This window comes from Nuphar pumila, unplaced genomic scaffold (genome assembly GCF_984573655.1).
Source record: "Nuphar pumila unplaced genomic scaffold, dmNupPumi1.hap1.1 HAP1_SCAFFOLD_245, whole genome shotgun sequence".
Lineage (NCBI taxonomy): Eukaryota > Viridiplantae > Streptophyta > Magnoliopsida > Nymphaeales > Nymphaeaceae > Nuphar > Nuphar pumila.
In genome coordinates this window covers 11237-77759 of record NW_028323240.1, presented here as the reverse complement: position 1 = coordinate 77759, position 66523 = coordinate 11237, and the positions used below count along the sequence as shown (strand labels likewise).

At 51.1% G+C, this 66523-nt stretch overlaps 2 protein-coding genes across 2 annotated transcripts; one reads left to right on the top strand and one right to left on the bottom strand.

Moving 5' to 3' along the window:
* Positions 1-10108: 10108 nt before the first annotated feature.
* Positions 10109-12540, top strand: LOC149810614 (large ribosomal subunit protein eL14-like). The gene is made up of 3 exons (XM_089994163.1): positions 10109-10235; positions 10589-10712; positions 12377-12540. The coding sequence occupies exons 1-3, from the start codon at positions 10131-10133 to the stop codon at positions 12538-12540; spliced, it is 393 nt and encodes a 130-aa protein (XP_089850289.1). The 5' UTR covers positions 10109-10130.
* Positions 12541-27249: 14709 nt separating this feature from the next.
* LOC149810613 (geranylgeranyl diphosphate reductase, chloroplastic-like) lies at positions 27250-32112 on the bottom strand. Its single transcript, XM_089994162.1, has 4 exons — positions 31798-32112; positions 30731-31033; positions 29960-30481; positions 27250-28101 (listed from the first exon to the last, which is right to left on the bottom strand). The coding sequence occupies exons 1-4, from the start codon at positions 32110-32112 to the stop codon at positions 27781-27783; spliced, it is 1461 nt and encodes a 486-aa protein (XP_089850288.1). The 3' UTR covers positions 27250-27780.
* Positions 32113-66523: the final 34411 nt, after the last annotated feature.

Here is a 66523-nt window from a genome sequence, read left to right as displayed (position 1 = left end):
GCATCATCCAAGGCCGAAGCCCGCCGTGCACGTCCCTGTTGGCACAGTGCGGAGACGTGGTTCCCGATTGATTTGACTGTTTACTTGAGTCAGATTCCACTCATCTGCAGCCGTGGAGGCGATTCGAGACTCTCTGGCCCCTCACGCCAGTGCCATGTCTGGCGTGTTCTCATACTATGCTGCCCTCTCTCTTGCAGCTGGCTCTCCACACGACGGTTTCTCCATCAACAGCGACCAGTTCCGCGCATTTGTCGCCGACATCAGGCTTGGCAACTCCCACGGAGCCAAGAGTTGCCCAGGCCTTGCTGTGCTATCTAATCCTCTGGAGGTGCGGGCTATCGGAAACTGACTATCCTGAGATGGACTGTCCCGTGTGGGCCACAAGTATCCTTCAGTTAATGGTAGCGCTGATGCTGCGAGCAATTCGCTGCCCAGCTAGGAATGTTTCGCCTGGCCCTCTGATTATTCGGGTCCAGATACCCAATAAAACATAAATTTTGGGGACAAAAGTGGAGGTCGAACTCCTTCTGGCAAGCACTGCCTGCCAGGTTGATGTTTGCAAAATCGTGGAATCCCTCGTTGCTACCCTTGGACACACAGCTGGTCTTGTGTTGCAGGCTGTAGACGAGTACAATTTCGTACCGTACAACTATCGTTGGAGTGAGATTGATGTCGAGAAGCTTCAGGTGAAGGCTATCAACGTGAACGTCCACTAGATTGTCGTCAGTCTTAACTCCGCTGTGGGAGTCAGCAAGGCAAGCTTGTCAAGCAAATAACAGACATGCCCTCACACGCAATGTTTCACCTGAACAGAGTCTGACCCCCACTTCTGTCCCCAAGACTCTTGTATTTCCAGGTGTCTGGACCCGAAAGCACTCTGCCTGGCAGAACACACTGCTCACACGCAACAGAGCCACATGACTGGTGCTCTGGCTCTGTGGTCCATGCTGACATGTAATCCTTAATTACCCGTTTCTTCTGGATGGGCTCGTTGCTGCCAAAGACGTGTCATTAACGTGTCATTTGTGAGTCAGTCGAGGCGAGCAGTACTCTTTGGATGCTCGCGTCCAGTCAGCAATCAACTGCTGCCCGTTCAGTCCTCTTGCATGGCTCAGCCATCTGTCTACTGTGTTCAGCCTGTCGTCCGTCGCTTTGTCTCTAATGGACCAGTAAACATCCCACTGTACATGGCAACAATCCATACGTTGGTGCTCTGTGCAGTGTCAAGGCAAGCTGCAATCTATGCGTCGCACTAGCGTCCTTTTGCTTTCAAATGATCTGTCCTGCACGCAGGCAAATGACTTGAGTTCGACCCAAGACATGGAACGCAAACCTGCTGCCTGCGGAGCTGCTTTCAGCCGATTTGAGTTCTATGAAGCCCTGCTGTGCCTCGCTCAAATCAAGCTCCTCGAGGGCAACGACTCGTCACGCTCACCTGCGGCTGTCGGCAAGCTTTTGATGGAGCTTGTGCTGCATGGAGTACCCCACGAAGCACTGCACAGCCCCAACAAATTCCGCCTGGGCCGGCTGTACAACAGGAGCATGGAGGCTGTCATCACAAAGTACTGGGACTTGCTTTGCGTCATCTACCAGGCGTGCCTTCGTTTTTGATAATGCATATGATTGCAACCAGACCGGACAGTGCATGGCCACAAGTTGAATAGAAACATGGTCTACACGGAGAGCTTGTGCAAGTTGGAAATCAAAACTGGTGTGGACGAGTTTGCAGCTCAAACGACGCGGCATACAGTCTTGAGATTTACCCACAAACACGTTGCACAGTGATGTTTGAGGAGCAAATACATGCACACCGGCCTTGGTTTTCTCTAAGCAATGGACTGAAGATCTCTTGGGCCGACTACGAAGAGGTATACCTGGGAGTGTGAATCCTGCAAGTTCCGAATGTGTCCGCTCTGAGTGCAGTGTAGTGGCATTGCCTATGCAAGTCAAGATGCCTTGATGCATGTCACTTTGCCACACGATTCACATGTTGACACGATGTTTTGGGTGAGTCTGTGGACAAGCAGGCAGGGAGCCGTGGATGGCTCACCTTGAACTCTGAACCGCAGCCATCCATGGCCGCAGCTAGACGATGGTGCAACAGTTCAATGAAAGTGCATGCAAGCTTGGCAAGCTGTGCTTCATTGAGAGATAGAAGCATTGCATGTCGATCTTGCCCTTACGCGAGCACGATGTACCAAGGATTGCTTTATACTTCCTGGCATGACTACCATAACCGTACTAGGCAATTCTGGCTGGCCAGCTAGTAAGCCTTACTGCAGAATTGCATGGGCCGTCAACGGCCTGCATTTCTTCATATGAGACTGACCATGAATTGCAGGTTTACCAGGACCAAGGTGGGTACTTCTGGCAGGTACATTGGCAAACTCTCCTGGACGACTGCGACATGTGCTCTCCCGCCACTGGACTATTCATGGTGGACGCTCGAATCATCTTCACACGATCCCAAATGAAGGTGATTGACGAACTGGCAGACCGTGGCCGCGCTATGTCTCTTAACTTCTTCGACTTTGTTGAGGCATGTGCTCTGGCTTGGCAATGCAATGTCCCATAATCGGCATCTCAAGCACTTCTGGGCGGCCCTGATCGGGCACAGCATTAATTAAGCCGGTGCAAAAGCGTGCGTTTGGTGCCAGAAAAGCTTAGTTTTATTAGTTAGTCATGTGGGTGCTGATCCATCATATGAGCAGCCAACTATGTTTTCTTGCAGCCCCACACAGAGTCTTGATACCTGTCAGTCGAAGCAATAAAAGATGCACTTCCTACCTGAATAATAATGATGTATCTTTTCAAAGCACTGCCGCATTCACATGGAGATTGGAAGTTCTAAGTACTGTTCGGGAGTACCTGGTACCAGGACCACAACCCAAGGCGTACCTGGACGAACCTGCCTAAGTAAGCCTGACCTGATGCGCCTTCTTCACCGTCTTCTGCCCACATTCTCACTTGAGCGAGATCCTTCCGTGCACAGACCACTGAAAGATCCACGAGCTCCGATGCCTGCCAAGGCCAGTGTTTCGTCAGACTGCGTCATCCCTCGGGCCGAGATGCCCGAAAACGTCAAATTTCCGGACCAAAACGGGGCTCGAAACCCATTCTGGCAAAGCACTGGCCACAGCACTAGATTATGGGCATTAATGTTGCAGGCAATCGCCCGCCTGGCTGAGAAATTGAGCGCTCCGAGCAGGGCTGAGTTGCCACTTTATTACGGCTCTGCAGTTCAGCTGCCTCCTGAGCCTTGGGGTTACTACTATGCCGCAATCGGTAGTCCCCATCGCCGAGCAGAACGCCTTCGCCTTCGCCATGACGAGAGTTTGTTGACTACGGCAGTCTTGCCGCAAGGAACTGATCGCAGCTCAACTTTGTCAAACCAAAGCATTCCTACTGGTGGCGCGCTGGTGACACAAACAGCCAACGATAGGATCAGGGTACAGGGCGAGAGAGACGGATGCTCATTCTCTGGTGGGAAGGCCAAGACGCGTGCAGACGCTCACGCATTGGAGGTGTGTTTGTTATCCTGCATCGGACATGCAAATGAGGTGATCTCAGCCCCATGATGATGGTGTGTCTCTCTCTGTTCACAAGGCTAGCGCATCCCCGTGGACATTGGCTAAAGTATGGGGCCAAATCTCGGACCACAGAATCTAAGAGTGCGTTGGAGGGGAATGTTCTCTTGTCCTATTTGCACCCAAACCAGAATGGATGTGGACATTTCACAAACAATCCGAACAGTCCGAGAAGGTACGTCTCTATTTGACAGGGAGGTGATGGTGGTGATGATGGTGGAGGTGATAGTGGGGCTGATGGGGGGGGTCATCGCCCCCGCCATCCCGTTACATTGCATTCCTTCTTATATAACATCTCCCCGCCAGACTAAATTCATGCTAATTTCTTGAGCACTGCTAGTTACAGATATGCAACACCTAGGTCGGAGCGGTGAAACAATCCTACATCTATCACATACCCTTGCGTCATGGCTAATGTGTTTGGGGTCACTCCCCATTCTTTAATGCAACTACAAGGCCCACTTATTGTTCCTTTCTTGGATTGGCAGGAAGGGCACGTGGGCCTTGTTTTCGTGGTCGTTCATTCAACAAGGCCGCAGGGAATCTGCATGTCCTACCAGAAAGCACATCGTGAGTCACACACACCCCCTGTCTTCTCCGTCCTCTCCAAATGGCAAGGCGCCAAAAGCTGAAAAACTCATGCATCATGGAGACGACCTTTGTTGCCATGGGAAGTAGCAAAATAGACTCGCCTCGGTTTGACATGACTAATGATAAAATTATTATGCTTCCAACTTGGCTCATACCTGATCATGTAGATCTTACACCAGGGCTCTGGGAATGCCAGCTTTCCTACGAACCAGTTCACCGGTAACATCTTCATCGCAGCGCTTCGTCAGAATGCGGTCTGTCCCCATAATTGATGCATTTCCAGGCATCCGTACCTGCGCATCACCCGTTCTGGCGAAACGCTGCTTCACCATCTGACGATTCATGCTAGCAAATGGGAATCAGATGCAGCGTTGATATCCTCCTCAGTGGCGCGGTTTAGCGTGATGACTGTTGACGGATCTGAAGCGTGCTGTGTTTGTAGGAGAGGAGGCCTCTAGAGAGGCGTGCATCATCACAGGCACTCACATCAAAGCCAACCCGCCCTCTGGCAGAGAAAATGGAGGCCACGTGTGACATCCTACTCTATAGCATGAAGCTTCGGTGGGGCGGGGCTGATATCGCATCCTGTGTGGCAAACATGCAGCCCGCAAGTGCAAGCGACACGGTGTAAGACCAAATCAGATCGATGTGACAGGGTTTCTTGCGGCATGTTGTCAAACCGGCTTGCTTCGCCTCATTGGTTTCCGACCCCCTTCTCTGTCCCCAAATCCATGCAAATTTGGAGCATCTGGACCCAAACAATCTGCCTGGCGAGCGCTTCAAACTGGCGGAAGGGTGCTCGCCCTCATTCACCCAAATGCTCATTGAGAAAGGGAATTCATGGCGGAGAGTGTCCTGTTTCAATCAGTCGCTGCATTACATGAAGTGAAATGATAACATCAAGCCAAAGAAGGCGGCGTTGATATGGCCAGACAGCCAGAGCTGATCAAGCGCCTAAATGGAGGAATGTAGTATCCCCAAAAAGGGGGAGGACGCAAGTATGGAGATTCACGCGACGCCCTTGATGAGGTTGCCGTCAAATTCACGACGTTGGACTACAGGTCCATGTGTGGCAAAAGTAGTGCCAGCATTGCTGGTGACAGCTAGGCTGGGGCGGGCATGGCAGGTGGGTTGCGGAAGTTCAAAATCAACACGGCAATTGCTGAGATGTACGGATCGTCAGGAATGCACTCATACCATCATCCGTCTGTCAGGAACAGCAGGTAGGTAGAGTAATAGCTAAATTTTCAGCAGTCGATACTTTAGAGTTACCAGTCAGGTAGTCATGTTGTCGTTCTTGCAAGTTCGGCATATTCATTTGCACCCAGATTGGACATCGTGTGGCGTGCAGCTAGCCATGCGGTTTGTTATACCGCGTCCTCAAGTAGTACTTGGAGTTGCGCCGATGTCCACGTGGATGCGGTAGTGTTGTAACACGTGTCATCATCATCATTCAAGCAGAGCAAGAACGAGTTGGCACAGTTTAAACGCAACCAAGCACTCACATTTGACAACGATCAGCTCATTGAACATCAGCGGTGGGCCAGGCAAGCCTCAACATGAGCATCATCGTCCATTACACAAAGTCCTCGTTGAAATCAAGTTTACTATATCGCTTAACTGAGGCTGCTGCGTCCCGCTTCTGCCGCCAGCCGCTGACAAGAACAAACAAGCAGATGCCAGGTACCGACAATGTGGCACCCAAAGCAGCAAGGACAATGCCTATACTGTACTCATCCTCGTTGATCTGTCCTATCTTCATGGAGCCCTGCGTCATATTTTGCATCTGGAGGATGGGATCCCGTGCGTGCCGGACGATGATAGATGACACCAGTTCCTGCAGAAGCATGGCATATTCAAAGAACCTAACTACATAACTGCATTCATAGTCTCGACACACAATCAGCACTCTATTGCCGACCGAAGAGCCCCTTAAGCAAGGGCAAACCCGGTCACGGTTGCCTGGTGTGACGACACCTTTTCCCAACCTGTTACAAAGCAATTTGCTTGAATACATAGATTCGGTCGGGACCTCAAGTCCAAGAGAATGCAACCGTGTGCACTGCGAGCCTCTCAATGGCAACAAATCAGAGGGTCAAGCCTGTGGCAAGGACAACAACGCACTCACATCCGAAAGCATATGCGATAAAGTGGAATGCGCTCAAAGCAGTACTTGGAGTTGCCAATGTCCAGGATGCGGCAATGCGGTAAACTATTGCACCTTCATCATGGCCGCTATGCGAACGCATCAATGGCCAGCTGGGAAGTATTCGCGCGTTGCCAGACTGTGTCCTTTGCGGTGCCAGATGCCTGAAAACGCATGTACAGGGGTGTGGAGTAGGTGCGAGTGACACCAGGCTACCGTGACCCAATTGAGCGATATTTCTCACTTGCCTAAGGGTTCGTCGGACATGATTTTTGGGAACAACAATGTGGGTTGGGACCCCTCTGGTCTAGCGGAGCACTGAGAGGCACGTGCCTGTGTTAAGGGCAGGAACGGGAGCTCAACGCTTTTATAGTTAGCAACAGTGACCCGCCGAGTGGAGAGAGGCTTCCAGCTGGTGGTACTCGAGCAGCCAACATCCCCGTACGTGTGATCAAGCGCCCAAGCTTGCTTGTGGCCGTTGAAGGCCACCTTGTAGCACAGCTTGTGCAAGGCGTCAAAGACAGTGCACCTGTGATTGCTGCCCGCCCACTGCCCCTGTTCTCGGAAATGGCAAGTCTTCCACGATGCTGAGAGCTCCGAGTGCTTTTGCACGGCTGACACATCCCCGAGTGGGATCCGCTGCGATGTGCCGTTGGCGTACGTCACCTGCAGAGTGTTGCATGCGGATTCGGACGCCTACGTCTGATGATGATGATGTGTCTCACTTCGAATGTGCTGTCTTGGTTGCTTGTTGACTATTTCCTGCCATTGTTTATGTGATGTAAATGATGTGTCTCTCTACATGTGTCTCATTACAACACTACCGTGTTGGACATGTCTGATGGCAACAATGCTGATTTTACGTATCTCTGTTATGGATCGTGACGGTAACAATGCTGTTGTTGTTGGTACTCTTTTACGAGTTGTAATGGTATGCAGTGCTGAGCTTTTAGTATCTCTTTTGTGTGTTGTGTAGGTTCTGAGGAACTTCCCCATTCATGTCAAGCGTTTCCGGAACGCTGGGCAACAGCGCTGTACAGTGGACCTCTTCTTCAGGCCCAAGCTGTTTGTGACTTGAAAGGTCCTCCTGGATCAGACACCCGGCTTCTCAGCGCCCTTGGCTCAGGTTATTTCTCAGTGCATGGGTGCTCAGCACAATACAGTCACAACATGATCTGATGGCACAACCTGATGTTCCCAAGTTGGAGTTGCCGATTTTTCTATGGATGCGAGAGTGCTGTAAAACAACACGTTACCACCAGAAGCTGGCAGTGTCTGTGGTTAAAAGCATCCAGTTGGCCCGTAAAGTGGAACGCTCGTGTATGGTGCAAGTTGTGGGAGCAAACCTGTAGATCTAATACCCTGGGTTGAGTCATTCGCTCGCTGACTTGCCTGCTGACGATTCCGGAAGAGCTGTTCTGAGTTACGTCGTCTGGCAATCGAGGAGCCACTGCACCTAGGACATCCTCCGCCACAAAGTATGTTGTCTCCAACGGCACTGCGGAGTTGCCCCCTGTTGAAGCTGTTTCGCTGATTGTCTGCAACCGTGCTGCCTCAACCCCGTCCACCAGCAGCGACCACTGCACACAAAACAGGCGTGGATGGTACATGCAAAATGCCGGTGGACACTGTTGACAACACAAACTGTTCAGCGAGTTCGTACAAAACCATTTGGTGCTATCATCACAACACTACAGTATGAGCTTAACAGTCTCAGAGACCCAAGATATGCGAGATGTGGAAGGATCTAGACTAGATGTCTCCAGACATCTCAACAGATGCAACCAGACAGGATAGTCCGCACATTCCATAGTTGCATATGGTTGTTGCATGTACGGCGTAGTTGATGCATGATGAGAGCGTGTTGCGGCATGCTACCAAAAAAACATCTGAAATTCTGTGGTGCAAGTTGGCTGACACAGATCGGGCAGCCGGTCAATTCGCCTCATTAGTGCACGAATGTCAACAACATGGCGGGGTCGCCATGATGATGATTCCGGTGGTAGGAGCTGGTGCTTGTCTACCATGATACCGGGGCGAATCGCGTTTCACTCACACTCAGGGCGGGAAGGCGCGTGCCGGAATCATCTGCCACGAAACTCGATTTGGCTAGTCGCTAAGCTTCTAGACGTTGCGGGCTCCTTGCTGGAGCTAGGCTGGAGCCCGTCACCGACATCACGTGCACGTCACATCTGCGACACGGAACTCACGCACGCATCGCTTACACGCGTATCAGCATCAGGACTAGGCCCTCAAGCGTGACAACAAGCTTCACGCTCAGATGGTAGCTTCAAAGACTTTGGCCGAAAGAGATCAACGATGATGACCAGTGTATCGCTTAACAACACTGCCGCATCCGCATGGACATTGGCAACCCCAATTGCAACTTGGATAGCGGAGAACAGCGTTACGGGCCAGCAGGTTGAACGCGTACGTTGGTCGACTTGAGCATAATGCTGTCAACCTCGAGCCACTCTCTGTTCATGGCGCTGAGGGTTAGGTCGGCTTCAAGACGGGTGCGCGTGTAGTCGGCACGGTAGATGAGCGACGTGCCGATCAACATGAAGAAACATGCGGAGAGACATGCGAGCCATGCGCAGCGCTCGGCCTCCAGCTGTTCAGCTACGACATGTGCTGAGGTTTGCGGCGTCTGGGATACAGCGCCGTTGGCTATCAACCTGCACGACACTCAGGATGTGACAGTTCAGGAGTATCGTGAGCGATGCGGTGCCTTCGGCACTCTGGTGTATTTACCGGACTAGAAGTTAACTTTACCTGTGTAATGCCAACTGTGTTGCTCTTTGCGGCTCCTCCGTCCTCGAGATTTGCGAGACTACCTGGTCCCTATAGACTTAGGGTTGTGAACCGTGAGAACGCAGCACTGCATGAGAGCGCTTTTGGAAATGATTCAATTTGTGCATATATTGACGTCATGTATGAGTATGGCTGGTTTTGAATTATTCGGCATCATTGAGCCCCCGACGCCAATTCAGGAGTGACCCCGAAGGCTAATGCTCTTGACTGTACCCGTGTGTGTTCCGTAATGCTGTCGATTAGTATTATAATCATAGACTGTGCTTTTCGTGCTCTCAAGATGAACGAAACAGGACTTGCGACAGAAGCGCAGGCAATGGAATGATGTCACAGTTGAACACGCCATCTCATAGGGCAAATCCATGGGACGTGCTGAACAGGGAGCCGTACGATTGAGACCGCCTTCTCGTCATGGAATCCGTTAACAAAGTGTTCTGCTCGGTGGCATCAGAACTACAGCTCCGGCTTCGAATGGCTCGTTGCATGTTCTGCGCTATCTACATGTCCGGCAGTGACACTGCCGAATGACCATGCTAGAAGATTATGAGAGCGGCACGAGATGATATATGGCGAGTAATCATCTATTATGGATGCCAATGCATCAGATTTATTGTGCTTTGCACCCGCAGCGATCAACGTTGCCCAGCAAATCAGCTGTGCGAGACCGAACATCCACAAACAACGGATGCAGGTCTTACAAACACAATGCCAAAGATGGCAATATTGTCCTAAGTCTGGACGATACACGTTTTCGGCATTGTGGTTGAATTACGCTGCGGGGACTCGGCAGGGCATTCGAGACGCTATTTCCCGCTAAACTGCTTGCCTTCATAGAAATGTGGCGGGACCCGCTGACGTAAGGCGGCCAAACCATGGTCCAGCACGCATGGAACGAATGCATTGCACGCAAACACCCAAACGATAAGAACGTTGGCAACACCTGACTTCTCTCCCTCTCGGTGTTGCTTGGAGTGTCTGTAGCACGCGCAAGCATGCCTTTCACGCGAAATGTTGAGATTGGCCGTGTGGCCATGGTGAACTATGGCCCTGAATTCGGCAAGCTTGTCGTCATTGTTGATGTCCTTGACATGAACAGGGTATGTTGTCGTTGCATTTCCTGTGCGTGATGGAAGTCGCAGGGCTCGGCGGAACCTGACACAGCTTTTGTTTGCTCACGTCGGCAGCAGCTAGCAAAGGGTGCATGGATTGTTGCATAACAATCAGGGATACGCATGTTATCATCATAAGGATGCCACTCCTTGGCTAAAGCTCGGTCCAGTAGCAACTTGTTATCAGAAACCTGGTCCGAGTACTTTCGAACTCTATTGCAAGAGTCCTGCTCCTACCAGTCCTGTCGTGACGTTGTCCAAGCCACATGTCAAGGTTAAAATCAGCAACATACTGCTGGTGGCTGCAGCAGGCATGATGTCAAGCATTCACCGTCTTGCAGGTTATTGTGGACCACCCTAGCATCACCCGATGCATTGGCAGCCTCAAGCGCCTTACAATCACAGACATGAAGTTGGAAGTCAGCCGGCTTGCAAAGCGGGCTGAGCTCGCAAAGGCATGCGAAGGTACGAGTGTGTTATCGGCAGATTATCTGCACGTCTGCATCCAATAGGCAAGCAACGCCTTGCAAGTCGGATGCACCTCACTTTTGCTTGGCACATGCTTGCATATCTTGCAACGCACATGCTTGTTGCAACCTGGACGTCTCATCAGACTGGGTCCTCGCTGACAACCAGCAACTGTTTGCCAAAGAAAGTGTTGCAAAGCCCAAGTCTTCGGCTTGCTTGTGGGGGAATAACGATTCCAATATTTTATTAGTGGTTAAATGACACTTCGCATTTGGTTCTGGTTCTTCTGCGAGCCTGTGGGCTGAGCAGTGGTGTCCATCCTGTGGGCATTTCCTGTGCAAGTCCAGGACCGGTTGAAAACCAGCGCGCAACTTCGACATTACATTGCCAGCCACCCGATCATGGAAGTGGGGAACACAGGGCAATTTTTTCGCATGGGTCATGCACTCTGCTTCACATCGGATGGTCAAAACGGCCTCCAGTTTTTGAAACGAGGGAACAGGCGGTGCATGAGTGTGCATGGCCAGCATGGGGGTGGCAGGAGCTACATTTCTCGGATGGACACCGTAAGCTGTATAGTTGGTGCCTGTTTGCGCAAAGAACGTGCATCGACAGGCCAGTCCTTGTGTGTGGGGTTGTCTGTTTGGTCACGGCTGACGTACCTTAGGTTGGGCAAGGTCCACACGGTACTGTACATGCTTGATTGCTGTGCCTCCACAAAAGCGTTTGTCTAGAACCAGAGATGCCGCTTTCCATTATACAATCGTGTAGGTGCTGATTTAACAAGTGGGCGGCCAAGTACGCTCTTGCACAGCCCGGTTGATTACATGGTCCTTCGAAGGATGATGCAATAGCACTTCACATGTTCAGTGATGCCATTGCGGATCTGTAGTTCACATAGTGCAAAGTATCGGGATCCGACTTGTCACAGTATATGCCCATGCCAGTACCTAAAATTTTGTTCCGACAAGTATGCGCGTGATTTGTGCGATAGTTCTACGTCAACAATCTGCAGCAGAGCTGCTTTTTGCGTGGCATTTCAGCTGCATTACTTCATGGGGCATGTAGGGATCAAAGTCATCTAGGCTTCTTCTTAATAAATGGATTGCCAGCGGGTTTCAGCCGCCTCAGGGGTTTGGGCACATGGAAAGACAAAGTGTCACGCAGTTCACCTGCGCGGTCCCTATATAGGGATGCGAGAAGGGACCTCTGGAGGTCGAGCTGGTGCAGAAGACGATTTGTATATGGCTCACTGCGGTAGGCAGTTCGCATCACAATACCCTACCCTAGCATAAAGCTATTTGCAAAGCCTTGGGGAAGTGCCCCTGTACCCATTGCCAGTCTTAGAAGCAGCGGACCTGGGTTCATTTGAAAAGTAAGCTGACATCCGCTAAATGCAATAGCACAGCAACATTCCTGTTGGTAGAGAGCGAGATTGTGAAGAGATATTGCCCGGACGGCATGAGGGTGAGCACACAACTTGAGCAATGAGCATGTCAGCAGGGTCATGGATACTCGGCGAATCCTGTTGGCATTGGGGGACAGTCTGACCGAGAGTGCAGGTGAAAGTGAATGTTGCATTGCACGGAAATGCGCACTCGGCAGACAACCGCTTGTGCTCTTTCGCAGCATTTTGAAAGTGGCCCCATCTGGTGGTGCAGGTTTGGAAGCCACCTTTGGGGCGACTGCTTGGGGCAAGAAGCACGCTCGCATGAACAGCAAAGCCAACATGACAGACTTCGACCGGTACAAGGCTATGGTTGTCAAGGCCAAGCGCTCCCGGTTGGTCCGCAAGGCTTTCAACCAGCTTAAGAAAACCGCGTAATTGCTGTGCCCTTGCATGCGATGTAACTGTAACGATTGCAGCTGGACGTCATACCCTGTCTTTGAGGCCTGCACGATCACTCACTGTGGTAGAAATTGTCATGGGCGATGGCAGGCCCGCGGCCACCTGCTAGGCTCTTTCCTGTCAACTCGTTGGCAGTGTTGCTTTTGTTGCAGGCAGCAAGCGCTGAGAACACGGAGACATCGATGAAAATAAGATTGTCACAATGCATGATTGGCGCCAGCTGCTGCTTGCGTGGTATCTGCCCGGGCTTCAATTTCAGTGCCTCAACCCTTTGTCGTCGACTGAGCCGTTGCTATCGGGGCTAAAATTTGAATTCCAGCCTGGAGTCACTTAAGGCAACATGGCATGCACAAAGCCTTTGCAAAGACACTTGAAGAGAACTATTCGAACATCGTCACATCTTTCAATCGTAACATCAGTTCAAGAATTCGGCGGGTGATGACAAATTGCCGGAAACGTCGGTTGCATTCGGCACGGAGCCTATTGTCACATCAAGATTGTCGAATTGAAAGTCGGTTGAATTATAGTCGTATGTCATACCGTGCCCGTCATCATAAGTGCTCATATGTAGCTCCACTATGTTTGTCGTTGGATGGTATTTCTTTACGGCAGGCTGGGGCGGTCTAAAGAAAATGGCGTCAGGTGCGAACATGTTCTTCCGCACTGCAACTCGTGGCTGACATCCGGAGATTGACTGAAAACTTTGTGACTGATGCAATCTTGTAGGCCATCATACATTCTTGCAACTGTCCATCACAAAACCTGGCGCCGTAAGCAAGGCCCGTCAGCTGTCGTAAACAGTTGCCCGCCATCAGAATCGCAAGCGTCGTCGCCTAACCAAGCCCAGTTTAGCGCCAGCTTCGCAGGACGCCGTCGAAACGTGAGCACGTCGTCAAGAAATATGTGAAATGGAATGCATAGGTCTGTTGATTTCATCCCTGGGTGCAGTGTGTGGCTCATTTGGGTCTACCGTCCGCGGAATACCGTTGCAGTTAGGTGATGACCAACCAACGTTTAACAAGCAATATCGTTCTTTGGCTGCGTGAAACGTGCTGATGCCATAGCGAAAATATTATTTGGGTTTCATTCACACGGGTTCCCGCCCATCTAGTTCCGGTCTTTCTCCGTTAGCGGTAAGGAAAGCACTCGCTGCCCTTTCGCAGCCACAATGTTCATCTGAAATCCAGGTTCGTGTTCAAGAATGTGTCGGCAAAAGGTTGCACGTTTGAGAAAATGTTAAGTTTTTGAATATGGTGTGCGTTCTTTCGTTTCCCAAGGTGTTTGTGCTCCCACCCAAGATGCCTGAGGCCTCGACCGACATTTTATTATATGATGCAATATCCCCTAAGCTAAATTGACTATCCTGGCAGGAAGTAAGCTTGAATGCAATATGTCCAAATTCGTTATTTATGGTGAAAGACACTTAGCGGACTGCTCGCATTCCATGTCCACGCGATGCCATCACGACAATGCCACGAAAGATGCATGCACATCGCCTCCAGGCACATGAAATTCAACAACCACCCTTGTTGTGTGCAATTCTACCTCACAGTAATGCTCACTGGACTTCCAAACCCCCAGATACCTCGAGATACATCCTAACCCGCCACCTCCATTGCATGGAGCCTGTCTATGCCCCCCATCATGAAACTGGCTTGCTCAACCGTTCCATCTGATTTGCAGCTCCACGGATTCAGCACGCTCTGCTGTTGGCAGCATTGATGGCAGTCGCGGTTGCAACAGATGTACTGACCTCATCAACAATTCTAAATTCCCCTCAAAGGAAGCACACGCCCTTCTCCCGCTCGCAACTCAGGTCCATGATAAGTCAGCCGGTCCAACAAAGGCAATTCAAGATCCATTTCGAGTACACGTTTGATGCCAGCACGGACGATGCCTTAAAAGCTTACATACAGCAGATGCTGATGCCTGCTTTGGAAGCCAACATACGAAGGTTTATCCAGGTAGGCTCCAGTTGCTTCCCCTTTTCGGCTGCCCCCTTTCAATACCGGCCTGGTTGGCAGACGTGACATTTAAGTTGTGTTTCGTTCTGTCTTGTTTTGCAGCCTGCACTCATGAACGGCGACGTCACCACAGGGGTGACATGCAAAGTTCAAGCGCTGTGTTTGGCATACCTGAGCAAATTTGCCACCTTCCGTTGGCGCATGCGACGGCACCGATGTCTCAGAGTGTGTACGCGTTCAATGCTCGGATGACGTGGTGTAGTAGATTTAGCAATAGTTTGGCCAGAACGAGGGCGCCAAAAGCCCTTCAGACCCAGTTGATTGATGAGCGTTCAGCGCTCTTGGAATGAAGAGCTCTGCCTCAATTATCAGCCCTAATTGCCTGCACATCCAGACAGGTAAAGTGCATATTTGTAGGTCAAGACTCCGCTAGCAGGAAACCTAACAATTGAGCCAACCTGCAACCTGAAATACTCGCTAAACGGCGCTGACGCCTGCGCAAGCTATGACATTGCCAAGTGCTACGACGCCGTCATCCCTCCTGCCCACCTTGCCAAGCATTCCACGTGCCCGCTGGATGGTTCGCCGTGCACAACCGAAGAGGGCTCAGGTGTGTGTTGACATCACAAGTCGCCACCACAACTCATCACTGAGTCATGAGAGCTCGAAACCACCTGACACACAAAACTCAAAGCATGACAGCGTGTATCAACAGCCTTGCGTCGTTTGCACAGAGCTGCGTCAGGAAGCTTGCTTCTACCTGAAGCATCCAGGACTCTTCTGAAGAAAGAAAAGAATAGGAAACGAGATACGCCAGCCCAAAGAAGGCGGCGTTGACGATGGCGTAGACAGCCAGGACTCTTCTGGATTCATTCGATTGATTGCTGCCTACACCTAGAAGGAAAACAATTGTGGGAAGCTATTCATGCTTGCGTGTGTGACCAGCACACATGCCCAGGCATCAAGAGTGAAGCTGTTGGGACCCAGCCCGGTTTGAGCTCGGCAAACGAAAAGAGAAAAGAGATACGCCAGCCCAAAGAAGGCGGCGTTGACAATTTACCGGCAGCCAGAGCTGATCTCGTGCCTAAATGGAGGGATGCAGCATCCCCCACAAGAGGACGCAACTACGGAGGCTTATTGAGCGCCAGTTTGAGCTCGACAACATCTGCTTTGTATGTGGGCTGCACCACACAACTCATCATGTGGGTACCCACCCTGTTCAGAAGCATCTGCCACCATGCAAAGGGATAGGATGTAAACCAGTGCTTTGCCAGATTGGCTTTAAACCCCATCCCCCTTCAAAAATCATGCACGTTTGGCATCTAATGATGTATCTTTTTACAACACTACCGCATCCACATGGACATTGGCATCTAGAGCCACAAACTGTATGGTTTGGCGAAACGCTGGTGTAGGTGTGGTTAAAATTGGGCTACCTGGCTTTGTCTTTGCCTGGTGCGGGCTTCATACGGCACGTATACGACCACAAACTTCATGTTGAAAGCATCTGCTACCATAATCCCACAAAATAATTGATCTGAACATGTAGTGAATTCCCCCACGGAAGGGTGGCATCTCATGATACCAACAGTCCTTGGCTGTTTTTCAGGGGTCGATGCGGATATGATCCTGTACGTTGTGGTTCCAGACTCCTCTACAGGGTGCTGGTTCGAGGCACGGTCAGGGTTTTGTGCGCTTGACGAGGCGACAAACGGCCGATCGCGGGTATGCTTGAACTGTGCAATGTATACCATACGACGTTCTTGCACGACTCGATCACAGTCCTACACGAAGCCATGCACATCCTGGTGCGCCGACTACTTCTAGATGCCTCCTGCTGGTGTGTTGTTGTAAACCCTGAGGATGTCATGGCTTGCCTGCATGGTAGCTGTCAACAGTACTGTGCTGCGACATTATTAGGATTAAGTACCAAATAGGGCAGGGAAGATTATCGCTGCACAAGAGAAACGTGCTTGTCCCAATGGAAATGCAAAGCACATATGCAGGCATTCAACACGCAGTTTTGGGAGCGAGGATACTTTGTGGGGCTCGAGGCGGTGGAGATTGTTCGGACCTTTTACGAAGGCGGCCAGGACGGCGAACCTGAGCGGACGGTGACGAGGATCGTCACGCCCACTGTACGCCAGGTGGTGCAGGAGCACTTCAATTGCTCAGCGCTCGAGGGCGCCGACTTAGAGGACGATGGAGGTCTAGGAACAGCTGGTTCACACTGGGAACAGCGGCTCTTTCAAGGCGAGCTAATGGATGGCATTGCAGCATCTGAGTCATTCTCCGACCGCCAGCAGCTCACCAATCTCACTCTCGCTCTCCTGCACGACTCGGGCTGGTGCGTCTCACTCGAAGGGGACAAATGAATTGAATAAAATTAATCAATCGGGGATCAAGCCATGCCCCTGGCGCCGCAGAACACGACAACAGAAACGTATCCATGGCATGCTGCGAATGTGTGAGAGCAGACATGTGTGTCTGTCAGGCTGGGCATGAGCGAGAATAAACAGGAGCATGTGTCGGGCTTGACAATCTAGTCAGGTGCAGTGCTTCCACCAGAATAAGGTTCGTCCTCCATTTCTGCCCCAGGGAACAGACCCACAAAGCAAAATGCCTGTCAGAGCACTAGTCAGGTGTGGCATCACTTGCCCGTCGACGTTGCGGCTTTCCATGGGGCATGTCTCGTGAAGATGTGCGGACCTCTCGTTCAGCCATCCGTGCAAATGCGGGAGAGCTTGGAGGACAATCTGAGCAGCAAGCTGCACTCTTCAACGGCGACGTGTTCCTCTCAAAGTGCATGCCCTCCATTTCTGCTACTAAGGCAAACATGATCTTTTGGTCCAATGGGTCTTGCTCATTGCATCTTCAAGTGGAGCTTCGATAGACCGAGCGCTTTGCGGACCCAGGTCCAGATGCCAACATATGCATATATGCTCGTGACACAAATGATGATGTCCATGTGGATGTGGCAATGTTGTAAAACGATACTGTGCATGGACATTCGCAACTCCAAGAAGGACTTAGGAATCAGTGCTACCGTCACCTGAGGCAAGCGTACCTGGACCAGCCTGACTTACCATAGCCTGTAAATTGGGGTCGAAATGAGCTCTGTCTCCAAGCGCATGCTTTGCACCGATCGTCCTGCAAGTCCACCATGCCGGGGCGTGGCTGGTGTGCTCTTTGTCTCGCTTTCTTTCAAACAATACTTTTTCCTGCAGGTACACCGTTGACTTCAGCGGAGCGGGCTACAACTACTGGGGCCACAACGGTGGCTGCCTGCTTGCTCGAGGGACATGTAGAGAAATCATGAAGAGCAACGATACGAGCCGTTTCTGGTGCAATGCTGAGGAGCCCACTGTCCCTTCGAATCTGTGCACCCCAGATCATACAGCTATCGGTAATTGTGGATACGACCTGGAGAATACTTGGGATGGATGCGCGCGTGTCCAGGTGCTGCTGCTGCATGTGTCGTCTGATGAACTGTGTAGCTGCTGTGGCAGCGTCGGCAATCATTTGGCTGAATCATTGCCACGTGCACCATTGTTGGTCGGGGTGTTGGCATGCAAGATGCAGACGGGGTCTGCTGCCGATTGCTAAGTGTGATGAAGCAAAAGCTCTGGCTTTTTATCATTATTTTATGTGAGCGCAGATCCAACAAATGTGCAGCCGACGTGCGCTTTGATACAGCCATACCAATTGCTCAACCATGAGCCACTGTTCAGGTTGCACCCAGCAGCATTTCAGTTACGTGACACAGTCAACGTGAGACGCAACGCCAGGGCATGTTGTCGCACTGGCCACCACCTTACTCATCTCGTCACGACACCAGCCAATAATAGGTATTGTTTACTGGGGTTGATACTCAACCAAACACACGCGTATGGCATGAATACACGATAATTGCAGCAAAAGAGCATTTTCCTGCCATTCTCTTCAAGTACATGTTTCACCTTCGCATCTCTGAATATTTGGCAGCACCGTCCCCAATCAACACCTTCTTGATTTCCCTGCTGATCAGTGCAGGAAATATCTCAATGGATGTGTTGAAGGTGCCGATGTCCATGCAGCAGTGTTGTAAAAAGATACAATATCATGCTAGCAAATAAAGGCCGTGCACACTGGCACTGACGTTGAATGTTTTGCAGGCGATTGCGAGCGAGGACTGTCTTCTGGCAGATCCGAGAGTGGCTCCAAGCCAACCGAGGCAGGAGCTTGCAGAGTACAAGGGGTTGGGGGCGCGATGCGTCCTACAAACTCTCCACCCAGCTCAAGGCGCTAAGCAGCCACCAGTTGTTGAGGGCGTGTGCCATAAAATGGAGTGCAAGCCGAACGACAACGGCGTCTTGAAGCTCTATGCGGTCATCGATGGCGTCAGCCTTCGGTGCCACACCGGGAAATCAATCTCGCTCTCCCAGTTCAAGTTTCCAAGTGTGTTGCCTCTCGTCCAACAAGATGACAAATATGTGGACCTTTTCACTAACAGAGTGCTTGGGTTATTGAGAGTCCGCCAGAGAGGCTTGAAGGCTCTCTTCGCATCTATCTGTCTCTGTGTCGCTTGGGGGGTTTGTTTTGCAGTGTTTCGCCTGACCCTGTCATTTTGCGGGTCCAGATGCCCTAAATTGCATGAATTTTGGGAACGGAAATGGGGTTCATAACCCATTCTGGCCAAGCACTGCCGCCTCGATTCCCAACTTACATATGGCATTGCCATGTCCATGTGGAAGCTGTAGTGTTGTATCAGACATTCCATCCACCAACCTTGAGCTTCAGCCAGCGCTTCAGCCAGTGCCAGATTGGGTTCCGGACCCCCATATGTGTACCCACAATTCATGTAATTTTGCGTATCTGGCCCCTGCAAATCACACATTCTGACAAAACGCTGGCTTCACCCCTCGAAAATCTTCTCCTTTTCAATCAGCGGGGGACATTGAAATGTTGCTGACGTGCTGACCGGTGGGCTGGTGTGCTTTGCAATTTGGCCAATTTCCGATAACTCAGAGATGGTTTGGCCTGCTAGCCAGTGGGCTGGTGCGCTTTGTTATTTGGTCAGTCTCTGACAACTCAGAGATGGTTTGGCCTGCTGCAGATGTTGTCTTTGAGGAGGGAAGCATTCTGGGGCCCTGCCCTGACAATTGGGAGATGTGTGGCGGGGCTGGTGCCGGGGCAGTGGACTGCGTCAATGATTGCCACGCTAACGGCTACTGCGTTCAAGGCAGATGCGCTTGCCACATCGGGTTCGTAGGCTCTGAGTGCTCGCAGCCTATCTGTTGGCAGGATTCCATGTGCCCTCCACACACGGTACGTTGGCAGCTACCTCCACTGTTGTCAGCAAATAGTTGAGCATTGGGAGCAGATGGTGCTTGGAGTTGGGGATGGATACATGGGAAATGGACTTGTTTTTCTCAGTTCTCCTTTTCGCTCGTTCTGGCTAAAATCAGACAGTGCTGTTGTCTGCTCTTATATGACACAAGTGCGCCTCTACATGGTTGGCACCATTACTATGGAACTAAGGAAGGTAGCGTATATATTGACACCACTTCTCCTGCTTCTATCGTATGCTGCTCCGCATCTGCAGTCGCATATTGTGTTGCAAAGACATCGTGCCCCTGTCAACAAAGAGAAATGCAAATGTGCTCTTATTCAAGACATGCCGAGCTCACTCTTGAAAGATTCATGTAAATATGCAGAAGTGCGGTGCAAAGGGCGAATGTGTGTTGGCCAACACACGACACTGAACGTGACGAGGCAGCCTACCGCTCTGTAGCCGTGGACGGTGCATCACGAACCGTTATGACGAGGAGCCCAACAGCTCTTTGAGCGGAGAGAGCCAGGTCCTGACTGCGGCTACCGCAATTTGAATTAAATATACAAACAAATACATCCATCCATCGGGAATCACGCCATTATCTCTTGGACACGTATGTCTTGGAGCTTCTACGTTGCAACGGGTGCGTGGGTTGCAAGCAACCGGCTCCTTTAAGTTGCGACTCGCCGCATTGCTCGGCCTGGGAGTTCGGTTGCGAGGGGGTGTGAGCCTGGAATGTGACGGTCGTTGCGGTTGCGCCGCTCCTGCTGAGATCATCTCTGCCTTTGCTCCAACCTGTGAGAAAGCAACCCAGCAAGCAGCAAACGGCTGCAACAAGGGCTGCGAGACGTGCAAGACGTGCGGAGCGAGACGTGAGAGATGTGGCTCGCCACTCGCAGCGTGCTCAGTTCGGCATCTCTGCGCTCATCACATCTCCGCCCCTTGGACAGTGGCATCTCGCAACCATGCACTCAGGCATGCTGTCTGTCAACGTGAAGTAGATAAACAGAAAACCTGGTACGCCTGCCTTGAAAGGCTGGCATGTTCATCGGAGACGATACAAAGGTGCATATGATGATGTATCTTTTTACAAAATTTTGCATATTCTCGCGCCAATTGGAGACATGAAATTGGCGCGAGAATATGCAAAATTTTGAGACATGAAATAGTTAATAGATGATAGATAAACAGATACATGAGATAGATGATAGTAGATGATAGATATGAATACCACAGAGATGACTTGCAGATGATATCGCGGGATGCGGTTCAAAACCCGAGTTGTTCCTGCCTTAAATGGAAAAATAGCGCTCTCCTGTGCTGATATGGGAAGAGAAGTGATGGTGGGGACCTCACAAAACTTCTGGGGTCCTCATGAGCACTCTTCGATGATGTCGCATGCTTATCAAACCATACGTGAACTGGCTGAATCAGTCGCATGCGAACCATCGTCGCATGCTACTGGTAGCGCCGCTCCAACGTTGACAAGGTGGCATGTAAAAGCATGCAGTTGAGTGGCAATTGTTTATCATAGCCACATACATACACAGACACGGGCATATGTATGCAGGTTGCTCGGGCAGGAGCATGCGTACAGCCATGTCTCGGGCTGAAGACAGACTGTGGGTGCGAGCTTCAGAACATGAAACTCTTTGTGACACGCGGTAAGTCAGGAGGTGCTATGAAGGTGCCTCATAGAGGTACTTTACCCATAACCCTCGAGTCGCTCGGATGGGAGGGTGCTCGGGTCGGACACCCTCAACAGGGACCCTCAACCCCCTACCCCCTCCAAAAGAAAAAAATTGGACACCGCCGAATGTTGGCAGGCGTAATCTACGGCGGAATTTGCTTCGAGAGCAATATCTCTAACCATCAGTGTCCAGGGCACACCGGAAAACAGCTTGCGCCGAACCAAGGTTCGAGCGCATGACCCCTCGAATCGAAGGTGGCAGTTTCACATGTCCATAGGTGACTTGTGACTACCCCCTCCAAGTGGACAAAAAGTAGACATGAACTTGAGCTCCCGACATGCCTACCTCAGCTGAATGGCCCCACAATAACCAAAGAGTGAAGTAGACCACGAAACACGTGCAAGTTCAAAGCATTTGCTGCAATAGTGACTGTATGCGGGCTTTGATGACTTTCCCAATCTCGAGATGCGTCATTCTAGGTCAGGGGGGTCCCAAGGGGAGGATGGGTCGACCCCACACCCCCCCTGAAAACATGGACCCGTGGTCGACCTTCCGGCCACGGGTAGAGGGTCATCTTACCCCCTGACCTACCACGTGTCACGAAGTGTTTCACATGGAAAAGCTAATGGCTTGTGATAACACATGTTGCTCATGCTGGGGCGCTGCCAATCTTGTTGGGGCAGAATGCATCCACTGCGTAAACTTCTCATGTGGTTCTTGGATGGCAAGGATGTCAATGTTGAGATCGGTCACGGTCTTTGCCTGTTACAGCTAGCATGTGTCAGTAAGCATCAAGGGTGCCATTATCAATGGTGGCTGTCTTGCGCTGTGGGCGCTGCAGCTTGACACATTCACGCTGAGCGACGCGGAAAGGTTCAGGAGGCATCTCAGCGAGAATCGCCACTAAGTATGATGAACGTTCATCATTATGATGTTGTGATATCAAAGCTCATGAACGACTAAACATTATGTGTGGGTCTGTTGATGTGTTCTGCAATCTTGCGTCGATAGTATCGGACCTCGTAGAGTCCTCTACTAGTCAACTAGTGGACATACGTTTATGGCTGTTCTCATGGTTCCCATTCTGATACCCCTTTTAGTGCATACACCGTGTAAGAAGCAAGAAAGAAAATGACCCGGAGGAGGACCCTGACATGCAGGAGCCGCCCCACACGCTCTGTCCCGACTGCTGGCGACTGGTTCAGTAACCACGAGCACGCTTATAGGGATGTCAGCCCTCATTTTCATTGCACCGTTTTGTACCGTATCGTTATACTTGCCCTACTATGCGAAGTGCCTAAAATGATATGACGATGTTTTCGCTCCCCTGCTCAGTGTCGTCCCACATACGGCTCTGTTTCACTCCTGCTTACCTGTGATGGACGCGCATGCATGGTAAACGACGATACATTACGAGATGGCTACTTCCAACACATTTGAAGTGCGTTCGCCGTACGCCGCACCGGAAAACGAGAGAATGAGTACAATTCCGCACGGTACGTAATTCTTCTGACTTTCTTGTGTCCAGACTGTGACACATCCTGTGCGTGTCAGGGTTGGTCTGATGCGTCCTTGCCTGTTTCAGACTATCTGATCTGACAGCGTGCCACTCGAGTCAGTTTGAAGACATAACTTACAGGTTCGGCAACCGCCGTCAGTCCTTCTGCACACCTCCTAAGGCTGACTGCTTTGTGGTCGGCCTGTCGATTCGCTTCATTACTTGGTCGTGTGTACTCAGCGCTATAAAGGTCACACACTCGCTACTACGGACACCCCGGTGCACGGGAAAGCCGACCGTAATACGATATCGGACGAAGTTCCGGACGTGACGGGACATCGGTGGGCGCCGATATCCTTTACGCAATACAAGCGTCGCAAAGCAATACAGAACGCAAACAATGCATACACATGATGTTTGCTTGATGCTTTCAGTCCGTTTGACTGTACATCAGTTTCGGAGCATGTACTCAGTCACAACGCCCCCTCGCGACGCTGGAGGAAAGTTTCGATGCAAGCCTGTGTCCTCTTCTCGCAAGCCAGCTTTCAGAATATGTAAACAGAAGTAGTCAAGCTGACAAATCCTAAATCCACCACTTCATCATAAACGTGCGCTGCTTTCCTGGCCTTTGGCTCCTCCCCAATAGCGAAAGAAGCCGACACCTGGCCAGTCATTTCGAGAGACGTAGAAGTTTTTATATGATTTGCTGCGCTTTATGCATATGCCGCTGCGTCCGAACCTCCATCTCTTTGTGTGACGATGCGTGCCGTTTCAAAACAGCCGCGATAACCGTTGCGTACTCACGCCTCCATTTCGTGAGTTACCATGATGGACGGATGCATGGGATTGTTATCGGTGTTGGCTGACGAAAGGTTAGCTGGCAGGGTAGTGCTTCAACATGGACCATTGGATTTTAAATTTGCATGCATAGATAGCATTCGCATGAATCATTAAAAATTGTATGCTCTTTACTGGTATGTAGGTGCAACAAAGTTGTGGTTGACATTTGCTGTATGTGCAGGAGGCATGCGAGTACAACACACCGTGCTGGCAACATCAGCTGACAGCATGCAGAGCAGAGGTATGAGACTCAGGATTGGTTGTGTGCAAGGAACAATACTTCGTGTACAAGCTTGGGAATCCGCAGCTTTTGAGAGTGCACATACATCAGCCAAATGTGTAGTGCATTCTGACTGGCATCGAGAAGGTCCGATGTGTTCTGGGTAATGCGCAAGAGGATTGCAACGCGCTTTCGAAAGACATCCTTGACAGCTCCTCGCAGACATGTCTGCCAGACACAGCAGACATCACATTAAGGTATTTCTTGCACCATCGTTCGCTACCTTTGCGAACTTCCAATCCAACCACATCTTCCTTCCAATATGCCTCCCACTTCCCCGCAGGCTGTGAGTTGGGTGGGGTCCGAGGTCGGTGCCGTGTTTCTTCGCAGAACATCTCCGACAGATTTTGCAAGCGGCTTGATTTTCCTATGTCGGCAAGCCGCCTGGCCTCACACTCTCGGTACATGGCATCATTCAAAGGCATGAAACATGGGGGGTACAGAAGAGGGATGGCAGATTCAAGGCTAGCCTAAAGCGTAGTGTTGCTGTCAAAGCTGCGTGTCAAGCTGTAGGGCGCTGCTACGATGTCGCTGGTGCACCACCTGCTGGTGAATGAGGAGCTGTGCAGTGGCGAATGGAGCCCTGATGCGCGTATGGGAGATGTTGCTGGTAATGGTGGCCTGGACTGCGATAGCCTGAAAGACCAAGACTGCCTCGAGATCGACAAAAATGTCGTGCTTGCCCAGGAAGTCGGTGATACGACCCCGGAACTCCCATACGTCTTGGCTGGGGTGCCAAAGCCAACAGGTGCGTGCTCGATGGCTAAGGGCTAGGTTGTGGCGGACCACTGGTGGTGGTTGTGGCACAATTCTTCTTCAGGATGGCACGGCCTCGTTGATGGCAGGCAACCAAGCTATGGCGTGCGCATGCATGAAACCCTGCCAAATGGTTCTTAAGAGGAGATTCTCAAGATAATGGTTTCTCTTCTCCGGCTCAAGGCCGTTGTTGATCGAACAATATTTTTGTTTCTGTCTTGTTCGGACTAAGTTTGGGCCCAAGATAGGTGCACCTTTTTGCGGTTTGAACCACTGGAATACTATTTACAGGTAATGTTTGATACGACGGAATGTCCGGTCACCTGGTTTCTTGCCGTAGTAACTTGGCGCTTGTACTGGACATGAGTCACGTCACGTCGGGGTTAGGCTCAAATGCTGTTTTCTCAAAAGAACACAGCTGTAGTGCAGCAATTCCTGCAAACCGCCGGTTCAATTGAGTCGTAAAACGACAGGGGTCTGCAGTGCAATGTGTTAGGAGTTGCTGACTCACGGGCTGAGCCCAGACCAAAGCTTCTAAAAGCTACATTGATGCATGGTAGTTCTTGAATATGCATGCAGCACCGGAGATCGCATAAGCATGGCCAAGGGCTCTGCACAGGGCAGTGCACTACATGAGGCAATCGCGCAAAGTGTCGCACGTACGACTCCGATAGCTCTTACATGTGTAAGCCCTGTTCGATAGCTACATCCTTGTTTGGACTGTCAGCAGGCTGATTCCGGTGGTCAGCATGACGGACCGTAGGTGCTGCAGGATCTGATCCGAATCTCTCAGATCAGCTGTAGCATGTGGACACGTAGTGCTTGCTGTACTGTCTGTCGTCTTTAGATGATGATGATGATGATGATGATGTATCTTTTTACAACACTACCGCATTCACATGGACATTGGCAACTCCAAGAAATACTTGGGAATCAGTGCTACCATTGCTTTCATCTGAGGCAAGCGTACCTGGACCAGCCTGACTTACCATATCCTGACCTGACATTATGTGTGTGTCTTCTTCATCGTGTTGTACCCTGCAAGAAAAGAGATTAGATATGTATACTACAGCTTTACATTGTATCTCAGGGAATGGTTGTTCCTGGTCGTTTCACCTAGTCATTTGACTCTCTTAAGTACTGTTCACCGGATATTTTGACTGTCTGGCCTGACGGCCGCGTCCGCGTTCATGGACTGCGTTGTTTCGCACCCGGTGGTCGCGTCGTTTGTTCGCGATGCCGCAGAGGTTGCCGGATCCGCGGCAGCGAAGGCGGAGCTGCGGAAGCAACGAGCCTTCGAGGAGTTTGGGGAGGGCTCCGCTTACGACTTCATCCCACTCGCCGTGGAGTCGTTTGGCCGCATGGGCTCCGCCGCCTCGCGTCTCCTTTCGGAGCTTGGCGACTTGGCGGCAGGGGGGGGGAACCGGGTGTCCAAAGCTGCCTTCGTACGTGGCGTCCGTCGGGAGCTCAGCTGTGCTTTGTGCAAGGGCAACGCGCGCATGTACTACAAGTCCCTCTCTCGTATCGCCGTGAACGTCGGCTCGGACTTCCATGCAGGGTGTGATGCACCGCAGGAAGATCCCGGCGTGGCTTAGTCTGCTGGTTTTCTTGTATGTTTTGTCTTTGTTTGTGTCATTGTTTGCAGTGTTAGTTTCTGTGTTTTTTCCTGTTTTGCCAGCCCTGTCGCTTGTAAATAACTACTGTTCACCGAGTAATGTGGGCGCAAGAGCTAGCAGTGGGACCCCAGCGTTTCACTGGTATCGGTCTTCAAGTTCAGAGGTGCGGCCAGGAACCAACCCCACAGTATTGCTTTGCTGTGGAGGTTAGATGTGTGTGGTGTGGTTTCATCTGTGAGCTCAGTTTTCATGTCATTGCCACCTCGACGGACTGCCTTTCATGCCACCTTCAAGGACCAAGGGTAATACAGTCCGTCGCTTATAAGTCTTGCTGGTTCGTGTTGATGTGGACCCCCTTTGCACAGCACTGTTCCTGCCCTTTGCTGGACGCATGTAATTCGATTGCAGCCTCATACCCTTTTGCGTGAGAGATAGCATGCTTCATCTGAAAGTCAGCCCTTATCATTCCATCTGCCAATGTCAACACACCTGACGTGCTGGAGCGTTTGAGCTCTCCCACTCGGTCAACATAGCATGCTCTTTCCGTATCCTTCAAAGGCAAACACTTTCAAACAGAATGCCACCACAAAGGCATACTCTTGACTGCATGTACCCTCTCATGACGGCAACTGCATCTTGTCAGGAGTGCATAACATTACAAGTAGTTTGGTGGTTAGTTTAATGGTACAATGTGCAAGTCAATTGAACACGAGTCCTTCAGGCGAATTGGAGGTGCTACATTGAGAGGCCCATAGAAGTAAACCGGGGTATGTGTTGATCCCTAGGCTGTTGGGCAGAACAACGATGTGCTCGATTGCGACGCAGAAAATGCAAAGAGTGCCTGGCGAGTCGTAACAGGTACCGTAGTATATTAGACATTCGGAGAGTCACGCGTCACACTGTGCCAAAGTTCCTTACCGTGTCGACAATTATATTGTGTCACGCGTCACGCTAGGGGGAAAAAACCTCCGTATCAGGCGATTTCTCCGATATTTCTGCCATATTTGGGCGTTCTTCCTAAAAGACGGAGAAATAATAGATGTCACGTGTCACGCTCTGAAAAAAGCTTCCAAATGTCTAATATACTACGGTAAGAACGCAGCGCAACAGCGTTCTCACACAAGCAGAGACCAGCCGAGGGACAGGTCGGCATCGAGGCACCTGAGCCCCAAAAAAAGGAACTGCACTGCGATGGTGCAACCGTGTGTAGGGCCTACTACTTTGGGCGAAACGCAACCCTGCAAGAGTGTGACCTCTCTATGCGGAGACCTTGGCGTCCTGGCCGAAGGTGACGCTGAGGCCCTTGCCTGATCGGAGTGCGTTGGACCTGACGATGGACGCCACGGTGTTAACTAGGAGCTTGACATCGTCGAGGGGGTTTCCGGGCACCACAGTCTTGTAGAGATAGGAATCGAAGGTCATCTTCTGCACGTAGTCGTCCTTGCAGAGCTCGACAAAGGCCTCGCGGGCGGGGTTGGAGCGGTAGAAGACCTTTTGCAGAATGTCCAGCACCTTGTAAGTGGTCCAGTACTTGCGGTCCCACTTGTCAAGGTAGTCACGAATCGCGCCCTCGCCGCACTGCACGCCGACACCACAAACAATCAATCCGCGCCGCTCAAATGATAATTCAATGCTGGTTGCTTGCGGCCTGAGCCGCCTAGATCTTGCATGTCTACAATGCTATCCGTCTGTGTGATGCATCAAGGCACTGAACGGATATGAACAGCCCTAAGGGGGTTGGCGGACAACTACTTGGGAATCATTGCTAGCATTGTCATAAACCGGCGTTCATTGCTTTCACACCAGAGAGCCAAACTCTTCAGCACGCGTCATGATGTAAACGAGGGTGCTGGACAATGCGAGCGGCTTATGGAGCATCAATGCACACGGTAGCCTCAGCTATCGTCCTATCGAATCAGCTCAGCTATCGTCCTATCGAATGGCAGCGACTAGCATCCAAGCACCCAGTAAAAGTCGAAGTGCCACAGGCTGTCCGGCATATGTAGCCATGTCCAATGGTGGCTAGGCCAAACCTAGTTACAACGGCCCGCTAAGTACAACACTCTACAATGCTGTCCGTCTGTGCCGTCCTTGCTCTGTCTGTGTGATGCATCAAGGCACTGAACGGATATGAACAGCCCTAAGGGGGTTGGCGGACAACTACTTGGGAATCATTGCTAGCATTGTCATAAACCGGCGTTCATTGCTTTCACACCAGAGAGCCAAACTCTTCAGCACGCGTCATGATGTAAACGAGGGTGCTGGACAATGCGAGCGGCTTATGGAGCATCAATGCACACGGTAGCCTCAGCTATCGTCCTATCGAATCAGCTCAGCTATCGTCCTATCGAGTGGCAGCGACTAGCATCCAAGCACCCAGTAAAAGTCGAAGTGCCACAGGCTGTCCGGCATATGTAGCCATGTCCAATGGTGGCTAGGCCAAACCTAGTTACAACGGCCCGCTAAGTACAACACTCTACAATGCTGTCCGTCTGTGCCGTCCTTGCTCTGTCTGTGTGATGCATCAAGGCACTGAACGGATATGAACAGCCCTAAGGGGGTTGGCGGACAACTACTTGGGAATCATTGCTAGCATTGTCATAAACCGGCGTTCATTGCTTTCACACCAGAGAGCCAAACTCTTCAGCACGCGTCATGATGTAAACGAGGGTGCTGGACAATGCGAGCGGCTTATGGAGCATCAATGCACACGGTAGCCTCAGCTATCGTCCTATCGAATCAGCTCAGCTATCGTCCTATCGAGTGGCAGCGACTAGCATCCAAGCACCCAGTAAAAGTCGAAGTGCCACAGGCTGTCCGGCATATGTAGCCATGTCCAATTGTGGCTAGGCCAAACCTAGTTACAACGGCCCACTAAGTACAACACCAAATCCCCGGCAGTGCGAGCTTGGAAAAAGTTCCGTATGCGAAGCACTTCCTGGCCAAGAACTGTCCACTGTTTCTGCAGGCCAGAGCGGTGCGAGAACCAGTCCTGGGCATGTGTTGCAAACTCCACGATAGCAAGAAGTTTGAATTCACGATGCAAACTACACAAGATTTGCAGACACACCCATGATCCGCCGCTCTTGTCCCTTTCCTCGGGCCTTACCCCTTTACACCCTCCATTACCCACCTCACATTCCCAAAGCCCACAGCATGATGTCAAGCCCTTCCCTTTTCGGTGACGGGGTACTAGAGCACAGACAATGCTCCGTAATGAAGCTCCTCCTTCCCCTCTTCCCGACTCGTGGCGCAACGTCACGAATCCGAGAACATAGTGAACGCTTCCATCTGTGGGCACTACCACCACATCCACATCGTTGTGGGTTTCCTTACTGTACCTCATTTTCGTCTAGCATCGTGCGATCACATGTACAATAGATACCAAACGCAGCAACAGCAAGGTAGGTGGACATGACCAGCAAAGGAGGCGTACCATGACGGTTCCGTTCTTGGACGCGGTGACGATTGCCTCAGCGCACATGCGGCCAGACTTAGCGGCGAAGTAGATGCCCTCCCCGGAGCACTTGGTGACGTATCCAGCAGCGTCACCGACGAGACCTACTCTGCCCTGCACCCGACGGGGACGGGGGTGCTCTGGGATGGGGTGTGCCTCAACGCGGATGATCTTTCCGCCGGTGCACTTGGCTGCGGAGCGGTCGCGTGTTGCCTGCTGGTACTGCTTGATCGCGGTCTTGTTCACGACGGTTCCGGTTCCAACAGCGACATGGTCGTACTTGGGGAACACCCATCCATAAAAGTCCGGGGAGACATCGTCACCGACATACATCTCAGCGAGGTCCTTGTAGTACTCCATCTTGTCGTCGTCGATGCGAATTCGCTCCTGGAAGGCGATCGCGTAGTCGTACTCACCCGCGTCGATGTCCTTTGCTACGCGCGAGTTGGCTCCGTCTGCTCCGATGACGAGGTCAACCTCCATTGTCTTGGGGATGCCGACCTGGCACATTGCATGAATTGCTTGAGCCACCGTCAGTTTGTGTACCGTTCAGCCAGAAATTGCAGAGCTCAGGCAGAAAAGCAGCCACTCGTCTGGTACTTCATTGATGGAGTGAACGCAATGCAGCATGCGGATGATTATTGCACGTCGTCGCAGTGGCTTCGTCTGTATGTCTGCTCGGATGTACGTCCGGCTCTTGCGACCAAGTTCGACTCAACAACGAAGCGTGTACAAAATGCTGGGTCACACCTTGAGGCTGCCTTCGAAGTCATTGTACTTGACTGTGATGGGCCCATCGCCGTTCTGGGTGAGTCCCATGAACAGGCCGTTGATGGTTTTGGCCCCCGACTTGTCAGCACGCTTGCGGAGGAAGTCATCGAACACCTCGCGACGGCACATGCCGATATACTCGCTCTCCGACATGGTCTGTCCGACGTCGACCACGCGGTTTGATGGCGAGATCATCTTCATCTTTGTGACCTTGCGGTCGATTATCTCCATCGGCAAGTCGAATTCGTCAATCATGCACAGGGGGATGGCCCCACCACATGGCTGCAAGGACACACAATATGTTTAAGGCCGTCACCACAATCACAAGATCAGATGCCAATCGTCATGAGTGCAAGGTGAAGAACACCATGCGTCAAGAGTTCTGCAAAACGTCAGTGCCTCGCAATCCTGAACCATCGCGAAGGACGGCGAGACAGGAGTATCGGGAAATGCTTGAAACAGAATGGCTGCAGTTGAGCATCCCACCATCGAGACTTGCGGGAAAGACTTGCAAGTAGTAGACACGTGATCGCTTGAGGGGCCAGCTAGGGTTCCACTGCGTGGAATGAGGAACGGCAAACAATTCAACGAAAGTCGATAGTTACATCACTCAAAACGTCATACAGAGTGTTGACAGGTGGTCAGCTCACAGGTATGGGCAACTTCCCTTGCATCAGCAGTATTGCCACGATAGGGAGCCACGTCGAATTTGCGCATATTCACTTACACCAATTGTAGAAACACGCATGCTTGCAAAACACTACAAGAAATGATATGAATTTATTCATGTTGGAACATAGACGCTTTAGACTCGTGGTCGTCAAGCCTCTCATGCGCTGGAAATGCTTGATTTGGTTGATACGGCATCAGTACCCTATCGAAATTTGTGAGCTACATGATGAAAGACACATACCACGCACATAATAGGCACTGCACTGAAAATTGCGCGTAACTTTGTGTGAAGACTTACGACAGGGGTCTGCAATCTGAGTTGGAGCACTGCAGAGTGCTCACTACGCGCTGTATCTCAGCTATCGGTGTCGCACCTTGCAGTTGTCCATCTTGCGCTCAATCATGAACACTTCAACCCCACCCTTGGCAAGATCATCTGCTGCAACTGCACCGGATGGTCCACCGCCGACCACCATGACGCGCAGTTTGCGGTCAAGCTTGGCTCCATCCTTGATAGCCTGAACGAGGACGGCTGAAGAGCGCCCTGGAGCTGCAACGCGAACTGTGGAGCGCACAGCAACACCAGAGAAAGCCTTCCGAACGGCGACACGTGCTCCACCCACACGAATAGCGGCTTTGCGAGATGCGACAGGGGCAGCGACCCTGCTTGCTTGAGCAGTAATCGCCATTTTATCTATCTTGCAAAGTGTTCGTTCGCTAACCTGGTAAACGGACAAGGCTGTATGATGCCCCAGTATCAACTTGTAGACGTTACCCTGGGTAGCACTCGGAGGTTTTGATGTTAGCACACAGTATCGTCAGTAGGGCATGTCTTTTGATGTTGGAAAATCTTGATGAGAGGAGGTTCCTTGGCGTACCAGAGACACGTCATGCTGTGAGATCTGCGCGCCATCTGGAGTGCGATGGCGGGTAAATGTACAAACAATGCGCTCACTGACGATGCGATACAGACTGCGCGGAAAGAACGCACCAAGCATTTCTCCTACATATTGAGCACTGACGTCGACTGCGTTCTCGCGTCCGAATGGCAGAACTCAAACAAACCGACCATATTCCGAACAGTGCAAAATCATTTCGCATACGTACCCTGCCCACATGCTGTGACAGTGAAACGGTAGTGTATGTTCAGGAAATCCATTCACTCGTACACACTGTCACGAGAGGTTGTGCATTCCTCAGCATAGTCACGGAAGTTTCAGGTGGCCAGCTATCCGAGCGTACCAGATGCGACAGATACTGACCAGATTCGGCCGCTCATAATCTCGTTGCACTTTTCTGGCTTCAGCAGTGACATTTTTACTAGCCAACAGCTGTTATCGGACTCTTACATTCGAGTTTTCAGTCTAGCTCAGAGCGGGACAACTAACAAGCCAAGTGTGGGCTCATACGTTAATAGCATAAATGTAGATGACGCTATAAGGGTCTGCGCTTACATGAGGCTTCCTCAAGTAAGCGCACGTCTACAATCACTACAAACGATACCCAACGATGGCAGATGGATGATGGTGTCGTGCTGGAGGCTAGGAAGTCTTCTTCTTGCTGCTTTTGAATGCGTACGTCCGCAAAAAGAAGTTGGTGAAGAGGAGGAAGAAGATGATGCATTGGAACACCAGCATGACAGCTGACAGTCGTGGGGTGTAGCAGTTCTTGTAGATCATGGTGGAGCCCTGCAGGCCAAAGATCCAGTGAGGCCAGCATTGCTTTACGAGCCCAAAGGCGAGATGACGTCGTTAACATACAGTCGCTACAGTCAATATGCCGGTAAAAAGGACCTGCAAATAGAAGAAAAACTCATGCCAGAGAGCCTTCCGCACTACCCAGCTGTCTGGATACGGTGGACGAAAACTTCTTGTCACCTTTTGCCATTTAGAACCAATACCCGGCACTTGGTTTATTCGCGTTTGAACGTGTGGACGACGCGCCCCAGGCATCAAAACGGTCATATGCCAACAACCTGGCATGTATTTAAGCGAAAGCACGGCGGCCGGACAGGAGGCGTTGTTCAAGGTCAGCCGAAAACAACGGAGTATTGGAAAATCAAACGACAACAGAAAGGTTGGGTGTAACGGCCAAAGCCGATCTTGCGCGTAAGTAGAGGGATGCTTCATGGGATCGCTATAACTTTGCTATAACGCTCTTCCCGATATACACCAGATGACCGACCGCTATTGTTCATCATTATCGACCAAACTGACAAGACAATGCATTTGGCAGCGCAGGCAAGGGTGCCTGGGCAGCGCGGCGTGCCCATAATCCTAGCGAAACTTGGGAGGCTTACGAAAGACAAGCCACCAATCATCCATCAGAAGCCTCCTGCAACCCAATGCACCAGGCCCGACATCGCCCTTGCAGTTGGTGCACTGGCCAGCTACAGCAGCGCACCGAGGCTTGCGTAACTCCTTGTGGTTATGCCAGTTCCTAAGGAGACCGCAAGCTCATCAAGCCCCCGAGTCGGGAACATGGAAGCAGCCAGCCACACCGTTGCGTAGCTTCCTCCATCGTGTGCACACACACTAGACCATCGTCAACGTAAAACATCGGCATCACCGCGCTGCCGTCCACATGCAAGATCCATAGGGAAGGTGCATAGCGTAGGGCGAAGTCACCACAAAGGGCTTGGTCCAGCCCAACGCTGACTCTTCCCTACAACCCTTGCTCTGGGACAGCGGGGCTGTGATGGCCATGTTCTACATGGACGACGGTCTCTAGAGTGTGTGCACGTACGGTACAGGAAGCTGGTGCACTGGTGTGGCTCGTCGCGTCCATGTTCTCCATTCGGGGACCAGGTGGGACACGATCGCAGTGTTTCCGAAACCTAGCTGGAACGAAAACTACTTTCATCCTTGCCCTTGGCAAACTGGCACACTTCCTGGGGATACATTTACCCGAGAACAGAGAGGCAAGAACTACCGTACGACCGGTATGTTTTCGCTGTCGCTAAATGCTTTGTTTTTCCCTTTGGTGCCAGTTCTGTGAGGCGGAGTAGCATGAGCAGGTGTGCCTGATAGCTCTTGATGCTGGGCAACCCGTCGGACATCACATGAGCACACAGGAGGCCTTGAAAGACAGGGTTCTTGACAAATCTTCAAAGGTCGCAAAGTACATAGAAAAGAAAGCATTCAATACATCAGGCAGCCTAGCCAGTCTGTCACAGAAAGAGCATGCCCATCGACACAACGGTAATCCACCGCAAGGGTGGGGGGGGGAAGGGGTGCACCTGGACAATGAAGCAGATAAACTGGATCATTTGAGACATGGTGATCAAGGGCTTGATCATCGTGAGCTTGATGCCGCAAGTAGCTGCAAGATAGTAGCCGTACATGAGAACATGAATGGAGCTATTCAGGAAGCAGCAGAACCAGGCATCCCCCCCCGGGCCGTATTTCATCACCGCCCACCACACCGGGAAGAACGTGCTTGCGTGATGGTAGACGTGCAGGAAGGTTATCTGACGATTATTCTTTTTCAACACCATAATGACTGTGTCTACGAACTCGTACGCCTGCAACACACGTCGTTGCTTCAGCTGTGGAATAGATGCTGTGTTCTTGCGCAACATGCCATTCATTTTTCACTGCTGCAGCATATGCAAACCATCGATGAATTTCGCCTACGATGCTCAAACACATCACCAGCTGGACAAATGAGAGCGGTAAGAGCCGCAAAACAGAGAGACACAGCGAACTCTACACATGCATATGCAAGCCGTTCTCCATTCCATGAGATGATCTAGAACACGCCATACATTATAAGAAGCCCATGAACCGTATTCCAAGTACTGCTTGGAGTTGCCAATGTCCATGTGATATGGTAGTGTTGTAGAAAGGTACATCGTCATCAGCCATACCTTGGAAATGTAGTGAATGTAAAGCACACGCGCTAGCGCCGCGCCTGTTGGACTGAATGACTTCCCTCCATCTGGCGAGAGGATGTCGTTCTGGTTGCAATAGAGGGCGAATCCAGTTTTGCTCCAGCCAAAGTTGAGGTACGAGAAGCGGACGCACTCGACTGCCATGTACAAGCTCAAGCTGAACAAGACCAAGTTATGAAAAACAGCAAACGTCTTCACTTTGAAGGGTTCCCGGTTCTTCATCACTTGGATGCCCAAGGGTATGCCAATCATATCTGCGACAGCCATCTGAAGAGTCAAAGACATCTCAAGAGTCAAACACATTGCAAGAGTCAAACACATCGCAAGAGTCAAACACATCGCAAGAGTCCAACACATCGAACGAGTCAAACACATTGTGAGAGTAAAACATGGTCAGGGTGGGTCCAGTGTGTCGTCGTATGACAGACGTTGAGCTCTTCCCTCTCTGTTCTCTCTCCTGGCCTCTGCTTCTTCCCTCTCCTGGTTGTGTATTTAGGGTTTGGCACTCAACGAAAGCCTTGCAGTCTCCGGGGCATTTTCCACCAGGCGCTGGCCACAAGAGCAACAGAAAACCTAACAGTTCTGCAGGCCTTGTCCAGCAGGCGTTTGGCCCCCAAGCAAAGGGGCACCAAAACTTTGAAGCTTTGTTCTGAAATTTTGGCAGCCGGGAGGCTCTATTGTGCGAGCAGTGACCTGCGCAAAGTCTTGCTGGGCTGCTTGGATGAGTGGGGAACGCACATGCCAGGGAGATGAGTAGGGGGGGCTGCCATCCAATCAATGGCCAATTTTCCACACGAGAATCTGCAAGAAAGAAGAAAATGTGTATCTTCTCTTCATCACAAGAGAGCAAACAGCTGCTTCCGGCACATGTCTGCAGACCGCCAATAATCAATATTGCGTTTCAAGCCATGTTGCAACGGCTTGGCCGGCGGTGCTAAGTGAAATGTCATCAGCGAGATGCCCTCCCTTGGAACACGCACTGCAGCTAGTTCATGTCAACTGCCCGGCCAACTACGTAAGGACATCACCAGATGTTGCCTCCAGCCAGGCATGCCATACATATATGTACACGTATGACTGCGCGCGACATGAGGCATGGAATGAGCCTTCGGTGAGCCTGAAACCTGTCACGGCAACCGGATGTAGTGTCATCTGTAAAACACACCCGCCCATTCTACATGGCAAGCAACGTATGCGCTGATGAACTTGAGCGCTGAGTGCTTGCAACAGCCTCCGCATCGTGACAAACATCTGACTCACTTCAGCTCGTGCCTGCTGGATATCTGTTACTACGCTCATACTCAACAATGCCTATGTTGTATGGACATATGGATTCCGTCCACCGGACACATATGGGCGATCATGACTCGAATCTCTGGCCTGCCTACACATGCTGCTCACTGAAACTCGAAACTCTCTCGGTGATCTGAATTGTGTGAAAGGGTAGCAAAAGAGGAGGGTAGGGCTGTCCCGACCGCGGACGCTTCATGACATTGCTTTTCGGGTGCGGCTCTGAATTTGCCGTGCAGCCTGAGCCATGCTGGTCTATCTAAGATCGACCCTAGAACATGGTCGAATGGTGATCCTTTCTGCCGATTGACAACATCCAACATCTCACACAAGTATTGCAGGTGCTGTGTATACTTTGCAGGACAAATGGAAAGCATTGTTTACGATGGTGGAAACGAACGGTGCAAAAACCCTAGTAGCAAGCTGATAAGGTTGTAAACGCACAACATGGCCACCAGTGACAGGACCGTGTCACTACTTATGTCAGTATATCATGCCTGGAAAGCATTGCTCGCAGACCATTGCTGGTGCGTCTCTGCCACTTCAATATGCACACCTGCGTATCCAGGGCCCACAAGCCAGTCGTATGCAGTGCTCAGCATCTCCTTTACACCATTCATGGTTTCAGAAATTGCCGAGGCAATACTTGGAACAGCAACTTAGAACGATCCGTGCAAACACTGTTGTATAGAGGTTGCATAGAGTACCCAGCAGCGCGGTTCACCAATAACTTGCGGAACAAAGCATTGTTGCAAAAGTCGCAAGAACAATTGGCGATGTCCGTCGGCTACATAGGTCAGTAACATGAGTGGGGAAACAAGTCGCAATGGTAACTGTTCCACCGTGCCATTTTTGCCTTGTCACGTATGGATGCTGACAGTTCGACCAGGAAAATGCCACCTGTACTGCAGGCGTAACTCTGGTAGATCGGAGCGTGACAGCATTACACAGAGATTCCTCAGCAAGCTTCGTCACTAGTTGTCATGCACCAACGTCATTGCTTGCTATCCCTCGCCAGTGCGCACGATTATCGCACGACGAAGGCACCATGTGTTGCGTGCAACCGGCGCCAGGGAAGCGCCTCCAGACTATGGAGAGCTCGGCCACCTACTCGCTTGACATTGACCGATTCCCACCAGTAAGCGCAGCGCAGCTATACACACCACACAGTGTAATTGGACAAACTAGGGACATCCCCAATCCGGCGAGGCAAAGGATGCACGCATAAGAGCGCGTTCCAAAGGCTCGTCGAGGTCGGTGCGGTGCAGCCCGACATTTTTACAGGTTTGCTTTGGGCGTGCTGATTGGCGCGTAACGAGGCCGGGAGCGCTTTTTGCTCTCGCTATACCACACCACCCCCCCGATAGTGACTGCGTAGCCTATCATGCCAACCATGCTCATTGGGTTTTTGAACACCGCCACTGATACGATTGCTGCGCAGAACCCTTTTGCGTTCCCGAGCACCTGCACAGGCAGCTCCTGTTACAACGGATTGGCTTCGCCATCCCCTGCTTGCGAGGGGGCCACTACAGTGATGTGATCCTGTCGAAGGAAAGGAGGACACGACTGACGTTTCGGCACATTCACGTTCCCCGGGACTGTCGAGGCATAGGCTCTGCAGCATCTGGCGCATGGCCGGAAGCAAACCATGGCGAGCATCCTATGCATAGAAGTGTTGGACCTCTTTACGTGTCGACAAAGTGATTCGGGAATCGCGGGCAGTCAGATGGCGTGCCCACGTCACCATCGATGACTCGACGACTCATGTCACCCAAACACCCAGACAGAAAGTCCAGATTCAAACCGTCTTGGGAACTCGGTGTCTATTACGATCAGCCTGTTACAAGCAAGGGTGTATGTCACGAAGTGTCCTCTTTTTAGGAACTTTGAGATTACGTATTGCTTGGATCTTATTCTATGCAAGTGCCTAATGCTTCTGTTTCTAGAGAAGTAGATGTTGCCTTCTCATGTGCTACATAAATAGCATGTTTGCTGCATACTCAGGATTTGTTCTGTTGTGAGCGGAATATACCAACAGGAAGGAACGCGCCTGGAGGGACAGCGCGGAAGTGTGCTTGGTGACAAGGAAATTGAGGAGATTGGCCAGGTACGCGGCGGTGCAGTTGAGTAGCAGCAGCGCGACGAAGCCAGGACGGGTCGTTGCGTACATCGCAGTGACACCAAAGGAGGTTGGCTCGAGGAACATTGCAGCGACGAGCAGCATGATGCTAGAGATCGGCGACATGTACATCAGAAGGTTCATGCTGTCCATCCTTTCCGAGTCCGCTAGGAGCACCGACTGCACATCGAGACACCGTTTGTCAACGCTTGTCAGGTGAAAACGAAACCCAGAGACATTTTGGGACAAGCTATGCTGAGCCTTCCTCCAGACTTTGCGGTTTGCGGGCCCAGTTCCCGAAATTTGCATGATGAGCGAGTACAGAGAAGGTGGTGGTACCCAAACTTTAAGGAACCACTGCCTTGGATTGGCTGAGTCACGTACGCTTGTCATGGGGGTGGTGACGGATTCTCAAGCCCCAGTTGGGGTTGCCAATGTCTCTGTGGGTGTGGTGGTATGGCCAAGCGACCTGTACTGACCCCAGTACCCAAGTGCCTGTCAGCCTGTCAGCTATACTATGGGAAGCACTTTCAGTTGCATCGATGCTCATAGAGCCTTCGAGTACCTTGGCGATCGCCACCAGTCGCCTGGCTATCAGAGTGCTACTTTTAATGCATACTATGATTGTGCACAAAGTGCATTGCTGGAGCCTGTGTTCGTCAGGCACAGTATCGTTTGGGTCCCAGTCATGCATTTCAGGTTTTATGCACCTGAAAATGCACAACTTTGTGGGACAGAAATGAGGTCCGAATCCCGTGCTGGCAACACACTGGCTGGAGCTGCATCAGAGCATATCAACGCATCGCACATAGTACCTGAGAGGCGAACAACCGGAGAGGTACGAGTTAGGACAGTGAGGGTTCAAGCCGGTGCAAAACAGCTTAAGAGTCATAGATAGCTCAAGATCATGTGCTGGCTAAGGCAGGGAGTACCCCAGTGCAAAACATATGACATGCGACTCAGACTACGCTGCTGAAAGACTTCGAGCGAGACGTGCTCTGCACGATCATTGCACTGCGTGCTGCAGTTGCTGATGAACATCCGACATGGACTACCAATCTGCATGGCGATTGCAGCTTCTACGCAGTCCTTTCTTTCTTTTACTTCAAATTTCAGTTGCTACGCGTACGTTTAAGCCGACCACGAGGCACCAATTTCTTGAAGATTTAGGCTCAAACGCAACAGTTTTACAGCTACTCTGCATATCGATCTGTGTGGCAGACGCCACGCGTTTTGTGGCATCTGGACTGTGGCTCAATGCCGTGCGCACCTGAGCGACGGTCTTGAACGCCCGCAAGCCAGCAGCTGATAAGCAAGTGATGAAGCCGATCATGTTGAACGAGAGCTCAAAGCCCGATACAATCATGATGCCACAGACGACCGGGATTAGCGCGACATAAGTCATCGGCGCCTCAACCTTCTTCTCGATGAAGAATGAGAAAACTGCAGTAAAGAGCGGTGTGGTGGCGCCGATCGCCTGGTTGAACGACACAGGGATCCGTCCGAGAGAGACGTTTCCAAGAACCACGGAGCCCGCGAAGATGCAGGCCAGGGCTGTGATTTTCCGGAGTTGAACCGCACTGTGAATGCTTTGTGCGTTGATGACTCGCAGCGCCGCAAATGATACCCCGAAGAGCGATCCGATCGACATGTGGCAGAAGGTTAGCAACACCGGGTACCGGAAGCCGTAGTATGAGAGGAGGTACTTGTTGAGTAGGAGCACGCAGATGTTTGCCGCATACCTGCAAAATGCATCATGGGTGGGTCAGTTCTAGACAAAGATGTCTCCTTGTGATTCGCCGTGGGGGATTGCGACGATGCGCTGATTCCTGACTTGCACGTGGAGTCGCCAATGTCCATGTGGATGCGGCATCGTTGTAAAATATTGCATCGTCGTCATCATGACATCGCATAGATAAGCGAGAACTGGACAGCTCAGGCCGACAAAACCAAGTGTTCGCGATCGAAACAATACAGCTCGTTGAACGCCAGCGATCGGGATAGACGGGCCTGTTTAAAACGCGCAGACGCTCGCACAAGTCAAAACTCGAAAAAAGCACCGGTGCACATAGCACTGCCCCTGCATAGGCCGGCGCTTGGTTCTAGAGCGTTAGTGACAAATCCCTCCTTGTGTACATCCTTATCATTGTCACCAACATCATCATTTGACGCTCGACTGCCCAAACCCCTCCTTCTTCACATCCCCATCATCGTTACATCACACAGATAATGGAAGGACGTAGTCATCAAGCAATCGAGTAATCACGTTTCCCCACCATCGTCATCAAAATCATCTCTTTACACTCGACTGCCATGACCTCTTTGTCCTTGCTGAGGCGTGTGCAGCCCATCTTCCAGCTGCTCATGGCCATGTGGATGTTGTATCATTCACGGCACTTCATTAACGGCACATCATGGTCACCCTATGTTTTTCACGTTTCCGTTTACGCCAGAAATGCATTCAAGTCTCCATTTGACAACGCAAGTCCTGCATTTTGTATGGTTTGGTGCATGATGATCAAGTCAGAGGAATTGCCGGGTGGCCTTCAGACAGCCGTGGCTGATCTGTTCGCAAACAGGATCATATGAGTTGCGAGTCGAGGCATCATCCAGTTGTGGACACAACTGGATGATGCCTAAAGTATGATGATGTATCTCTGTACTTACAACACTACCTAATAACATCTGTGACATTATCTGTTTCTCAACACAGGACACAGGCGAAGCCCTGCTATGGCCATGGCCAGTGCTTTGCCAGATTGCGTTTCGACCCCTGTCTTTTCCCCTAAAATTTCATGCATTTTCGCGATCTAGACCCGCAAAGCACACGGTCTGGCGAGGCGCCGGCCATGGCGCCTCCGGCTAGCCCCGGTTCCCTTGCCTCCTCAGGAGATATCTGGAAACGGGGATAGTATCTTGATGAGGGGAAGAGATGAGGGTAGTACTGCCCCCCCCCAAAGCTTCACTAGTGCTTGCCAATGTCGATGTTCATGCGGTAGTGATGAATCAATGTATCGTGCTATCGCGGCGCCCAGCAGCACTCTGAAGAAAGTATCATCAGCATATTCCGCTGTGCAAGTTTGCCGCACACTCATGGCTCCGCACTGAGCAGCTGCCTTTATCTTCTCCAGGTGTTTTGATTTGATTTGCTGGGCATGAGGCCAAACAAGCACCGCGTGCTGCTAGAGATAATGTCACCTCAGCTTTCATGCGTCTGTTGACGGTACGCGTTGTCTTCCATATGGTTGACATCCTGACCTATCCCAGAAAGCTTCCAGACACATATGGACTGGGCGTATTCGTCGACGCACTAGCATGGACACTCCCCTAAAAAATTGAACCAACATTACAGCACCAGGGGACATGGCATGATCCCCTGTTGACTTATTTATTAAGGTGGCATCATAAATGTCTCTTGAGATGCCATCTGTCCACTTGTACTCTCATATTACTCGGCAACATGTACCAACCCTGTTGCTGACCAGCCAGCCTCAACTTCAACCGTCACTTGCAAATGCATATGCTGTCAGGTTGGTTGATTTCGACAGTGCGGTGTCCACGCTAGTGCCTCATCGAGGATGCCCAGACCATTAATTATAGGTCAAAAATGGCAAAGCAAGTGCACCATCTCTACTGGGAATGCTTCATTACTCGCATGAGGTTGAAAGTATTGCCTATTTTTTTCCCTTTTCACGTAAAGTTTGGGAAATTCTGTCAAGAGCGGACATGGCAGGGGGTATGCCCATGCAAATGTGCAACTAACTCGGACTGAAACTTGAAAACCTGCCATCTCATCGTGGTCGACCACGCTGCGCAGATGTTGAAAGGAATGTAGCAAATCTCAGTGAGAAGCAGCTGGCATCATGATGAAAAGACACTGCGTCCTGTACGTATTGCACCAACTGAGTGGCCCTTGCATCGATAAAACCGCACCAGGCGAATATGAGTAGGGGCGTGAAGATCCAAGGCGGGATGAGGTCTTTGCGTACAACTGCTGGCAATGAATCTTCTGAGGGACTTTCTGGTCCTGTACTGACCGTGATGGTAGGGACATTGCGGTTGCTGAGCGACTGCATCTTTGGGGCTGACTACCCGCAGCACGATGCTCCTAACGCAGCAAAGCTACATCTTATGCCGCACGCATTACGCAATTCAGGCACACTGATGCTTTTCGGCGGACATGCATGTCCCAAACCAGAAGTCAATTTGCCGCACAAGATACAATGGCAGTAAAGAGCAATTGCTTTTCAACCCTACCAGAGCGAGATTCCTTCGAGGCTCCAGGCATAGGACGGTTGTAAGCTTAGGGATGTCTCATTCGACAATGTCCATTGCGATCGTGAACATACAACGTCGTTCTTACATCGACGTTTGTCAACATTTGCGAGCTTTATCAAGGCAAACTCTATAGTTGCGCGGAAATGACTCGACGCGCGGACATGTTGCTCCTAGGCCCTCCTAGGCACTCGGACATATCCATGGTACCAGTTAACGGAGGCACTGTCCTGTCATTCATTGCCAGGGCCGGTGAGCTTTTGCGACCCAGCTGTGCATGCGATCGTGCGACACCCATTTCTTCTGATTTGACAGAAGTCCGCCGGCATGCGTCCACAGACGTCGGCGACCGTCGCCGCAGGTCTCGCGTGAGCGCAGATCAATCCAGGGATAGTCTGGTCCGCAAGCGTCACACGCTTCCAAGTGAACGCGATGGCCGTTTTCACTGATGCTCGGCTCTTCGCGTCGTTTGAACATCGGTTTCGGCTAGCTAGATTAGCGACAGACTTGGTTTTGCTTTCCTACAGGCACGATACGCCTTACATCGGGTGCAGAGCATATGCTAGGACGTCACATTTCCGATTATTTAACAGCACAATGTCGGGACCTCCTGCAGGAAATGTTGACGCTGTCGATACAGACACGACTGGAGTTGGGCATTCGGGTATGGACGACATGTGGCCAACAACAAATTACGAGTTGACGTTGACCGCGCAACAAGGTGTGGAAGAACTCTTGGAAAGGTACAAGGATATAAATGTTCGTCTTGATCGCGATTTAGAGAGCTTCCACGAAGCGATGGCAGCAATGACGCAGGAATACGTGCAAAGAATCAGCGCTGCTCGTTCGCAAGTCAAGGTACGTTCGTTAGTGTCCGTGGGTTCGCGGTTCCCTACGTGAACCTGCCATCACGCATTCGTGCTGGCTGCTTTCACGCAGGTGCTCGAGTCAAAATGGATGCATCTTGTCATGCTCATCGCCATTGTCCCTTACCATACTCCCACACAGTATAAACCATTGCATGGTGAGCGGAAATGGTGTATCCATGGACCCTACACATGCAGCATCATCAGTTACCTTACTTGTCCATGTAAGCCCATACATAGCCTTACGAAACATCGCTGGACCTGCAATCACAGCTGACATCAACAGCCTTCAGATCTTGTCTTTCCAGGGATGCTGCGCCCCTTATCTGGGCAAACGAACTTGCCTTTCATGCTCTTGCAAGCAATAAGCTTATTTTCGACGTCGACCAGTGCAGCTTGGCATCAATGTTCCAAACGACGAGAGTGGAACCCATTGTGGCAGAACACTGCGTTCCTCTCAGTCGTTGACGGTCCACGCACATTATGGCTGAGTCGTCGGCAACAAATGACTGAACTCATGTCGGCAATAATGATGGAACTCATGAGTCCATTTCCGGGTATCTTGACCCGCAGAAGCTAAAAGGCATTATCACATGACAACGGGTATCATGTGCTAGCAGAGCGTTTATCGAGGGTCAAGAGATCGTCCGCCAGGCACAATTTTTGAAGGGCCTGTTGGCAGTTGAGAAAGGAAAGAAGAAGAAAGAGATATGTTGGCAGTCGATGTGTGAACAGCAGGTGACCATGCAGGAGTACGTCCAATCCATGATAAAGGATTGGGCCGCCAACAGCGACGAAATGCAGCACGTTGCCATCAAGCTGGCTCACGACAAGCGTCTGGTTTCAATGCTCAACACAGCAGTGGAGACCGGGACGTACGCTCCACCAGACACTGCCTTTCTATATCCGCGTGCATGCAGGCCGCTGTATGCACTCGATCTGCTTGCTCAGTTAATGGTCCCACTATTCTAGTTTGCAATACTAATATGATGATGATGATGAGTAGCTGCTCAATACCCTGGCAATAGCAGCGAGTGCTGGGGGTGATGTTATCAAGGATGGATTTGTCACCAATGCGCTACGGGAACTCAGCATCGGCTTATGTAGGGGCAATGCTATCATGCACCGGCGTACTCTTCAAGTTTTAGCTCGTGCCAGCGGCCCTGCGTTTATGACAGGCTTGCTTGTTCCGACCGCTGACGTTCAATGAGCTGTATCACTTCGAATGTGCTGTCGTTGTTTCGTATTGCCTATTTCCTGCCATTATCTATGTGATGTAATAACGAGTAGCTTGCTCAGGGCTGGCTTGCCTGTCCCATCACAGACATTACATGAACTGTCCTGTTGAGAAGGTGAGTGTCATGTTGCTTTCGTCTTGACTACCGAATGGTTCACATCTTATTTGCGTGATGTAATGATGATTTGTCATTTGAGTTGTTTCTTGTTGTCTATTTCTTGCCATTACCTATGTGATGTAATGATGGCGAGCTGTATCACTTCGGATGTGGATGCGGTAGAGTTGTGAAATGATACTACATCATCACATGCAATTGATTCGTTCAAACTGACAATGCTGGCCCCTTCCTTGATTGGCAAGTGTTTGGCCAACATCGCATGATTTACGCCATCAAGTGACAAATTTGCGAGACTCTGGAGGCAGCAGGGTACCTAGAGATGTGAAAACAGAAGCTTAACACAAGCTCAAGTGATAATTGGTGCTATGCAGGTATGAGATCAGCTTGGATGCCACTAATGCAGAGCCCAATGCCATGGAGGCTGAATGATCGACATCCCCAAGAGAGATTGCTTCAGCAGAGCTAGTGGGCCACCCACCACTGCTCCATCATGAGCAAGACTGGACTTGTGCCACACAGGGAATGGACAGAGTCGCTGATGTCCATGTGGACGGGACTGTATGGTGAAAAGATGCACCATTGGCAAAAATATAAAATAAAAGACCAAAAGCAGCATTTCTTGGGCGCCTGGCAGCCCAAACTAGATTGTTCAATGGAAATCTGTCACTTGCAGCTGCTGATAACTTTTCTCACACGAAGGCTTTCACACGGATGTGGGCGACTCCACATTTGTCCCATTCACTGTGCACCCCTTCCCCGCACAGCCACGGAGCTGGTTGAGAGCTGTATCGATCTGTGTAACGAATCCTCACATCATGTGGGACCTATTGATGCAAAGTCCTCAAGTTGCGTTGAGTATTCATGCGGTAGTGCACAAGGAAAGAATGGCAGGAAGAAAACCAACAAGCAAGACAGCACGTTCAAAATAAAGAATACATCATCATGCAGGACTAATGGCACATCATGGCCATAACACATTTCCAGAAAGCCATTTTGAGTAGGGACGATGTGCTCAAAACAGTTGTCCTGCAGATCGAGATGAGGTATGAATAACTCACTGCACACATTGTACGCGTGTCAATGGCTCGCACAATGCTTGTCAACCCCTCTGCTCAACGGAGCGAAGGATGATGTCATCCACGTTGACACCAGCAGGCGCGGTAAGCGCATACAGTACAGCATCCGCAACATGCTGCGGCAGCAGTGCTTGATAGTCGTAGGCTGCGGCGGCTGCAGCGGCATCCCCAGAGTGCCGAACCATATAGAATTCAGATTCCACGACGCCAGGGGACACACACGTCACCCGTACTGGCAGCCCAAGCTGCTGCGCCTCTGAACGTGCGCCGTCCGAAATGCAGCGCAGAGCGTGCTTGGTTGCTGCATAAAACGCACCGCCAATGAAGTTTGGTATCCGGTAAGCACTGGTGGACGAAATATTGACTATGTGGCCCGAGGGAGCTCCATGCCGTTTCATAGCGGCGATGACCTCCCGTGTGAAAACGGCCGCTGCGATGACATTGGTGTCCATCATTTTGGACCAGCTGCTGGTCGTTCCACTGAGCATGGAGGTATCCTCTAAACTCAGGCCAGCGCTGTTCACCAGTACTGTAGGAGCAACGGCACCCCAAACATCCTCCATCTGCAGCATCGCAGCACGAATCTGGTCTTCCTTGCTTACATCACATTGTAGGGGTAGAATATGATCTGGGTTCACCCCGTTCGCGACAAGCTCCTCTTTCAGTGTGTTGAGCTTGTCGACGCGTCGTGCAAGCGGCACGATCTTCATGCCTTTGGCAGCGAGCGCGTGGACACAGGCGCGCCCGATGCCAGCGGATGCTCCTGTGACGATTGCGACCCTTCCAGACAGACTGAAGGCAGCTGGATCTGTCTGTGTGTTTTGGTAAACTGCGCCGAAAAGATGACATTAGCACAGCAGCGTGCAAGCTTCCGCGACCGTATTCGAGCTGTCACGACGTCCCGCGAGCGCCCGGCGCTACAAGTCACGAGTCGTGATGCACCGAACAGGGCAAATCCATACAAACCAACCAAACCAATGCTAGTACAAATTACCTGGCGTCGTCGAAAATATCGCAGAGGATGCTTTGTTTGCTACACGTGAGCACGTGTGTGGCACACACAACATTTGAGTTCCTTCATGCGTTCCTTCATCTCAGGGATTGAGTAGGAGGGAATCTTACACTGCATATTCCTGTCGTCATAGCCGTCAACTCCAACCTTGGACGTGGATGAGCCGTGGACCTGGATGAAGTATCGGACAACGCAACAATTGTGGTGTGTTCAAGCATGCGTTCAATATCTTACACGCATGAGCACCAGCATGTCAAGGCTTGGCAGGATGCCAAGTTTTATCTTGAGCTTGTGTGTTCACAGTCTTTCATTGAATGCAGTCCAGAACACCAGGGTTTGGCGAACGCTATCTATCGGCTATCTGCGCACATCCCTACCCCGGTGTCACCGGCGGTGGGGCCCCAACTGCTTTAGTCACGCGCCAACAAGGGCACAGTGCAGATGAGATCTCCACGGTTCAGAGGTCATGCAACTCAATATGTACAAGTTGTAGCGCACAAGCAGGATACAACCCAGGTACAGTTTCTTCTGTTAGACTCACCAGCAGATGTAAGTTGTCTGCAACTATCACCATCACGTTGGTCTCCCAGAATCTGAGAAATAGACCGCCACATATTATCCCAACAAGCAAGCCCATGTCCTCATCTGATTCTGAAGCAAGATAACACCGAATGCCCAAAAGATAACACACCAATCTGCTCAGCAGCATGCCAGGTACAAGAAAAGTGCAGCAGAAGCTGTTGCTAGCAGCAAACATGTGCGGAACTGAGCTGCGTACAGCGATCTCAAATCGCCCCATGCTTGCGCCAAAAGGCAGGCACTAGCACGCCCGGCAGGTCACCTGGACAGCTCAACCATCGGACGGATGTGCCACACCCAGCTTTGCGTCGCCGAATGGCACGCGCACGCAGGTGGGGCTTCATGAAAAGGTACGTCTCTCCTTATGCCATGCGGATCAGCCATGCACCCATCACCGCCAATGGCATTGGCGAGTATGCGTGACCTTGCATTCAATACAAGATGGGGAAATATTACATCGCATTGTGAAATATACAGCAATCGATCTGCTGTCTAGCGGCCCATCGTCTTTCATGGCAACCTTGTAATGTGCAAAATGTGGACTCGTCGACAGCCCTACTAAAATATCTTAGGCCTGCTTGGTTAATTATTTTAACGCTAAGATATGCATGTATACGGGTCTGGAGTCCAGTCGACATCCAAACATGCTCCCTAGCTGTTCTTACACTTATGCTGACACTGGCAGGGGCACCATCGACAATTTGGCATTCTTCACATGTTCTTCACAAATATTGCCAACGTCGTTGACTTGGCCAGTCTCGAGGCGGACGTTAACACTGGTTATAGGCCGAGCAGATCTTGTATAAGCTGTACCTCATCGTCGTCGACATCGTCTTCCTGAAGCAGCTCCTTAACTGCTGCTTGGTAGGCTTGATCGAATCGACGGTCCTGGAGCCTTCGGACATACATATTGCAAGGAGCGGCACTTGAGCCGAGAACATCGCGTTCTTTGTTCATTGCGCTGCGTTCGAGTGCGTAGTTCACAACGCCTTCCGCTTTCTTCGCGTCTTGACGTCCTGCACGCTCATCTTCTCCAGCAGCTGCGCCTTTGCATTGATATCGTGTGCGCTTGTGCGCGGTGGGCGCCGGCTTGGCAACGTTGCCGCGCGCGACTTTGTTGAGCAGCTTGAAGTACTTCAGCGACATGTCATACAGCGCAGATTGCAGCTCCTGCACTTTGGCTTTTAGCTGTTTGACCTCGCTGTTGGACATGCCATGCTCCTCGTCGGGAGACTCCTCAGACTCTCTGGGCGATGACTGGTTTAAGAACCGCTTCCAGTTCTGGCCGTACGTTGCTTCGTCGTCGTCGTCGTCCTTGTCACTGTCGTCCTCGTCACAGTCATCAGCATCCTCGCTGTCAGCTTCCTGCTCAGCGAGAGCATCGTCGTGGGAGAGAACAGGGAGCGTTGGTACGGTTGGGCGTTTGACAGTTAGGGAGTCTTCATCCGCGTCGTCGCCGTCGGTTTGCTTGGTGAGCAATGCGCGCTTTCCGGCAGAGGGTTGCGCCATCATCGATTGACGCTGAGCTCGTGTACGTACCCTGCATGAATAATGCACGTGTGAGGGGAGAAGCATCAAAGTCCGCAACCTGTGGTACAACGTGATGTTGCGGTTGCTGCACGTAGGTTGTGCGTAGCATCACAACGCATAGTATAAGTTGGGAGGCACTGCCAGACAGAACACCTCAGGTGGAGCATGTTCTTAGCACCGTGACATGCACGTTAGTTTGCATATGAACCTCTGCTATGGTTGCGGGACACGCCAAAGTGAGCGAAAAGTTGGCGCCAGGTAATTCGAAATGCAGTTCAAAACAAACCCGTCAGCTAGCGCACAGCAAGCAACAAGAGCATCTGGACATGCAAAAGGAGCCACACTTGAATAATGAAGGAAGAATGATAAATATCAAGTGTACAGTCTCTCGTACCGAGAGTCCCGGCTTGCGTTGGCACCATCATGCGCGAGACAATTTCAAAAAGATTTGAACCCTGTCCATATTGAAAGGACGTGCACGGCCACGCCCCATGTGAATTTAAGCGCATTCAGCGTTTGAATAGAGAAAAGATGGAGAGAAGATAGCTTTATCTCGACATGCGCTTTTTCAGCTTTGATGTTATCGAAAAAGGCAATTCGCACATGAATGCGCGGGGCAACAACGGACGAGACCTTTCACAACTCAAAGCCGCAGAGGCATGCAAGCCTGATACGAGTATCATCACATGTATCTGAGATACAGTGATATTGTAAAAGCCTAATACCTTCACGAAAGAGTCAAATATTGGCATTACTATATGCGAGTCTCAAAATTATGGTAGCGGGACGGAAGACGTTCAAGACGAGTCGTACATTTCAATCCCAAGCCGAGTGCACCTGAAAGTCTTAATTTCGGTTGTCAAATGATGGAATGGCGCTGGCAATATGGTCGCTTGGGTGAATGCACCTGGCAGGCAATTTCATGGCGCAACGAAATAAGGTCAACTGGGAATCACGCCAAGGGCCAGTCGATGCTTGGAGAAAATAAATGACAATGTCTCGAGCTTGTTTCTTGTCTACGGGCTTTCAAAACGAGACTTTGCGGATGGCTTCCTTACGTGGCATCTTTTGCAAGAGCCCCGCATCAAGCGGCCTTCGCTAGATTAGAAGCTGGGGTGCCTGCATTCGACAAAAGCTTCACAATTTGTGGCACGCCGATGGTGTCACGGCTATCGACTACACATCTGTGTCACAGATAGAGATAGGCGGATAGGGTTGAAACGAGATCATCGGGACCCGACCGAGACCAGGCAAGCCTGGCAAGCTGGCAGTCTGCCAGCACGATATAAGATGCATATGGTAATCACTGTGCGCGATGCAATATTTATCACCAGCACGTCTCCTACCTACCTGGGAGAGCGCACTGCACATGTTACTCGGCGTGGCTGATTGATAAAGCACCGGAATGGATGTTTGCTGTAAGGATGCCATTTCTTATGAGAATGTTGTGCACCTTCGTGTTGAAATGACTTGCGAATGCGCAGTGTTTTGAAAACGTGTGAGCTTTGACAGCTACTGAAACACGAGACAGCAGAAGCCCACAAGTCACGTAAAGACGTGGCCTGTAGCAGAGATGCGTTTGAAAATAAAGCAGGTGCGAGGCTCCTAATATCACATCAGGAAGCCCGTATTGTGGAACGGTGTGTTGGTAATCATTGTTACTTTTGCTCGTTTTGAAACGCGAAGTCACCAGCAGCTCAGGAACAATGTGCTGACGTCTTGTCCAACGGAATCATAAAACCAGTTAATAAGAATGGTATTCCAGACACGGCCTGCGAATTCTACGGGGAACGGTGTAAAGAGGTTGGTTGAGGACAGCTTGGTACACAGGCCACGAGAACATTGCTCTCAAATGTGCCCGTGTGGGCTGTCGCTTCATCAACAGATAGTTTGCTTACGTTCTTTGAATTTTTTTGAAACGTACGTTACTCAAGGATGTCATGGCACTTGACATCTGGTCCCCAGCTGCATTTAGCTAGCAGTGATGAAGCAAGCGCTAGGAGAGGCTTCCATCCCCCCGCGGCTGCGCCACGGGGAGCGCATCCCGCAGACAGCCGCCCCACGGCTCTGGCTCAGCATGCCCTCACCCAGGCGGTTTCACTTCCGCCTGCGACAGCTGGGAGGCAAGGCGTCGCACCGATTTGGAAGAGAACGTCCCACAGGCGCTCGACGTACCCAGGATGGAGGAGCCGTCGGCGAAGCCAGCTACAAAGCGGAAGGCAGATGAGGCAGGAGCAGATACCACAGTGCAGGTAACTCCTTCCCAGTCCCTGACCCTCATTGCTTTCAAGCAATGAGGTACATGCAGGCGCGAGATCAGCGATGGCTGTCTCGCCCGTTTATTTTGTTTGTCTTCCTTACTCCAATGCTTGATCCCATTGATAAACCCCGGTTAACAACTGCCAGCCCTGACCTTCTTGGGGTGCGTACTCTGTTTTCTTCATTTCGCCCCAGCTGATGTTCATGACGCGGTTAGAGACATCTTGAGATAGAACCTGGCTCTCAAACCTGAGACAGGTGAATGCCCTTAAACTTGATCATTTCTTTACATGCAAGAACGCAACGAGCAGCGGGAGGCAACCGCATAACATTGTCTAACCTCCAGCCTTGGACGAAGGGTACTTTTCAAGGTGATAATGCCTCAATGCAAGTCTGTTATGAGCCCTCAGGTCGGCGCAACTTGACCGCAAAAGCTTCTCATGAGGCTCTGAAGATAACGCATCCTGCTTGAGAGGCTCCCTCAAAGCTTCCAGACAATTGACATGAATGGAATCGTCTATTGTGCCAGTCAGCTGCACAGCGATGCAGGGAGTCAAGGCCCTTAAAGCGTGTAATCCCTCGTTTGTGTATCTAGAAGCAGTTCTTGCTTGCAAAGGGTTGGCGCGATTCTCGATGATTTTTCTTTTCTTTGTTTGGGTGGGTTTCTTTGTTTCGGTGACGGTGATCTGGTGTCCGCTGCGCACGCTCGCACCAGTCTCAGCACACTGAGGAAAAGAGCAAAGAGAACACTGAGAGGAGGTGCTGACTCATTACGCTGAGTCAGCAGCGCAAGGGTCTGGCCAGCACTTGCTGCCATGGCGCAGATGACACTTTCACAATTTGCCACGATTCCAGCCACACCAGCGGCCATGTCCAAGGTGCATTGCAATGTGATGAAAGCCAGACTCTTGGTCGCGTCAGCATCCCCATTGTGTGCATGTGTACGACTGCCTTCTTTCAGTGTACGCAAGATGTGCTTGTACTGGGGTACTTTGGTTTATAGATAGTCTGCAATCTCGTGACTCGTCTGTGATGCGCCTGCTTGCCCTTCTAGTGTGCGTGCTCAGATTGCATGCTTGCCCTTATAGCGGAACTCACGAGGCTTGCCTCAGGTTTCTGATGTCGAGCTACTGCTTAGCTGGAGACAAATCCTGCTTCGCAATTCGCCGTGCTTATCTTCTTGTTTTTTCGTGCGTTACCTTCTGGTTTTACCGCCCTGAAGTGAACTCTTTCTGACACAGGTGCTCCTCCGCAGCAGATGCACGGCCGCACCCTCGCCCTGCACACCGCCCTACCGGTGCAGGGTCTCTCAACAGCCAATCACGTGCGTGGATGTCCAGACTCCACTCATCAAATGGAGCCCATTGAAGGCCCGGCGGTACATGCCGCTCACCGGCCTCAAGGGCCACGCGCTCCCAACGCTGCGCACAAAGGCGCTGCTCTCCATGCTGCAGTGCAGCCCGGAGATGAAGGCCCATGTATGTTTCTTTCCTCCTTTGGGCAAAGGCTTTGGTCAACTGACAGGCTATGTATCTCGTGATAGCTCCACCGGCAGCGCTGCAAATGTCACAGCACATGATGAGACACAGCCTTGTCGACAAACTTCCATGCTCAGGTTCCACTTTGCCTTACCTTGCTAGCTCCCTGTCTTTGCCATTCACTGAACCGCATTTTGCATGGTTCATGAATGTTTGTTTGGCTGGCCGATCGCGCATAGCAGTATTTTGCCTGACCCTCTCATTTTCGGGTCCAGATGCACCAAAGCACATGAATTTCGGTCATGATCAGGGTAGAAACCCACTCTGGCGAAGCACGGGCGCATGCACCATGCCATAGTACTTTGTGCTATACACCACCCCTGCTACTCCGGACGCCCGTGAAACGGTCGAAGTAGTGTGGGACATGAGATGCGTTCACAGATGTCCATTTAGAGAGCACCTGATGCGTGTCACAAAACACCAACTGTGCTGCGTTAGACATCGTGCTTCGGCCAGCTCAGCGTGCACTAGCATGTCCAAGTAGCAATGGTCCCTGTACATTTAACTTGCAGATTACACAGGATCGGATGTGCTGCCTTGGGGAGTTCACAGGATTGGACGTTTCTCGCAGCTAGGTGTGAGATAAATTGGATATCACACCTGCATCTCATCGCGACGGGAACCATAGCCAGCAATTCCTTGAAATAAGGAAGCGGTTCTGGTCAGGTGATTATAAATATAGTTATCCTGGAATAAAGGTTTTCTGGCCCTACAAGCGACCCCTAAGACAGTTCTACTAGGGTACTAAGTAATGATTGTTGCCCATTTGAGCACACTTCCATACAGGATGCAGGGAGGAATGGCACATTTGCTCACTTCTTCCCCTCTCTTGAACATCTGCTTGCTGCAGTTGAACACGCTCTGTCCTCAATTGGCGGGGGAGCACACTGAGGTGGCAGCACTAATGAGTACAGTCTTCGAGGCTTCCACCGACAGAAACAGTCTGAACTCACTTGAGTTCCTATCCAAGCTAAGAGCTATCAGCCCACATGGTCCCCTCTACTTTGATAAGGTACGAGCCACTCTATCAAGTTTCGTGCATGGCAGGCACATGTGGGGAGTGCATGTCCCATGCACCGTCAAGGATGATCATTTGAGGCTTCATCAATGCACATACTACGCTTCATCGACGTTCCTGCAGTGCTTCGCCAGACCGGGTTTCAACCTCCATTGTTGTCCTGGAAATTCATGCATGTTTTGACATCTGGACACGAAAAATCAGAGGTCTGGCAAACCACTGCGTCCTGGAAGTGTATGAGCGCAAAGACAGCTAAGTCTGGCTCTTGCACAGAGACAGCGCAGAGATAGCTATGTGGGCTCTTGCACTGGATAGTTACGTGTACCTACTGACTGTGGCGTAAGGATCTGCAGTTTAGAAAGCACTATGCGGCGGCCTGTCTAGCGCCAGGCAGCAGCAGCAACAACAAAAACAAGCAGGGGACTGCAATGCTCCGAACTCCCGGAACCTGGCACTTCCGACGACAGGCCCCTCAAGGATGCAAGCCTAGCAAACAGGAAGGTAACTCCTGTCGCAAAGCGCTCAGAATCATAAACTGAGCAGCCCACTGAGAGCCGAGACGCTTGGCGCTGCATTGCATGACCCAGGAGGTGCACTCTACGATAAGGTATGGAGGTACAATGCGCCCCAGACAGCGATGATTAGCTCATTATTGATAAATCAATCAATCGTTTATCACGCAATGCCTATCCGGTCGCCGTCGAGACGCTTTCGATCGTGAGCCGCTTGATGGCCGCCTTTGGGCATCTCCTTGCAGGCGTAGTGCTGGACCTGTGGACCTGGCGTGATTCCAGACTGGTTTTCTTTTCTTTTCTGTTTTTCCCTGGTGGAAATATTTCATTTCTTGTTCAATTCTTCAACTTTGGGTTGGATTCGGCTGCGGGCCTGGTGCTTGATTGCATGCGTGTTTGAAAGTACGTGCAAGCCAGAAGCTTGGCTTCCGACAACAAGCTATCACACCAGTGCTGCCCCGCAGCTTCCAGTGGCAAGCGCGCCAAAAACACAAATGCAGTATGGTTTCCTCCTTCTTTTCACATCAGATGTGATATGTAGCTTCACTGACAGCACTAAACTGACCGAACTGGGGCGCACCTGGGTTGAATGCCTTCTCAGCAAACTGTCTCACGTTGCATGATTGCGACACTGCCTGTGTCGGCAGATGGCCATTTAAGTGTATGTATGTATACAGCATAAATGTGATGTTGTAAAATGGAAGGAGAACTTATGAACGATGAATGCTATGCGTTTTGGTGTGACGCTCTCTGGATGTCGCACTTTCACCTCGCTCGATGCCTTTCAGACACAGTTGCATCAGGATGCGACAACATGTCCTCTTATCACTGTTGTCCATGATGCAGTAAGACTTGCTCTGCAACGCTTGGCAGGAGAGCAGCCTGAGATGGCAGCATTCCTGGCGTCCACGACAGTGATATCGATAGAAAACATCAAAAGAGGTTTTTTCAAGTCATTTCAAACGGTCCCATGTACTTGGAGAAGGTACAGTTCGCTCATTTACACTCCCTTGCCTGAGCAGGCACATATCAGTTCGAGATGTCCCAACTTCGGGAAGGGCCATGCTAAACGTTGTGATCGACATTCTCCAAGTGCCAAGTGCCAGATCATTTCATGCATAGCAACACCTCCAACAGCAGTTCTGTCGTGAGACTCATTTGCTTAGTCATCAGCATTGCACTTCCCCTGGTGGTCAGCAACACCTTTATCAATGCCATTGCATTGTACACAACTTCAATTCCGGTGCACTTGATGGCTGTTTCCGCAGTTGCTTCTCAGTTTCTGCTTGCACCCTTGGCTGCAGCGGGTGATGTCAGTTGTGGGAAGTGTCGTTGCAGCATGCCTCCTTGAATTGCCGTGCGCTATCAGGAAACAAACATGAAGATTATAAGTTTACAGCATGAGCCAGTTTTGTGCTGAAATTTGCAGCATATCAGTCACCACAAAGTCCGTGTCAGCAATCTGCCAGATGTGTTCTCCAAAAGTTTTGAGGCACAGGATGGGCAGTCCCCTGTCCCTGAAATGTTTCATGATTTGTCATAAACTCGGTGCCAAGTATTGACAGCTGTGGCGGTGCTGGAGTGGGATGTGCTATTGCACTGCACCTACTTTGCTGCCCGACTGACAGTTGGCACGACATGCTGCAGTTGAGAGAGTACCAAAGGTTGGCACAGAAAGCACATGAGCAGCAGCAGGAACATCAGGGATGGCTGCAGTGCCTCCAAATGCTTCGAACCTGGCACCACCGGCGGCAGGGACTTTGGCTGCAGTCCCAGAGAACAGACGTCCAGCACGCCCTCCTCCTCCTGTTTCCTTGCCAGCTCAAGCCCATGTGGCAAACGCTCAGCAGCATCAATGTGTGCAGCAACTCACGCAATTGCTGGTTATGAGCAAAGTGAGGGCTCTGACCCCACTGGAGTAGCAGCATCTGCATGCCTTACAGCAACACATTGGTCAACATCAGCAGCAGAAGCAACCGCAACCAACCCAGCCTTTGATGGCCGTGGCCCCTGGGCGGCACCAGGGCCTGCAGCCCTTCATGCCAGGCGCCTCAGCGCCTCCCCCCTTGCCATCGCCTCCGGCACTGGCACCAGGAGCTGATGGACACTCCGCGCCCCTGGCGTTTGTGGGTGCTCCACACAAGGCCGTGGGTGGGCACGCCAACCCGGAAGGCCCCATTCCGCGTGCGACAGCCGTCACGCCTGGCGTAGCAGTGACAAAGGGGACGTGTCGAAAACCGGTTGATCCAAAGGCTCGGAAGCTTCCGAGAGTGAAGACAACAAAGCCGAAGAAGCCAGCTCGGATGCGAGATGCTGGTGCCGCTGGAGCAGATGGAGGAGCTTATGAAGCAGGAGACCTGCTTCTATTACTAATGAAAAGCATACTGCGAGAGCTGAGACCGCGTAGCGGTCGAGGGCTTGTCATTATTGTTATTAATTAGTATTATTATTATTATTATTAGAGGTAGTGGTAGTAGTAGTAGTAGTAGTAGTAGTAGTATTTATTGACTATTTCCTGCCATTATCACATAGATGTGATGTAAAGATGATACTGGCTCAAGGCATGTCAGCTGTTTGCCAACAGGCCAGCCAAAATCGTTGTAATAATATCACACATTCAGTGGCACTGCTTCCTGCTGGAATGTATCTGTCACCTCGATACTGAGATGGACACTGTTCTCGAGCGAAAGCCGCACAGCACAGACCTTCCCAAAGCTGAGATTCTTGACAACAAACATGCAGTTGAGTGTTTCAAACTGCATTTGAACGGCACATGCCAACAGCCAAAACACAAGCGCAGCATGCATGCATGGTAAGTCAACAAGGCAGCAAGTTTAAACTCCTTTCCAGTCACCGTTGCCATGCGCCGGTAGCGTGCTATGGGATGGGCGTTCTTTACGATAATATTTTGTTACGCCGCATGAGCGGAGCTACTGTAGTCCACAAAAAGCATCAATACCAAACCAGGAATGACGCCAAGGCCTGAAAGGCGACGCAAACGCCGACCTGCTTCGCCTGCCAAGAGGGCTTTGGCCTGAAGCCCGGGCACAGCAAGCTGCGCAAAGGGAACAGAAAGAAAGGGGGAGCGCCGTAAGAGCGCCACTCAAAAGACACACCCTGTCAAACATGCAATTTGAAATGCATGTGTGCAAAGGGGCATGTGCATATAACCCTTCGTTTCCACGAACTGGACATCCGCTTTCCATTGCAAATATGAGTGAGGCGGGAGAGAGCGCCTGGGCACACTGCAATGTGGCGCGAATAGCTCGTGTAAGGCTATCCATTGATAGGCCGCTCATACAAGTGCACATCGTGCACACCCTGCTACCATCATTATCTAGGCCATCAAGCACATGTCGTGCCACTTGGATGTGCATGCGCCTCACATATTTAGCAACGCGCCGTGGATTCTCTGAATTTGTGTCACCACCTCAACTCCCATTGGACATCGAGTATTGTTGTAATACATCGAACCTGTGAACAAGGCAACCCCTGGAATGGATGTTGCGCAACTAGGCTTCGAAGTTAATTGCTTAAAGCTTTTTAAAGGGTATTTTTTAATTGTTTAACGCTTTTCAATTAACCCTTAAAATTCAAATCGTGCTTTAACCACGAAGGCGTTCATCTTAACTTCGCCAGTCTGAAACAAGCGTTAAACGTTAAACAACGCCTGTGCGCACCACGTTAAAGGCGCTGTAAGCAGCTTGGATGCGGCCTGCCTTAAGGCTGGCGCGCTAGGATGGGAGACGATAGCACAGTTGAGCATGAAACACCCGCTACTGGCCCGTCTGGCGACACGCAATGCAATGCATCTGCTGCTTCGACTTCAGGCAGGCGGGTCACTTCTGCGGGGCGCCAATTTTTCTTAGGGGCGAGTGGGAGTGAGGGCGTCGAGACTAGGGGACGCAGTTGTGGGGCTGTTGCTTCAGGCGGTGTCAAGAAGACTCGCCAGGCACGGCTGGAATGCGTTGTTTTGAACAAGGGGAATATCACTGTGTTGGCGGGGTCTCAGCGTACTGCACGTGTCGGCAGTGCGGTGAGGTCTGGTGACTCTGGTCGCAAGGTCGATTGGATTCATCCGCACTGGGTGGCTGTTTAGGAGGAGAAGTTCAAAGACGTCGCGCCAAAAGCTCTTCCAAAGGCACTCAAAGACGCAAACGCGAAGATGCAGTGCAAGTGCTGCGGTCACCAGATGAGCTGTAACCCCAGCACAAACCGCAAGAAGCACCTTCTGCACAAGTGCGAGGCGTTCCGCTTGACGGAGGACTGGACAAACGCTGATGTTGTTCAAGAGATGGCGAAGCACACCAGCTCGGTACGTTGTCGCTCTAGCTGACTCTGTTGCACAGGGTATGTATAGAGTGGCAGCAGTGGCCCATCGTCATCGTTCTCGTCAGCTTGTGCATGGCCTCACAGTATGGAACGGAAAAAAGCCTTAGTGAGAATGATCCTCACTGGAGGCCGTGTTCTTGCAAGGCTGAATGCAGTGTGGTGCACAACTGCAGTACATGCCACAGTGCAGATGTGCACAATATGCGGAGCCTTTTCTCTTCAAATGTTGACACATCTTGTGCTTATGCAGCAGCTGAAACTCAACCAGGGCCTGATGAAGTCTATGGCGACCAAGGCTGAACGGAAGGACGCTGAAACACTGCTGGCCCAGGCACTGGTGGAGAAGAACGTTGCATTCAACTTTGTCACCTCCCGCTACTTTCGGGCATATGTCGCGAAGATCAGTCAACGCCGCTACACTGTACCTTCCATGGGCACCATCGTGGCACGCGTCGACGACCTCTACTCCCGCCTTCACGAGACGCTGGCACAACAGCTCAAACAACAGAACTGCTTTGCGATCGAGGACGACAGCTGGACCCGCGCTAACAAGCATTTCACAGCCATAACAACAGGAGGCCCGGGCTTATCAATCTTTGCAGCGTGCTACGAAAACACAGAGTCCGACAGTGCAGCAAACTCCGCTGATGGCGTCTACCGGTATGCTTTTGAAGTTGGACAACATGCTTATCAATAATTTATACGATAGACAATGCTGTGAATGGCTTGACTCAGTCATTTGGGCGTGAGAAAATGCAATTCTTCAAAGTTATCACCGGCACCGTTCGAGCCCCAACCTCTGCGTTTGAATTGCTGGACAGTTTGTCATGAAGATGAGCAACCAGCTTCTTATTGGCCATAAGAAGACAGTCTAATGAATTCTTGACATTCTGTATATTTTTCGTACAACGCACAACATCAAAAGGTGATTATTAGGTAGGTTGGTTTGCAGGTCCCTCTTGTGCGCCTTGCAGCTTGACGAGAACCTCAGCCCAAGCGATCCCCTCATCCCCCGCGGCCGTGTGTCTGTGATGACATCTGACACCACAAACGTCATGCCTGCAACAGCCCGCGAGCTTTTAAAGTTCCCTCTCTTCGAGGGCATGCTCTGGGTCCCTTGCGCCGCTCACGTGCTCAACCTGTTTCTGCTGGACGATCGAGGTGCCCATCATCAAGTCTCTCCTCCAGCACGCCAAGCAGATCTCCACTGTGTTTCGGGCAGGCGCGTTTCACAAGCTGTTCCAGCGTTTGGTGCTTGACCCCAGTGCTCGCTTGGCCTTGCCTGTGAAGACCAGATGGTGTACCCACAGCGACATGCTGCGCTCCCTCCTCCAGCACAAAGATGTTCTGCGGCGTGCCGTCATCAGCGAGGAGTTCAAGGACGCAGCCATCAAAGCGGCAAAGCTGTCCAAGAAGCAGATCGCTGTGATTGTGGTGGAGGACGAGCACTTGGGGGAGCTGGGCGATGCTGAGGACGGCTTGCTGGTGAAGACTGCATCGGCTCACTTGGCTGGGACAGGGAAGTTTGCAGCCGTGTACCAGGTCGTGTGTGATCCTCGGTTTTGGGGCATGCTGCAAGACTTTGTGCGGTTCAACGAGCGGGTTTGCCGCGCCATCATTCAGCTGGGCAGCCCCTCTGCATCGTTGTCGGACACAGCTCGCGCATTCTTCGAGATCAACACGCAGCTGAAGGCTTGGACGCCAGCCGACTTTCCTTCCCTGTTTGTTGATGACTTCTCTGCTGAGTATGTCTTCAACCAAGTGCTCAGCAAGTGGGCGCCACGCTTCGATGCGGGTTTGACCGATCACCACATCTTGGCACTGCTCCTGGATCCCCGCCCGAGCATGCGCCAGTTCGTTGAGGACGAAGGCCTACTCGGGAGTGCAGCAAACAACAATCGCGGCAACACCCCCGCCTTGAAGCATGCGATTGAGAGTCTGAAGATGCTGGCTCCGATTTGCGTGCCCACCACCGACAAGGCTCAAACGCCAGCCGAGAAGCACAACGCCTTGCGCAACCAGCTGCGCGCGTTCTTGGGCGTGCACCCCACCATTCGATGGGGATCTCTCAAGATCGACAAGGGTGACCTCGACGCCGTGGAAGACACAGACGCTCCCCTCACATTCTGGAGCAACGATGCTCCTCCAGAGCTGCCATTGCGGACTGCTGCTCAGCGTGTGCACGCCGGCAAAAGTGCATCAACCGGGGTGGAGAGGGTGTGGAGCCACATGGGGCAGGTGTACGTGCCTTCAAGGCGGCGCTTGCTCTCCTCCCGTGTCACCAAGCTCGTGTATGTCAAGGTGAACATGCACCTGCTGGGGGATGACGCGTACTTGGAGAGCCTGGGTGTGAACGCGCTCAAGGACCCGGTGCAGTTCCAAAGCATCCTTGAGGAGCTGCAGGTCATGCATGACACGGAGGAGATTCAAGCTCTCAAGGATGCCACCACTGCAGCTGTGCCGGCGGCCACTGGGGCTTTGGGGGATTCTGATGTTGACATGCTCACTCAGGATGACGATGATGAAGTTGATTGGGGTGCTGTGACCGCGGACGAGGACGATTAGCGTGTGCAAATGTTTAGCTGGCGTGTTAGCAGCGTGCAGTCATGCACAAACCAATTTTTTTGTGGTGTCAAGTTGGTTAAACTTTAACTTTAAAAAAGCTTTAAATTTCACCCCGATCATGGTGGTTAAAGCCTTTAAACAACCTAAAAAAATCAATTTATGGGCAACTCAACGTTAAAGCTAAAATGTGCATTAATTAATGCTGGTTAATTAACCCTTAAAAATCACTTTCTAGCCTTTAATTTCGAAGCCTATGCGCAACCTTGTCTGAGGTGACCGCAGACATTATACAGTCCAGAATCTGTAAGGCAGCAAATATATCAAAATTTTGCTTGGAGGTATGCTGCCATCACCATGTATGTTCGCCGACATTTTCAAAACCTGTTTTTTTAAACAGGTCGCACATTTTCAGCGTCTCGCTGATACACATCGCGATCCACATCCAGCTTGCTCATCGCATTTGGCATACCCACAGACATGGTCATCGTGCCCCCCTGACTGAAGATTTGCACACTCCGTATACGCCATCAATAACTGGAGCTTCTGGAGTTGAAGAACGTATCCCTCGAGATATCGAACTACGTATAGAACGATAACATGCGTGTTTGCACACGTGAGGGTTGATACAGCTTCTCATCACTCTTAAAAAGTGTGGCACGCGCATAATATCGGGTACGCCCAGCTGATTTGGTAGACGGGAGCTGTCCTGCTTACAAGCATGTTCGGCCGACACTGTTCCGTGGAACACCCAAGGTGCGTGCAAGCGCACATGTCCGAGTATCCTCTTTGAAGGTCCCGTACTCGGTATCTTTTCGTGTCAAGGCCTCGCGCTTATCCATCGGACATGCAAAGCTCGCTTCGATACAGTTTCGGAAGCTTCTCTGGCAATGTCGGCCTGTCCTTTGTCCTTCAAAGGGGTGAGCGGTTAGGCAAGGAACGCCTCACGATGCGATAGAGTGGTACATCTGTACCTTTGTGCACTTCACCAAATAGATAAAGTTTGAGCACTCGTTAACAAGCGGCAACTGTGCATATCAGGTGAGCAGTCATTTGGACGGTCGGACTCCCGCTCCATCTGCCTGCAAGCGCTCATCAGGACACAGGTGCAGGTGGGAACGGAAGTGACACACGTTTCGCAGTATTCCCCTGTGGCTCAGCACTAAGCAGCGTACAAAGTGTGCCGCAGTGTCCTGAAGGGTCCATTTTCCCCGCACTCTGCAACCTCTATGCATGCAGGGACGAGATGGAGAGTCCAACTTATCAGAAAAAAGCTCTGTTTGTGCAAATACAAGCTTTGTGTGGACCTCACGTTGTGGGCTTCTGCAGTGGACTGGCATCTGAGGAACTGAGTCGGCTGCTGTACTTCAACACAGAGCTGTACAACGGGGCCGCCAACCACAACGCCTTCAAGGAGGCTGTTTATGGACTCCTCGAGTCCAAAGGACTTCCCACGTCAGGTGCACACTGGTGGACACTCAAAAAGTGATGCCAAACGCCCCTTGAATGCATGCGTGAAATCACATTTAGATACTATTTTCAACGAGGACGGCGCGATACATTCTGGACGAAGACTCGACTAATCACACAGAATGCTATGAATTTCACATTAAGTTACATGCTTATCATGGAAAGGTTTTAGGATTTATTCGTGCCTCGTGATGGAAATGGTGGCACTACTTCCCCAATACCTCATAAATTTGGAGCGCACGTAAGCACACGCATTGTCAGGACACGTTGCTAATCTGTGCTTGATGGCATCCGATCTACTTCAGTACGATGCGAACATGCTGGCAGGCAGCTTGTTGGAAGGCACAAAGTGCGTCACATTAGGGTCTTGCATTCTCAATCACCTTTGGATGGAGCATGAATAGTGGCACACTATGTGGGCTGACCAGCCTGGGCCTGAGGCCGAAGCCCCCTGGGTACATCTCCCTCGTCGTGTTTCACGGCGCAGGGGACCTGGCATGATTCGCGATTGATTTGTCTCATATGTCAACCACTCCTGCAGATGCCAAAGCTGCATGGCCGGGATGCCTCATCATCCGAGCACGATCAGCGGAACTTTCTTTGGCATCACTTGGGCGATGAGGCAGCTGGGCTGTCTGTGTGCCCAGGTATTGTGTGCGTACATGCTGGGAGTGTCTTTGCCCGTTTTATGCCAGCTGGCAGGCGATGTATGCTGTTTGCCCATGCAGCATGGGCCATGCATATGCAGCAATCGGTAGCATGGTTGACGCTCCGCAATCGCTTTGACCGTCGCGTTTTTCAACGCGCTCTAGTCCAGTGACAGGGTGATGCAATCATGGTGAGTTGAGGCAGGAGTTGATGGTTTGGGAAATTGGTCTAATGCTCGCCGCGAGCATTCACAGCAGTTGCAGCAGCGCAAAAGTCCGCGCTTTGTCACACTGCCATGCAGTGGAGGCTGGCCAGTCTCGCCCACAGTCCACCAATGGCATGGTCGAGGGTGTAACAAGGCGTATGCCAAGGGTGTGACTGCCGTCAGCGTTCCATGTATGGGCGCGAGAGCCTGCCTGACTTGTAAGACATCTATGCAGGTAGGTTGCGTACACGCCATGGCTCATCGTGCGATTCACGTGTGCTTCTGTTACAGGTACTCAGCAGCAGATTCGAGGCCTTGTGTCCGCCCCCTCACAGCTCGCATCTGCAGGAGTTGCTAGTCCTCAATCGGCAACGCAGCCCACAGATACTCAGAATCCAGTCGTTGACTCGGTCAATGGTCAAGCAGCTCGCACAGCCCAACAGCATCAAGTGACAAGCGCCCTCAACCTCGCACCTCGAAATGCCGCAACAGAGCAAAAACTGCAACCCAGTGACAAAGCAATGTGTGCGTGTTCCTCCTGGTTCCTTGCCAGAATTGAGGTGTGCCTTCACTGGCAACAATGACCAAGTTGTCACACATGGTGAGATGAATGCCTTCTCATCAAATTCCATTGCAATCTGCCTTTGTCGGCCGATGGGTTGCGCATGTTGTTGTTGTTCGTGATGATGACGTATCTTTTAGCTGTTTTTTGAGTGTGTTTGCTGGGTTGCTTGTGGACTCCTCCCTACCATTATCGATGTGATGAAATGTCTTCTAACAACACCATCGCATGAACGATGGCATGTGGTAAGTTGCAGAAGTGAATGGCGTGGGATGAGTTGCTTCGTATCCCAGTGTGAGCTTTGCTAAGATGTCGCACGCGCACCTAAATGCGATTCAGTTGCACTTGCATACCGTAACAATACCAACAGACGCGCATACTTTTTGGGAGCATGACATTTATTTTTGGTATGTTCTATATGAACACACCTGAAAATTCAGCCTAATTTCTCTTTGTAAACTTGGCGGCGAGTCCAAAAACGTGACAGTGACTGCCCGTTTGTTGGTATTGTTACGGTAGGATGCAAGAACATGAGATAAAACTGTTGCCCTCTTGTCACTATTGTTTATGGTGCAGTTATAAGTATTCTGCATCACTTGGCAGTAAATCATCATGAGGTGGCAGCTTTCATGGCGTCCACGAACTTGAACGCGATGGACGAACCTGAAATCTTGAAAAGGTTGAAAATGGTCAGCTCAAACGGTCCCTTGTACTCGGACATGGTACAGTTCGCTCATCTACAGTCCCTTACCTAAGCAGGCACATATGAGTTTGAGATGCCCCAATTTTCGGGAGATCAGCTCTGGCTGTCTCGCCGTTGTCAACGCCGTCTTCTTTGGGCTGGGGTATTTCTTGTTGAAGATACTGTCCTAAGTATCAGAAGATATGTTCCGCAAGTATCTATCGTTCCATGTGCACACGTCCGTGTGAAGTGCGCACAACCCTACATTGAACAGCCAGACTCTGTACCCGACCATAGAGTCATGCATTGTGGACACTATGGTCTGATGACTATTCTATGGTCCTTGAAATGTTCTTTACTTCCGTGTATCAGCTGCCTGCTGATTATTGAGTATTTTACCATAGACTTGAGCCTATATATACTGTGCTGTGCAAGTGTAAGTTCAACTAGTGCAAATTCTCAATAGGTTATGGGTCCAGCATAAAGGTGCTGGTTATAATTTTGTACTCTCGTGTTCTCACTACATTTGTGTTCTCACATCGTCCAATCGTCTTCGCCTCTCGTCCTACGATTGAAGAGTCTTCGCGTCTGCCCGACTACTGCGCGTCAAGTGTCTTCGCGTCTGCCCGACATTGAGCTGCGCTCTTTTATCTCTGCTTAATTCTTTTTCAAGCCATGACTTCTTTCAAGGATGCTGTCGGTGAGAAGCTCGGTGATGCCAATTGGGCAATCTGGTCGGTAAAGATGCTCGCTCTGCTTACGTGGAAAGGCTGTGCACAATGGGTGCTCGTTGAACTGCCTGAAGTCCCCAATACCAATTTGCACTAGTTGAACTTACACTTGCACAGCACAGTATATATAGGCTCAAGTCTATGGTAAAATACTCAATAATCAGCAGGCAGCTGATACACGGAAGTAAAGAACATTTCAAGGACCATAGAATAGTCATCAGACCATAGTGTCCACAATGCATGACTCTATGGTCGGGTACAGAGTCTGGCTGTTCAATGTAGGGTTGTGCGCACTTCACACGGACGTGTGCACATGGAACGATAGATACTTGCGGAACATATCTTCTGATACTTAGGACAGTATCTTCAACACTCCCCATATGTGATAGGAAGTAGCAACCTGGGGCATTGCTCCCCAGATTCAAATACAATAATACGATTATCGAAGACCAAGACCTCTGACACAAAATGACAGCTTGCCAACAGAAATTGGCTTGGTCAAGCAGTCTGCAACATTGTCATCAGTTGACACAAACTTGTAGGCAATCTCCCCTAGAGCAACTCGCTCTCGAGCAAAATGATGTATT

Coding starts and splice junctions, on each gene's coding strand:
- LOC149810614 (XM_089994163.1), top strand. CDS start 10,131: ATGCCTTTCACGCGAAATGTTGAGATTGGCCGTGTGGCCATGGTGAAC. Junction 10,236..10,588: donor ATGTCCTTGACATGAACAGG/GTATGTTGTCGT, acceptor ACCGTCTTGCAG/GTTATTGTGGACCACCCTAG. Junction 10,713..12,376: donor GCTCGCAAAGGCATGCGAAG/GTACGAGTGTGT, acceptor CTGGTGGTGCAG/GTTTGGAAGCCACCTTTGGG.
- LOC149810613 (XM_089994162.1), bottom strand. CDS start 32,112: ATGGCGATTACTGCTCAAGCAAGCAGGGTCGCTGCCCCTGTCGCATCT. Junction 31,034..31,797: donor GCAAGATGGACAACTGCAAG/GTGCGACACCGA, acceptor GTGTCCTTGCAG/CCATGTGGTGGGGCCATCCC. Junction 28,102..29,959: donor CCAAGAACGGAACCGTCATG/GTACGCCTCCTT, acceptor GTCGGCGTGCAG/TGCGGCGAGGGCGCGATTCG.